At 46.3% G+C, this 72089-nt stretch overlaps 1 protein-coding gene across 1 annotated transcript; it reads right to left on the bottom strand.

Moving 5' to 3' along the window:
- Positions 1-43101: 43101 nt before the first annotated feature.
- LUM (lumican) lies at positions 43102-55589 on the bottom strand. The gene is made up of 3 exons (XM_077807695.1): positions 55518-55589; positions 51762-52671; positions 43102-43663 (listed from the first exon to the last, which is right to left on the bottom strand). Exons 2-3 carry the CDS (start codon positions 52651-52653, stop codon positions 43509-43511), a joined length of 1047 nt encoding a protein of 348 aa, XP_077663821.1. The 5' UTR covers positions 52654-52671; positions 55518-55589; the 3' UTR covers positions 43102-43508.
- Positions 55590-72089: the final 16500 nt, after the last annotated feature.

Below are 72089 nucleotides of genomic sequence, written 5' to 3'. Positions count from 1 at the left end.
CATGAGAAGGGGAATCGTTCCCCTAGCTCGTAATGTAGATGTAGCCTAAATTGAGTCTCATACCTATACGTATTCTTTCATGTACACCATGCTGTATATTTAGATCTACCATTAAAATTCTTTTAAATATCTAGCAAGCAGGAGGATGTATAAGGTTACAGTAACTGAATACACCATGTTATTCCCGTCACCATGAATGGCACTTGAAATATCTAAGCCTTACAATGTTTAGTCTGACCTCCGTGAACAGCCATAATATTGCCATGGATTCCTCTGAAAGAGAAGAAATATAGGAGTTGTTTGACCATTGCAATGAATGGGAGAAAGGCCCTGAGGAGTTGGAAATATAGTTGTATGTATTGTATTTTATTACCAGGGTTTTTTTTATGTTTGGGGGCTATTTGCTGTGAAAGGTATGTTCATGGGCATTGTAAAAGCTAGCCAATGCAATGTAAATCTGTTTTGACTTTGTAGAAAGCTTTTGCATAATGTATGGAAGGATATTGTGTTGTTAGAGGTCTGTTCACTACTGAACTGAGAACATCAAAATCTCTTTACTATGGAGACACAAACTAGAGAGTCCTGGAGGCAAATATCTATTGTGATAGCCAGTAACCTGCCAGATGTGGTACATTTTAGAAGAAAAGAAAGATTGACTGTTGTATTATGCTTTCCATGGGATCCGTCTGAAAGTAACCTTTAGCTTGCTAATCATTTGCAGGCTTCTATTATGTATTGTTGCAAAATTTTATAACAGCAGTGAGACTGTTAGGGCCTGTACTGGTTCTCATTCGGGGGTTGGTTGGGAAGCGTGGCTTAGTGGTCAGCCTGCATTCTGTGACCAGCAGGTGGGGTTGATGGTAGGGGAGGCCGGGCCCTCCCACTCCACCAGGCTCCAATTCAGGGCCCTTTGGGCTAACAGTGGTCTGGCAACTAAGGCTGCCCTCCCTGGGCTACTTCCTGTCTCCCCCCTACCTGCCTCAGAATGGTCCAAGGCTTTCTTGTGCTGGGGGAGTCCAATCAATAAAATAAGAGAGGATTACCAATCTCCAGTCTACATGCGGGAGAGAGGGGAATACTTCCTCCTTTGAGTGTTTCTGGGTCCTCCCTTCCCCTTTGGGGCAGTTATGTCAGAGACTTCAGCCTCTCCTCTGCTTTGTGCTGCTGGAGCAGTGGGATGCAGGTCTACTGTCTTCCAGGTCTGCCCCCAAATAAGCTGTCTCCCTGCCTTTTAATTCCTCCACCCCATGGAGCATTTGCTGTAGGTGTGGTGGGGCAGGGCTGACTGGGCCCAAAATAATCCCTTAATTCCAAACTGGGTAACTAGGGGTTTATACACCCATCACAGGGCCAAGTTGTAACAGAAAGCGTGACCAGTTGTGTGAATAACTGCCCATCAGTGCGAGAAGGAGGGCACAATCTGGCCCTTAGCAGTTTGTAGCCAGACATTCCCCTCTACTGTATAACTCAGGAGCATAAAAATTGATAGAAAAGCCTTCAGAATCACGAATGGACTGAGTGGTGAATATATTCCATGTTGATGTAGGCACTCAGTATTACAGAAACTGCCATGTGACCACCATTTGCTTGGGATACTACAAGGATTTGGGTGGTGGCCAGGCTGAGTCCCCTACAAAAGAGACCAATTTTCATGAAGCCCTCAAGGTTAGAAAGGTAGGATAGTTCAGTCCCTAGCCTGAAATTTTGGAGACTCTTGTTCAATTTTCTGTTCTATCACAGATCTTCTGAGTGACTTGGAGTCACTTAGTCTCTCTGTGCCTCTGTTCCCCATCTGTAACATGGAGATAATAATACTTCTCTACCTTGCAGAGGTCCTGTAAAGACGTATATATTAAAGATCACAAGGTGCTTAGATAATATAGTAATGGGGGCTACGTAAGCATCTGAGATAGGTAGAAGGTCAGTGTTGAACTATATCATTATTATCTCCTGCTCTGTATAATTAACCTTTCCATGGGAGGGGTAGTAACATGCACTCACAATGGAGGATCCAACAGTAGCATGGCATGTAACATGGCCATGTGCTCAGGGGTAAAGCTGGAATGTGTTGTGATGGGGCTCAGCTCAGTAGCCATCACCTGAAGTAAATCCCCAGGCATTACAGCCCTGCTCCTTGTCTTTTCCATCAGTTTGATATCTTGGCCTCAATGAGGGGATGATGCAGGGGCTATAATGTGGCTGTTTAAACCTCAAGTTTTCAGCATACAGTTTCTAACTTGCCAGAATTTCCCCTTGTGAGAAAAATCCTAACTTTGGTAATTTTCCAATCATCTATTGTACTGGACTTGGTTTTAGTGTTTCAAATAAGCTGTTAACAAATTATTGGTGACTTGTGAAAATTAGATGAAGGAGATACTGAAAGCTGTACAAATACAAATCTACAATATATTAAATAGTTTCATTAGTCTAAAATTCCCCATCATGTACATGTTTTTCTTGTCCCCCCTCATGTGTTACTGTTTCTTGTTTAAACAGTATAATAAATGGGCATAGATAATTACAGACCAATAAAAGACAATGGCCAAAGTTGCAAAAATGACAAGTGATTTGAGGTGCCTTCAATTTTGAGTGGCCAACTTGAGACCCTATATAAAAGGGCTTGATTTTCAGAGTGTGGGTGCTCAGCACTTTCTGAAACTTGGGCCCCTTTAACACATCTGAGATTGGGCAAGCAAACAACAAAGAACTCAAAATCACAGTCACTTCTGAAAATCTTGGCCACTGTTCCTGTTCCTGCTCCTAAGCACTTAAATTAAGATACAAAGATAGGAAGCAGTAACAAACACAAGGGGCTCATGGGGCAGTAAAGGGAAGAGAACCAAATATAAACATCTGGTGAATGTATTTATTAGCAATAAGCCCATCCCAAGGGCTTTATTTTAAAAAAGATGCTGTTGACAGTATTTTAACAATTAATAGTGTTAGAGACTATTAAATACTCACATTAGGGTTTTACTCCAGGGCCTAGCTTTAGCATTTCATTATCCAGTATATCATAATCCATGCCTAATCAAATAAATAAGTTAAGAAAAGTGATGTCAACAGAGAAGAGCAACATCTCTTTGAGCTCAGAGTTGGGTAAGCTCAAGACCCAAAATGCACATGCATTTGAGCAACTAGAAGATCTGAAGAACTGGGAGTGCCTTAAGAACCTCTGCTCAGAGGGAAAAATGGCTTACTTTGACATTTCTGCTTGAGTAGGGGCCTGATCAGCATCAAACATGTGACAAAGCTCATTACTAGCAAAACCAGGAGCTAGCTCACTATCCTCATGGATCACAACACAGTTAAGCATATGCATAGTGTGACAGGGTCGGGCCAGATGGCTACAGGAGAGTGATTTTTTTGAAGCAGAAAAGAATTTTATTTGTGTAACACTTACAAAGAATCACCAAAAAGGATAAAACAAAACTATGCAACAAAACAAAAGCAAACACAAGGTATAACACAGCAGCCTTCAGGAGGGAGAAGTGTTCAGGCTAGCCTGGGCCCAGAGCAGGGGGGCTTCCTCGACACTCGTGGTCTTCCACCCTCCTGAGTTACCTGGTGGCCTAGAACGGGGGGGCTTCCTCGACACTCATGGTCTTCCACCCCCTCGAGGTACCTAGTGCCACGCCCAGTGTCACCGATTATCCCTCTCCTGAGAGTGCCCGACAAGATGGACACGGCTGCGGGGTGGGTAGTTTGGGGGGGGGGGGATGTACACCCACATGTGATAGGACCCCTCCTAGGTGACAGTGATGATGGTATCCACAGCGGCAACGGCTGGGGCTGGGATCTCTCGCTCTTCCCCTCAATCAAAGGGTCAGACGGAGGGAACCGGACCGGTCACCGAGCAGAGAACCTCGGACAGCGTCCACCACTCCTCGAAGGCATCAAGGGAGTCGGTGGACACCGCCCAGAGAAACTCCGCCCGGATATGTGAATGTAGTGAGGATCGGAAAACGGCCCTACAATCGCAGGACGCTTCATTAGCCAACCTCCCCTCTCTGATTTTATAAATGGCTGTTTTAGCTAGGGCTAGGAGGAGGTTAACTCATGATTTTGTGGGGCCACGGATGGGCAGTGTGTAAATAAAAAGGTGAGGGGAAAAGTGTAGCCAAAAGTATAATAAAATATTCGTGAGGAGCCGGAAAAGGGGCTGCAGCCTGGCACACTCTAAGTGTACGTGCGCCAGGGTTTCCCTCACGTTGCAAAAAGGCAAGTATCCGGGATGGGGTGAACCGCGTCAAAAACATGCCCGTGCTCACAGCTCCGTGAAGGAGCAGCCAACTAATGTCCCCGACGGGCCTCGGGACCAAGGTGGAATACAGGCTGGCCCACCGGGGTTGCTCACCCTCCAAAAGTGGCAGGAGGTCCCACCACTTTCTAATGGGGTGGGACACCAGGGTGTGAGCATGAAGGGTGTGAAGCGTGAGTGTGTATAGATATTTCCGTCGCGCGATTTGAAAACTGACCGGCTGCAGTTCATGCAGCCGGCTCGCAATGAAAGGGTGAGGAGTTTGTTGGGATCTACGGGGCAGGGGCCCAATTGAAAGGTCCGGCGGGCCTGGGGTAGAGGGTGGGCGGGGTCCGCCCTCGCGCAGGGCTCGGTTGAGATAAGCCCGAGCAGCGGGCGTCAAGGGGCCTTCACCTCCTGAAGTACGTACCGGGGGATACGAGGTCTGAAGAGCCCCATGCGCTGAGCGAGCGTCAGGGGATCCAGCCAGTCTCTCTGGTTGTAGTCCAGGAGGTCTCCGACTCTCGTGACTTCCACCAGGACCAAACCCTGGCGCACCGAGCGGGACTCCACCGCCTGCAAACGGAGCTGGGGGTTGTGTAGCAGGGGCTCCGTGAGGAGATCTGCTCCCACGGCGGCCGCCATGGACCTGGTCATTGAAAACAGTTTCCAGGTCCGGAGGAGGTCCTGGTAGAAGACCGGCAGCCCAGAGAGGTCTCGCGGAAAACCTCTCGGACAGAGATAAAAGAACTGCCGGTCGTATCGGAGCCCTTGGAAGCGCCGCAGGAAGGCGTGCGCCAATATGCTCCATATCGAACTACCTGCACTATAAAGGAGCCTCTGCAGGGCCTGGAGCCGGAAGACACAGACCTGAGTGTGCAGACACTTCAGGCCCTGCCCTCCTTCATTCAGGGGTAGATGAAGAACCCCAACAGGGGCCCAGTGCATTCCTGACCAAAAGAACTCTAGAATCGTTGTCTGGAGGTTGGTCAGGAAACCCGGGGCCGGAACCAGGGTTGAGCCGGTACCAGAGTGTGGACAGGACTAGTTGGTTAAGCACCAGTGCTCTCCCTCGGAGGGAGAGACAATGGAGTAGCCTCGTCCATTTCTGGAGCCGCTCTATCACCCCGCCCTCTAAATTTTGCCAGTTCTCCGGCGGGGAAGGGTGCGTGGCAGAAAGGTAAATGCCTAGGTAGAGCAGTGGACCCGCACTCCACCGGATGGTCTGAAGCGCGGGAGGGAGGGAGCTCACCTGCCGCCAGTCCCCCATTGCCAAGCCAGAGCTCTTGACCCAGTTGACTCGGGCGGAGGAGGCTGCCGAATAGATGGCCTGGCAAGCCTCCACCCACGCCAAGTCGCCCGGGTCTTGGAGCACGAGGGGTACGTCATCGGCGTACGCCGACAGGACCAGCCACAGCTCCGGCTCCCGCAGCACCAACCCTGTCAACCTCCTGCGGAGGAGACAGAGGAAAGGCTCGATCGCCAGAGCATACAGCTGGCCCGAGAGGGGACACCCCTGCCGCACTCCTCGCCCGAAGCTGACCGGTTCAGTCAGGATCCAGTTGAGCCTAACCAGACACTCTGCGGAGACGTACAGCACCCGGAGAAAACTCACAAACTGAAGTCCGAATCCAAACGCCTGCAGAGTGCTCAGGAGGTACCCATGGTCTACTCTATCGAACACCTTCTCCTGATCGAGAGACAGGAGGGCGAACGACAGACCATCTCTCCGCCCGAGTTCCAAAAGGTCTCGGACTAGAAATAGGTTGTCAAAAATGCTGCGACCCGGGACAGTATAGGAGGGCTTCCGAAAACACGGCCAGGGTGGGAGGCAGCTCTAGTTGGTCTCGGTCGCCCACGCTGACCGTGGGGAGTTCCTCCCAGAGCACCCTGCAAGCGCCAGGATCGGTCGGATCCGGTGAGAAAAGGCTTGTGTAGAAGTCACGGGCCCTCCCACACATCTCCACCGGATGCGTGAGCGGGGTGCTGTCTTCTGCTAGAAGGCAGGTGACATGTTTCTTGGCTCCCCTCATTTTCTCCAGGGCATAGAAGAAACGGGAGCCACGATCCATCTCCCGAAGGAGGCGGATGCGGGATTGAACAAAGGCACCTCGGGCCCGATGGTCCTCGGGGGCCCGGAGCTCCTCCCCCTTCTCCCGGCATGCTCTGCAGAGGAACGGGTCCTCAGGGTTGGCGGCCAGATGCCTCTCCATCTCTAAGACCTCCCGTTCCAACTGCTCTATTGTTGCATTTCTCCGTCGGCTGGTGCCCCAGGTGCAGTCACGGCAGAAGAGCTTGGCGCACACCTTCCCGAGATCCCACCATCTCCGCGCCAAGGGAAAGGCACGCCACTGCTCTCTCCAGGCCAGCCAATACTCCCGGAAGGATGTCACGAAGACCTCATCCTCCAACAGGCTGTTGTTAAAATGCCAATAGGCCGGCTCCGGCCTCTCTGCACGGAGGGAGGCTGTTATGGTGGCTAGATGATGATCGGAGAATGGGGCCGGCTGAATGTTGGAGGAGTGGGCTTGTGAAAGATGGAAACGGGATAAATAAATACGGTCCAACCGAGTGTGGTGTGACCGATGGACCTCCACCCGGACAAAGGTGAACATGGAAGTGTCATCTGGGTGGTGGTCACGCCAGAAGTCCACTAGGGAGTGATGTTCGACTATTTCTCGGAGAACGTTCGCAGCGGCCGGGCTCAGCTCAGACCCTGAGCAGTCCTGTTCCTCGAGGGTGGTGTTAAAGGCCCCTCCCAGGACTAGGCACTCGTGAGAATCTAGGGTGCTGAGAAAGTCGGACACCCGCTGATAAAATTGCAGCCGCTTCAGGCTCGTTTGCGGGGCATAGATGTTAACAAGGTTGACCACGAGCCCCTCCATACAAACTTGGAGATGCAGCAGGTGGCCCTGCACGGCCTCAGTGACCCCTAGTACCTCGGGCTGTAGGTTGGGGGAGAACAGGGTCGCCACTCCAGCTTGTCGAATCGTGAAATGGCTAAAGTAGACCCCGTCCCCCCACTCCAGCCGCCAGCTGTCCTCGGCGGTCGGATCCGTATGGGTCTCCTGCAGGAAAACCACAGAGTACCCCCCTTCCCAAAGGTAAGAGAACACCTGGGACCTGCGGAGAGCCATCCTACAGCCCCGGGTGTTCAAAGTTGCAATAAAGAGAGGCGTCATGCGGAGGGCTGGGGGGGAGGGGGTTCCTTGTTGGTGGGGGTGTTCGTGGCCCCCGGCGGGTCGCACAACAATCCATGACCCATCCCGTAAGTGAGTAAATCGTCACGGAAGCTGCGGGCCCACCCGTAGGCCATGGCACCGTGCCTTCTTTTCCCTCTACCCTCCTTTATAAGGGCCTTTGTGGCCTGGAGGATTTGATCAAAGTCCCCCCATAGCTGGAGATCTAGCTGTACCCTGTTGTGGGAGCCACGGATGCCTTCTAAAAACTCCCACAATGCTTTTCGCAGCTCATCGGGGGGTGGGGTTGCGATTTCCGGGTTATTCCCTGGTGGGGCTCTTGGTGCAGCCTCCTGGTCCGCTGAGGCGGGCAGACAGGGTGCAGACCACCGACGGGGCGTCTGACAGGCTAAAGTTATTAGGCCCATCTCAAGCCTTGGGGTAGAAGGGGACGGTGGAGGGAAAATTGCAGCTCCTAATGGGTCGCGGCAGGAAAATGCAAAGGCTGCTCCTTGGGGGGAATCCGCAAAAAACGGGAAAGAAATAACCCCAGGGGAGGCAATAGCATTGCAGGAGGAGGTGGATTGGGCAGGGACAGGGGTGGGGGTGGGGGTGGGGGCGGGGGCAGAGGCAAGGCTCTGGGCTTCGGGAGGTCAAGCAGCTGAAAGGTGGCGCCTCCCAAGCAGATTCGAGGGTTAAGGGTGGGGGGGGGCTCCCAGTGGTGCTAGGCATAGGCTCTGTGGTGGATTTGGCAGCCATGGCATCAGGTGGTGGACCACCTTCTGTAGGGTGCCCGCCAGGGAAGGCGGTTAGGGGGAGGGAGCATGGGGAAAGGGGGATGGGGGTGAGGTTTCCCAGATCGAGGCCGGCCGGCAGTAGGTCATCCTCTCCCTGGTTGACTGGGGTCAAACCTAGGGCCTCGATCTCCTCATACATGGAGGAGAGGTCGCCTTCTGCCACCCCGGGGGTCTCCCCTCTGGCGCCCGCTCCGACGGTTGCTTCGGGGTTTGCGGGGGGTTCAGGTGATATTTGGGCAGAAGGGGCTTCCTCAGGGGTCTCGGAGGATCTCCCCCTCCAGGGGAGATCCTACCTTCCAGTGCTATTGTGTCTTCCCCTCCCGACACTGGCGGATGGATCTCACTCGTGGGCATAGCGGAAGGCTCAGTGTCAGTGCCTCCCTTCCTGATCTTCCAGGGGGCCTCCGCATCGGATGGGTGCAGCGGAGTTCGAGTCATCCGCTTGCCTCGCTTCCCCTGGACTAGGGTCCAGCCCTCCATAGCATCATCTGGGGGCTGATTAGCAGGGGTCGTGTTGGGGGGTGGAGTCAATGGTTCAGGAGCTCGGGGGGGGTTAACGGTGAGGCAATATGAGGGGGGGGTTCTCCTATGCCTGGTAATATCTTTGCTGCACCCTCCTCCATAGGCTCTGCTGGATTGTTAACAGCAAGGGCGGGGCTCCCTCGCTAGTCTGGGCATTGTAGGGGACGTGTCTCTTGGGCCCGTGCGGGAGCAGTGGTGGATCGAGCAGGAGGAGAGGTGGTTTCAGGTGCCGGATGGCCAGGGGTGTCGCCAACAACGGAGCCGATGTCTCGGGTGCTCCTCCCCGCCGGGCCAAAGGGCAGTCTCTTCGGATATGCCCGGCTGATCGGCAGAGGTAGCACCGGGCCTCTCCTGTGGAATAGTAGATCCGATAGCGGGCTCCCTGGTAGGGGACTAGGAAGGACCCCTAGAGCGCCTCTCCGTCACGCGCCAGTGGCGGCAGTAGAAGCTGCACTTGCTGGTGGAACGAAAGGACATGACGGAGGGTGGGGTCCTTGCAGCCCAACGGGAGAGGGCTGATGATAGAAACGGGTTTCCCCAGGGTGGAGAGAGCGGGTAACAGGGAGGCATTGTGTAGAAAAGGAGGGACAGAGGTCAGGACTAGGCGGACGCCCAGGTCCTCTAGTGGTTCCAGGGGAACGAACACCCACCCCACCACCGCCAGGCCCTTGTCCACCGCCTCCTGGGCAGCAGCCTCTGATGCTAAGAAAAAGACAACCTTCCCGTACATTTTGGAGGCCGCCACAATAGCCATGGGTCCTACCACCCTCGCCAACGCCTGCACGTATGTCTCCACGTGGGGCGAGGCAGGCACCAGGAGGCAACGGATGCCATGCTTCCTGGTCATGGTGGGAAAGGGGCCCCGGCCACTATTGATGGTAGTGGAGGCGGTGGGTGCACGAGATGATGAGGCGGCGGGGGGGGCTGCTACCACGCGGGCATATGCCCTGGGGGCCAGGGGAGGGACGCTCGCAGAGCTGATGGAGGGAACAGCGGGGAGGGATGCCATGGTCGATGACGAGGCCACAGCGGTGGGGGCAGCCCCTGCCATGGAGGGCCTGGTGGTTGTAGCAGGGCCCTTTCCCTTCTTCACACCCTGGCCTTTCCGGCCAACCGCAGGGGCTCTCCTAGAATCTGGGGGGGCGGTGGGCATAGCAGCGGCAGCAATCGCCCCGGTGCCTCCTGCTGCCGATGCCCCAGCGGGGGCAGTGGCAGGTGTTTTGGCAGCAGTGGTGGGGGGGGGCTTGGGGGTTGGGCAGGGGGATAGGTGGGGGAGGGGCAGCTGAGATTGTTAGAGGGGCCTCACCCCTCTCATTCCCCGCCATTGTGAGCAGGGAGAGATGGGGAGGCACCAGAAGGAGGAGGGGGGAGGGGGAAGCAGATTAACCACATCTCCCTGCTGGGCTGCAGGCTGAGGGGGGGCAAATGGGTCGGACTGGACGGGGGAGGAAACAGGAGTTGGGGTCAGGTAATAGGGGCAAACTGTGGGGTGAACAGTCCAGGGGGATGGGACGTGGACCCACGCGCGTTTGTCCAAAGAGTCTCGTTTGGTTGGCTGTTGTGTCTGGTCCGGAAGGCGGAATTCAGAGCAAGCAGCTAAATCCAGAGGCAGATGGCAAGTTGCCAGCAGGAACGGATGGTGGCAGGGCCAGGACGATTGTAGTAGTGTTGGGGGGGCACCGATGGATTGGGGGGCAGCTCTGTGCCACACCCCCTGTGCCCCTACAAACACAGTTAAGACACAGTCAAACTCCCCCCACATGAGAGTACAGTTCAAAAGTTACTCAGTCTTACGGCCCCCTCCACGATGATTTGCAGCTTCCCTGGGCAATTCCTCTGTTGGCTGTCTTCCTTCCCGGGCTTTGTGGAGCATTGCAAAAATGCCAAGTAAATAAGAAGAAAAAAATAACTTGTCGGTTAATTACAGGTCCACAAACAAACAGCAAAACGGTTGGTTCTGGGGGTATCCACTCCCCTCCTCTGGGGAGTGGGTCGGCAGTCCTCCCCCCCTCCTCCAGGGGTTGCAGCTGAAGCAATAGCAGCGTCCGAGGGCAGGCGTTGGGGGGCTGGCAGCTAGCTGGCAGCCGACCAGCACTCGAACGGCAGCAAAAAAAACAGCAAAAAAAAAAGAAAAAGCGTCTGGCCCGGTCAGAGGGGCGGGGGGAGATGAGACAGGGGCAAAAAGTAAGAAAAACCCAGGCCTGGGGGCTTTAGGAGAGAATAGAAAGCAGATAGCTGAGCAGCAAGTGAAGGAAGTCCCTTTTCCCTGGGTAAGGGAACAGGGAAGGATTTTTTGTTTTTTTGTTTGAAACAGAAAAGAAGTTTATTTGTAACACTTACAAGAATTACCAAAGAAAACAAAACAAACTATGCAACAAAACAAAGCAAACAGAGGGTATAATACAGCAGCTTTCAGGAGGGAGAAGTGTTCAGGCTAGCCTGGGCCCAGAGCGGGGGCGCTTCCTCGACACTCGTGATCTTCTACCCTCCTGAGTTACCTGGTGGCCTAGAGCGGGGGGGCTTCCTCGACACTCGTGGTCTTCCACCCCCTCGAGTTACCTAGTGCTGCGCCCAGTGTCACCGATTATCCCTCTCCTGAGAGTGCCCGGCAAGATGGGCACGGCTGCGGGGTGGGCGGTTTAAGGGTGTGGGGGGGTAGACACCCATGTATTATAGGACCCCTCCTAGATGACAGTAATGGTGATATCCACAGCGGCAACGGCTGGGGCTGGCATCTCTCGCTTTTCCCCTCAATCAAAAGGTCAGACGGAGGGAACCGGATGGGGTCACCGAGCAGAGAACCCCGGACAGCGCCCACCGCTCCTCGAAGGCGTCAAGGGAGTCAGTGGACGCCGCCCAGAGGAACTCCACCCGGATACGTGAATGTACTGAGGATCGGAAAAAGGCCCTACAATCGCAGGACGCTTCATGGGCCAACCTCCCCTCTCTGGTTTTATAAATGGCTGTTTTAGCCAAGGCTAGGAGGAGGTTAACCAGGAGGTCTCGTGATTTTGTGGGGCCACGAATGGGGAGTGTATAGATAAAAAGGTGAGGGGAGAAATAAAGCCAAAAGCGCAATAGAATATTTGTGAGGAGCCGGAAAAGGGGCTGCAATCTGGCACACTCTAAATATACGTGCGCCAGGGTTTCCCTCACATTACAAAAAGGGCACGTATCCGAGATGGGGGTAAACTGTGTCAGAAACACGCCCGTGCTCACAGCTCCGTGAAGGAGCCGCCAACTGATGTCCCCGACGGGCCTTGGGACCAAGGTGGAATACAGGCTGGCCCACCAAGGTTGCTCACCCTCCAAGGGTGGCAGGAGGTCCAACACTTTGTATCGGGGCGGGACACCAGGGTGTGGGCATGAAGGGCGTGAACTGTGAGTGTGTATAAATAATTCCGTGGTGTGATTTGAAAACTGACTGTCTGCAGTTCATGCAGCCAGCTTGCAGTGAGAGGGTGAGGGGTTTGTTGGGATCGGCACGGTAGGGGCCCAATGGAAAGGTCCGGCGGGCCTGGGGTAGAGGATGGGTGGGGTGCGCCCTCGCGCAAGGCTCGGTTGACATAAGCCCGAGCAGCAGGGGTCAAGGCGGCCTTCACCTCCTGAAGTACGCGCCGGGGTGTACAAGGGCTGGAGAGCCCCATGCGCCGAGCGAGTGTCAGGGGATCCAGCCAGTCTCTCCGGTCGTAGTCCAGGAGGTCTCCGACCCTCGTGACTTCCGCCAGGACCAACCTCTGGCGCACCGAACGGGACTCCGCCACCTGCACACGGAGTTGGGCATTGTGTAGCAGGGGCTCCGTGAGGAGATCTGCTCCCACGGTGGCCACCACGGACCTGTCATTAGAAACAGTTTCCAGGTCTGGAGGAGGTCCTGGTAGAAGACCGGCACCCCGGAGAGGTCTCGCGGAAAACCTCTCGGACAAAGATAAAAGAGCTACCAGTCGTATTGGAGCCCTTGGAAGCGGCGCAGGAAGGCGTGCACCAGTATGCTCCACGCCGAACTACTTGCACTATAAAAGAGCCTCTGCAGGGCCTGGAGGCAGAAAACGCGGACCTGAGTGTACAGACACTTCAGGCCCTGCCCTCCTTCCTTCAGGGGTAAATGAAGAACTCCAACAGGGGCCCAGTGCATTCCTGACCAAAAGAACGCTAGAATCAATCTCCGGAGGTGGGTCAGGAAACCCGGGCCAAGGCCAGGGTGTTGAGCTGGTACCAGAGCGTGGACAGGACTGGTTGGTTAAGCACCAGTGCTCTCCCTCGGAGGGAGAGACATCGGAGTAGCCTCGTCCATTTCCGGATCCGCTCTATCACCCCGCCCTCTAAATTTTGCCAGTTCTCCGGCGGGGAAGGGTGCGTGGCGGAAAGGTAAACGCGGATATAGAGCAGTGGACCCGCACTCCACCGGATGGTCTGAAGCGCGGGTGGGAGCGAGCTTACCTGCCGCCAGTCCCCCACCGCCAAGCCAGAGCTCTTGACCCAGTTGACTCGGGCGGAGGAGGCTGCCAAATAGATGGCCTGACATGCCTCCACTCGCGCCAAGTCGCCCGGGTCCTGGACCACAAGGAGCACGTCATCGGCGTACGCCAACAGGACCAGCCGCAGCTCCGGCTCCCGCAGCACCAACCCTGTTGTCCTCCTGCGGAGGAGACAGAGGAAAGGCTCGATAGCCAGAGTGTACAGCTGGCCTGAGAAGGGGCACCCCTGCCGCACTCCTCGCCCGAAGCTGACCGGTTCAGTCAGGATCCAGTTGAGCCTAACCAAACACTCCGCGGAGGCATACAGCACCCGGAGAAAACTCACAAACTGAGGTCCGAATCCAAACGCCTGCAGAGTGCTCAGGAGGTACCCATGGTCTGCTCTATCGAACGTCTTCTCCTGATCAAGAGACAGGAGGGCGAACGACAGACCATCTCTCCGCCCGAGTTCCAAAAGGAATAGGTTGTCAAAAATGCTGCAACCTGGGACAGTATAGGTGTGGTCTGGGTGGATCACGTCCGCCATCATGGACCCTAGCCGCAGCGAGATTGCTTTCGCTACGATTTTGTAATCCGTGCTAAGGAGTGAGACGGGACGCCAGTTTCGTAGATCGTGGAGGTCCCCCTTCTTCGGCAGCAAAGCGAGCACCGCTCGCCTGCACGACAGAGGGAGGACCCTGCTCTGGAAGGACTCAGCCCAGACGGTGACTAGGTCTGGGCCGAGAATGTCCCAGAACGCGCAGTAAAACTCCACGGTCAGCCCGTCCATGCCCGGAGATTTATTGGTGGGCATGCGACGGAGGGCTTCCGAGAACTCGGCCAGGGTGAGAGGCAGCTCTAGTCGGTCTCGGTCGCCCACGCTGACCGTGGGGAGTTCCTCCCAGAGCACCCCGCAAGCGCCAGGATCGGTCGGGTCCGGGGAGAAAAGGCTTGTGTAGAAGTCACGGGCCCTCCCACACATCTCCTCCGGATCCGTGAGGGGGGTGCTGTCTTCCGCAAGAAGTCAGATGACATGTTTCTTGGCCCCCCTCGTTTTCTCCAGGGCATAGAAGAAGCGGGAGCCGCGGTCCATCTCCCGAAGGAGGCGGATGCGGGACCGAACGAAGGCACCTCGGGCCCGGTGGTCCTCAAGGGCCCAGAGCTCCTCCCGCTTCTCCCGGCACGCTCCGCAGAGGGACGGGTCCTCGGGATCGGCGGCCAGGTGCCTTTCCATCTCTAAGACCTCCCGTTCCAACTGCTCTATCGCCGCATTTCACCGTCGGCTGGTGCCCCGAGTGTAGTCACGGCAGAAGAGCTTGGCGCGCACCTTCCCGAGATCCCACCATCGCCGCACCGAGGGAAAGGCACGCCACTGCTCTCGACAGACCAGCCAAAACTCCCGGAAGGACGTCACAAAGCTCTCGTCCTCCAACAGGCTGTTATTAAAGTGCCGATAGGCCGGCCCCGGTCTCTCTGCATGGAGGGAGACCGTTACGGTGACTAAATGATGATCGGAGAATGGGGCCGGCCGAATGGCGGAGGAGTGGGCCTGTGAAAGATGGAAACAGGATAAGTAAATACGGTCCAACTGAGAGCGGTGTGACCGATGGGCCTCCACCCGGACAAAGGTGAACGTGGAGGTGTCATCTGGGTGATGGTCACGCCAGACATCCACTAGGGAGTGATGTTCAACTATCCCTCGGAGAATATTCGCAGCGGCCGGGCTCGGCTCGGCCCCTGAGCGGTCCCGTTCCTCGAGGGTGGTGTTAATGTCCCCTCCCAGGACCAGGCACTCGTGCGAATCCAGGGTGCCGAGAAAGTCGGACACCCGCTGATAGAATTGTGGCCGCTTTGGGCTCGTTTGCGGGGCATAGATGTTAACAAGGTTGACCACGAGCCCTTCCATACGGACTCGAAGGTGCAGCAGGTGGCCCGGCACGGCCTCAGTGACCCCTAGCACCTCAGGCTGTAGGTTGCGGGAGAACAGGGTCACCACTCCAGCTTGTCGAATCGTGAAATGGCTAAAGTATACCTCATCCCCCCACTCCAGCTGCCACCTGTCCTCGGCGGCCGGGTCCGTATGGGTCTCCTGCAGGAAAACTACAGAGTACCCCCCTTCCCGAAGGTAAGAGAGCACCTGGGACCTGCGGAGAGCCATCCTACAGCCCCTGGTATTCAGGGTCACAATAATAAGAGGCGTCATGCGGAGGGCTGCAGGGGTGGGGGTTTCTTGTTGGCGGGGGTGTTCAGGGCCCCCGGCGAGTTGCGCAGCAACCCGTGACCCATCCCGTGGATGAGTAGATCGTGTCGGATCCGCGGGCTCACTCGTAGGCCGCAGCACCGCACCTTAATGCCCCCTGCCCTCCTTTATAAGGGCCCTTGTGGCCTGGAGGATTTGGTCAAAGTCCCCCCATAGCTGAAGAGCCAGCTGTACCCTATTGCGGGCGCCACGGGTGTGTTCTAGGAACTTCTGTAGTGCATGCCGCAGCTCATGGGGGGGTGGGTTACAATTTCCAGGATGTTCCCTTGTGGGACTCTTAATACAGCCTCGTGGTCCGCTAAGGCAGGTAGACAGGGTGCAGACCACTGACGGGGCGTCTGACAGGCTGGGGTTATTAAATTCATTTCACGCCTTGGGGTGGAGGGGGATGGCAAGGAAAAAATTGCAACTCCTAATGGGTCACGACTAGAAAGTGCAAAGACTGCTCCCTGGGGGGAATCTGCGAAAGGCAGGAAGGAAATAACCCCAGGGGCGGCATTAGCATTGCAGGAGGAGGGGACTTGGGCAGGGACGGGGTGGGGACAGGGGCAGGGGTAAGGCTCTGGGGTTCAGGAGGCAAGCAGCTGAAGGAAAGTGCCTCCTGAGCAGAGTTAAGGGGTAAGGGAGGGGGCTCCCAATAATGCTAGGCACTGGCTCCATGGTGGTCTTAGCGGACATGGCATCAGGTGGTGGACCACCTTCTGCAGGGTGCTCGCCTTGGAAGGCAATTAGGGGGAGGGAGCATGGGGAAAGGGTGGCTGGTGTAAGGTTGCCCAGATTGAGGCCAGCCGGCAGTAGATCATCCTCTCCCTGGGTGACCGGGGTCAAATCTAGGGCGTCAATCTCCACATATACAGCTCCTGCTACCCCGGTCTCTCCTCTAGGGCCCGCCTTAATGGTCGCCTCGGGGTCCGCGGGGGGTTCGGGTGGTATCCAGGCAGAAAGGGCGTCCTCAGGCATCTCGGAGGGGGGGTCTCCCATGGAGGGGGGATTCTGCCCTCCAGTGCCAGTCCGTCTTCCCCTCCTGACACCAGCGGATGGATCTCACTCGTGGCCGTGGCGGGAGGCTCGATATCAGTGCCTCCTTTTCTGGTCTTCCGGGGGGCTTCCGCGTCGGATGGATGCAGCGGAGCTCGAGCCTTCCGCTTGCCTCGCTTCCCCGGACTGGGGTCCAGCCCTCCATAGCATCATCTGGGGGCTGATTAGCAGGGGTCGTTTTGGGGGGCGGAGGCGATGGTTCCGGGGTGCGGGGGGGTAGCGGTGAGGCAGCATGGGGGGCGGGGGTTTCTCCTTGGGGCGGACCCTCTCCTATACCCGGTAGTATCCTTGCCACACCCTCCTCCACAGGCTCTGCTGGATTGGTAATAGCAAGGATGGATCTCCCTTGCTCGCCTGGGTGTTGTAGGGAAGGTATCTCTTGGGCCCGGACGGGAGCAGCGATGGGTCAAGTAGGAGGAGGGTTGGTTTCAGGTGCCGGGCAGCCAGGGGCGTCAGCAGCGACGGGGCCGATGTCCTGCCGGGTCTCGGGGGTTTCGGGTGTCCCTCCCCCCCGAGCCAAAGGGCAGTCTCTACGGACATGCCCCGCTGAGCGGCAGAGGTAGCACCGGGCCTCTCCGGTGAAGTAGAAGACCCGATAGCGGGCTCCCTGGTAGGGGACTAGGAAAGACCCCTCGAGCACCTCTCCGTCACGCGCCCCTGCCGGCGGTAGAAGCTGCACTTGCCGGCAGAACGAAAGGACGTGGCAGAGGGTGGGGTCCTTGCAGCCCAACGGGAGAGGGCTGATGACAGAGACAAGTTTCCCCAGAGTGGAGAGAGCGGGTAACAGGGCAACATTGGGTAAGAAGGGAGGAACGGAGGTGAGGATGAGGCGAACGCCCAGGTCTTCTAGTGGCTCTAGGGGGACAAACATCCCCCCCACTGCCAGGCCCTTCTCCACCGCCTCCTGGGAGGCAGCCTCCGAAACTAAGAAAAAAATGACCTTCCCATACATCTTGGAGGCCGCCACAATAGCCGTGGGTCCTACCACCTTCGCCAACGCCTGCACATATATCTCCACGTGGGGCGAGGCGGGCACCAGGAGGCAACGGACACCGTGCCTCCTGGTCAAGGCAGGGAAAGGGCCCCGGCCACTGGTGATGGTGGCGGAGGCGGGGGGGGGGAGATGACGAGGCGGCAGGCAGAGGGGAGCCCGTCACCACCTGGGCATATGTCCTGGGGGCCGGGGGAGGGACAATCGCAGAGCTGGTGGAGGGAAACGCAGGGAGGGGTGCCACGGTTGATGATGAGGCCACAGCGGTGGGGGCAGCCCCTGTCATGGAGGGCTTAGTGGTTTTAGCGGGGCCCTTTCCTTTCATCCCGCCCTGGCCCTTCCGGCCAGCTGGGGGGGTTTCCTAGAATCTGGGGGGGGCGGTGGGCGCAGCAGCAGCAGTGATCACCCCGGTGCCTCCTGCTGCCGGTGCCCCAGCGGGGGTGGGGGGTGGCAAGTATCTTAACACTAGTGGTGTGGGGGGACCTTGGGGGTCGGGCAGGGGGGGTGGTGGGGGAGGGACAACTGATTTTGTTAAAGGGGCCTCGCCCCTCTCATTCCCCGCCATTGTGAGCAGGGAGAGACGGGGAGACACCGGAAGGAGGAGTGGGGAGGGGGAAGCAAAGTAACCGCTCCTCGCCACTGGGCTGCAGGCGGGGGGGGAATGCCGAGGGGGTTGGACTGGGGGGGGGAAACAAAATTGGGGTCCAGTAATAGGGGCAAACTTTGGGACAAGCAATCTGGGGGGGGGTGCAGACCCACACACGTTTGTCCAAAGAGTCTCTGTTGGTCGGCTGTTATGTCCGGTCCGAAAGGCAAAGTTCAAAGCAAACAGCTTGATCCGAAGGGAGATGGCAGGTTGCCAGCAGGGACGGATGGCGGGGGGGCCGTGACAGTTGTAGTAATGGTCGGGGGGTTAGGGGCACCGATGGATCGGGGGGGGGGCTCCGCGCTACACCCCCTGTGCTGCCACAAACGCAAGAAACCACAGTCAAACTCCCCCCCCACGAGAGTATAATTCAAAAAATTACTCAGTCTTACAGCCCCCTTCACGATGATTTATAGCTCCCCTGGATTATTTCTCCTGTCTTCTGAAATCTTCTTCTCCAGCTGTGTTGGGTGTGTTCCAAGGCTTCCGGCATGCTGAGAATGTTGTAAAGTCCGAGCTGCCAGCAAAACGGCTGGGTCTGGGGGTTTCCACTCCTCCCTCTGGACAGCAAAATCGGCAATCTTCCCCCCCCCTCCTCCAGGGGCTCAGCTGAAGCAAATAGCTGCGCCCGAAAGCAGGCGTGGGGGGGTGGCGGGTGCTGGCGAACTAAGGGCCGAAGCAAGTAGACGGAAAAAAAAAAACAAAGAATCAAGAAAAAACAAAAAAAGCGTCTGGCCCGGTCGGGAGGGGGACTAAGGCAGGTGCAAAAAGTAAGAAAAATCCGGGCCAGGGGGCTTTAGGAAAGAATAGAAAGCAAATAGCTGAGGAGCAAGCAAAGGACGTTCCGTTTCCCAACAGGGAAGGTTTTTTTTTTGAAACAGAAAGAAAGTTTATTGGTAACGCTTACAGAATTACCAAAGAAAACAAAACAACTATGCAACAAAACAACGCAATCAGAAGGTATAACACAGCAGCTTTCAGGAGGGAGAAGTGTTCAGGCTAGCCTGGGCCCAGAGCGGGGGGGCTTCCTCGATACTCGTGGTCTTCCACCCTCCTGAGTTACCTGGTGGCCTAGAGCGGGGGGGCTTCCTCGACACTCGTGGTCTTCCACCCCCTCGAGTTACCCAGTGCCGCACCCAGTGTCACCGATCCTCCCTCTCCTGAGAGTGCCCGGTAAGATGGGCACGGCTGCGGGGTGGGCGGTTTAGGGGTGGGGGGGGTAGACACCCATGTATTATAGGACCCCTCCTAGATGACAGAAATGATGGTATCCACAGCGGCAATGGCTGGGGCTGGCGTCTCTCGCTCTTCCCCTCAATCAAAGGGTCAGACGGAGGGAACCGGACGGGGTCACCGAGCAGAGAACCCCGGACAGCGCCCACCGCTCCTCGAAGGCGTCAAGGGAGTCGGTGGACGCCGCCCAGAGGAACTCCGCCCGGATACGTGAATGTACTGAGGATCGGAAAACGGCCCCACAATCGCAGGACGTTTCATGGGCCAACCTCCTCTCTCTGGTTTTATAAATGGCTGTTTTAGCCAAAGCTAGGAGGAGGTTGACCAGAAGATCCCGCGACTTTGTGGGGCCACGGATGGGAAGTGTATAGATAAAAAGGTGAGGGGAGAAATGAAGCCAGAAGCGTAATAGAATATTTGTGAGGAGCCGGAAAAGGGGCTGCAATCTGGCACACTCTAAATACACGTGCGCCAGGGTTTCCCTCACGTTACAAAAAGGACAAGTGTCCGGGATGGGGGTAAACTGTGTCAGAAACACTCCCGTGCTCACAGCTCCGTGAAGGAGCCGCCAACTGATGTCCCCGACGGGCCTTGGGACCAAGGTGGAATACAGGCTGGCCCACCGAGGTTGCTCATCCTCCAAAGGTGGCAGGAGATCCCGCCACTTTGTATCGGGGCGGGACACCAGGGTGTGGGCGTGAAGGGTGTGAAGCGTAAGTGTATATAAGTATTTCCGTGGTGCAATTTGAAAGCTAACCGGCTGCAGTTCGTGCAGCCGGCTTGCAGTGAAAGGGTGAGGGGTTTGTTGGGATCTACGGGGTAGGGGCCCGATGGAAAGGTCCAGCGGGCCTGGGGTAAAGGATGGGCGGGGTGCGCCCTCGCACAAGGCTCGGCTAACATAAGCCCGAGCAGCAGGGGTCAAGGCGGCCTTCACCTCCTGAAGTACGCGCCGGGGGGTACGGAGGCTGGAGAGCCCCATGCGCCGAGTGAGCGTCAGGGGATCCAGCCAGTCTCTCCGGTCGTAGTCCAGGAGGTCTCCGACCCTCGTGACGTCCGCCAGGACCAACCTCTGGCGCACCGAGCGGGACTCCGCCACCTGCACACGGAGCTGGGGGTTGTGTAGCAGGGGCTCCGTGAGGAGATCTGCTCCCACGGTGACCGCCACGGACCTGGTTTTTAGAAACAGTTTCCAGGTCCGGAGGAGGTCCTGGTAGAAGACCGGCAGCCCGGAGAGGTCTTGCGGAAAACCCCTCAGAGAAAGATAAAAGAGCTGCCGGTCATATCGAAGCCCTTGGAAACGGCGCAGGAAGGGGTGCGCCAGTATGCTCCACGCCGAACTACTTGCACTATAGAAGAGCCTCTGCAGGGCCTGGAGGCGGAAAACGCGGACCTGAGTGTACAGACACTTCAGGCCCTGCCCTCCTTCCTTCAGGGGTAGATGAAGAACTCCAACAGGGGCCCAGTGCATTCCTGACCAGAAGAACTCTAGAATCAATCTCCGGAGGTGGGTCAGGAAACCCGGGGCCGGGGCCAGGGTGTTGAGCCGGTACCAGAGCGTGGACAGGACTAGTTGGTTAAGCACCAGTGCTCTCCCTCGGAGGGAGAGACATCGGAGGAGCCTCGTCCATCTCCGGATCCGCTCTATCACCCCGCCCTCTAAATTTTGCCAATTCTCCCGCGGGGAAGGATGCGTGGCGGAAAGGTAAACGCCGAGATAGAGCAGTGGACCCGCACTCCACCGGATGGTCTGAAGCGCGGGTGGGAGCGAGCTTACCTGCCGCCAGTCCCCCACCGCCAAGCCAGAGCTCTTGACCCAGTTGACTCGGGCGGAGGAGGCTGCCGAATAGATGGCTTGGCATGCCTCCACTCGCGCCAAGTCGCCCGGGTCCTGGACCACGAGGAGTACGTCATCGGCGTACGCCAACAGGACCAGCCGCAGCTCCGGCTCCCGCAGCACCAACCCTGTCATCCTCCTGCGGAGGAGACAGAGGAAAGGCTCGATCGCCAGAGCGTACAACTGGCCCGAGAGGGGGCACCTCTGCCGCACTCCTCGCCTGAAGCTGACCGGTTCAGTCAGGGTCCAGTTGAGCCTAACCAAACACTCCACGGAGGCATACAGCACCCGGAGAAAACTCACAAACTGAGGTCCAAATCCAAACGCCTGCAGAATGCTCAGGAGGTACCCATGGTCTACTCTATCGAATGCCTTCTCCTGATCAAGAGACAGGAGGGCGAACGATAGACCATCTCTCCGCCCGAGTTCCAAAAGGTCTCGGACTAGAAAGAGGTTGTCGAAAATGCTGCGACCCGGGACAGTATAGGTCTGGTCTGGGTGGACCACGTCCGCCATCACGGACCTTAGCCGCAGCGAGATTGCTTTCGCTACGATTTTGTAATCCGTGCTAAGGAGTGAGACGGGACGCCAGTTTCGTAGATCGCGGAGGTCCCCCTTCTTCGGCAGCAAAGCGAGCACCGCTCGCCTGCATGACAGAGGGAGGACCCCGCTCTGCAAGGACTCAGCCCAGACGGTGACTAGGTCTGGGCCGAGAATGTCCCAGAACGCGCAGTAAAACTCCACGGTCAGCCCGTCCATGCCCGGAGATTTATTGGTGGGCATGCGACGAAGGGCTTCCGAGAACTCGGCCAGGTGAGAGGCAGCTCTAGTCGGTCTCGGTCGCTCACGCTGACCGTGGGGAGTTCCTCCCAGAGCACCCCGCAAGCGCCAGGATCGGTCGGATCCGGGGAGAAAAGGCTTGTGTAGAAGTCACGGGCCCTCCCACACATCTCTTCCGGATCCGTGAGGGGGGTGCCGTCTTCCGCAAGAAGGCAGGTGACGTGTTTCTTGGCCCCCCTCATTTTCTCCAGGGCATAGAAGAAGCGGGAGCCACGGTCCATCTCCCGAAGGAGGCGGATGCGGGACCGAACGAAGGCACCTCGGGCCCGGTGGTCCTCAAGGGCCCGGAGCTCCTCCCGCTTCTCCCGGCACGCTCCGCAGAGGGACGGGTCCTCGGGATCGGCGGCCAGGCGCCTCTCCATCTCTAAGACCTCCCGTTCCAACTGCTCTATCGCCGCATTTCGCCGTCGGCTGGTGCCCCGAGTGTAGTCACGGCAGAAGAGCTTGGCGCGCACCTTCCCGAGATCCCTCCATCGCCGCACCGAGGGAAAGGCACGCCACTGCTCTCGCCAGGCCAGCCAAAACTCCCGGAAGGACATCACAAAGCTCTCGTCCTCCAACAGGCCTTTATTAAAGTGCCAATAGGCCGGCCCCGGTCTCTCTGCACGGAGGGAGACCGTTACGGTGACTAAATGATGATCGGAGAATGGGGCCGGCCGAATGGCGGAGGAGTGGGCCTGTGAAAGATGGAAACGGGATAAATAAATACGGTCCAACCGAGAGTGGTGTGACCGATGGGCCTCCACCCGGACAAAGGTGAACGTGGAGGTGTCATCTGGGTGATGGTCACGCCAGACGTCCACTAGGGAGTGATGTTCAACTATCCCTTGGAGAATATTCGCAGCGGCCGGACTCGGTTCGGCCCCTGAGCGGTCCCGTTCCTCGAGGGTGGTGTTAAAGTCCCCTCCCAGGACCAGGCACTCATGCGAATCCAGGGTGCCGAGAAAGTCGGACACCTGCTGATAAAATTGTGGCCGCCTGGAGCTCATTTGCGGGGCATAAATGTTAACAAGATTAACCACGAGCCCTTCCATACGGACTCGAAGGTGCAGCAGGTGGCCCGGCACGGCCTCGTTGACCCCTAGCACCTCAGGCCGTAGGTTGGGGGAGAACAGGGTCGCCACTCCAGCTTGCCAGGTCGCGAAGTGGCTAAAGTATACCCCGTCCCCCCACTCCAGCCGCCACCTGTCCTCGGCGGCCGGGTCCGTATGGGTCTCCTGCAGGAAAACTACAGAGTACCTCCCCTCCCGAAGGTAAGAGAGCACCTGGGACCTGCAGAGAGCCATCCTACAGCCCCTGGTATTCAGGGTCGCAATAATAAGAGGCGTCATGCGGAGGTGTGGGGGGGTGGGGGCCTCGTATTGGCGGGGGAGTTCAGGGCCCCCGGCGGGTTGCACAGCAACCCATGACCCATCCCGTGGGTGAGTAGATCGCGTCGGAAGCTGCGGGCTCGCTCGTAGGCTGCAGCATCGTGCCTTCCTTGCCCCCTGCCCTCCTTTATAAGGGCCCTTATGGCCTGGAGGAGTTGATCAAAGTCCCCCCATAGCTGAAGAGCCAGCTGTGCCCTATCGCGGGCGCCACGGGTGTGCTCTAGGAACTTCCGTAGCGCATGCCGCAGCTCATGGGGGCGTGGGGTTACAATTCCCGAGGTGTTCCCTGATGGGCTTCTTAATACAGCCTCGTGGTCCGCTAAGGCGGGTAGACAGGGTGCAGACCACCGACGGGGCGTCTGACAGGCTGGGGTTATTAAATTCATTTCACGCCTTGGGGTGGAGGGGGATGGCAGGGGAAAAATTGCCACTCCTAATGGGTCGCGGCTAGAAAGTGCAAAGACTGCTCCCTGGGGGGAATCTGCAAAAGGCGGAAAGGAAATAACCCCAGGGGCGCCATTAACATTGCAGGAGGAGGGAACTTGGGCAGGGGTAAGGCTCTGGGGTGCAGGAGGCAAGCAGCTAAAGGAAAGTGCCTCCTGAGCAGAGTCAAGGGTTAAGGGGTAAGGGTGGGGGCTCCCAATAATACTAGGTGCTGGCTCCATGGTGGTCTTAGCGGCCATGGCATCAGGTGGGGGACCACCTTCTGCAGGGTGCTCACCCGGGAAGGCAATTAGGGGGAGGGAGCATGGGGAAAGGGAGGCTGGGGTAAGGCTGCCCAGCTCGAGGCCAGCCGGCAGCAGATCATCCCCTCCCTGGGTGACCGGGGTCAAATCTACGGCCTCAATCTCCGCGTACACGGGGGAGAGGCCAACTCCTGCCACCCCGGGGGCCTCTCCTCTAGGGCCCGCCTCAACGGTCGCCTCGGGGTCCGCGGGGGCTTCAGGTAGTGTCCAGGCAGAAGGGGCGTCCTCAGAAGTGTCGGAGGGGAGGGTCTCCCGTGGAGGGGGGATTCTGCCCTCCAATGCCAGTCCGTCGTCCCCTCCCGACACCAGCGGATGGATCTCGCTCGTGGCCGTGGCGGGAAGCTCGATAGCAGTGCCTCCTTTCCTGGTCTTCCGGGGGGCTTCCGCATCGGGTGGATGCAGCGGAGCTCGAGCCTTCCGCTTGCCTCGCTTCCCCTGGACTAGGGTCCAGCCCTCCATAGCGTCATCTGGGGGCTGGTTAGCAGGGGTCGTGTCGGGGGGCGGAGGCGATGGTTTAGGGGTTCGGGGAGATAGCGGTGAGGCAACATGAGGGGCGGGGGTTTCTCCTTGGGGAGGGCCCTCTCCTATACCCAATAATATCCTTGCCACACCCTCCTCCATAGGCTCTGTTGGATTGGTACTAGCAAGGATGGAACTCCCTTGCTCGCCCGGGCGTTGTAGGAAAGGTATTTCTTGGGCCCGGATGGGAGCAGCGATGGGTCGAGTAGGAGGAGGGTTGGTTTCAGGTGCTGGGCAGCCAGGGGCATCGGCAGTGACGGGGCCGATGTCCTGCCGGGTCTCGGGGGTTTCGGGTGCCCCTCCCCCCCGGGCCAAAGGGCAGTCTCTGCGGACATGCCCCGCTGAACGGCAGAGGTAGCACCGGGCCTCTCCGGTAGAATAAAAGACCCGATAGCGGGCTCCCTGGTAGAAAGGACCCCTCGAGCGCCTCTTCGTCATGCGCCCCTGCCGTTGGTAGAAGCTGCACTTGCCGGCGGAACGAAAAAATGTGACGGAGGGTGGGGTCCTTGCAGCCCAATGGCAGAGAGCTGATAACAGAGACAAGTTTCCCCAGGGTGGAAAGAGCAGGTAACAGGGCAGCATTGGGTAAGAAGGGAGGAACGGAGGTAAGGACGAGGCGAACGCCCAGGTCTTCTAACAGTTCTAGGGGGACAAACACCCCCCCCACCGTCAGGCCCCTCTCTACCGCCACCTGGGCGGCATCCTCTGAGGCTAAGAAAAAAACGACCTTCCCATACATCTTGGAGGCCGCCACAATAGCCGTGGGTCCTACCACCTTCGCCAACGCCTGCACGTATGTCTCTACGTGGGGCGAGGCGGGCACCAGGAGGCAACGGACGCCGTGCTTCCTGGTCAAGGCGGGGAAAGGGCCTCGGCCGCTGGTGATGGTGGCGGAGGCGGGGGGGGCGAGATGACGAGGCGGCAGGCAGGGGGGAGCCCGCTGCCGCCCGGGCATCCGTCCTGGGGGCCGGGGGAGGGACAATCGCAGAGCTGGTGGAGGGAAACGCAGGGAGGGGTGCCACGGTTGATGACGAGGCTGCAGCGGTGGGGGCAGCCCCTGCCATGGAGGGCTCAGTGGTTTTAGTGGGGCCCTTTCCTTTCCACCCGCCCTGGCCCTTCCGGCGAACCGGGGGGGGTTTCCTAGAATCTGGGGGGGCGGTGGGTGCAGCAGCAGCAGCAATCACCCCGGTGCCTCCTGCTACCAGTGCCCCAGCAGCGGGGGTGGCAAGTATCTTAACAATAGTGGTAGGGGGGGACCTTGGGGGTCGGGCAGGGGTGGTGGTGGGGGAGGGACAACTAATTTTATTGAAGCAGTCTCGCCCCTCTCGTTCCCCGCCATTGCGAGCAGGGAGAGACAGGGAGACACCGGAAAGAGGAGCGGGGAGGGGAGAAGCGGAGTAGCCTCTCCTTCCGCTAGGCTGCGGGCAGGGAGGGGGGGAATGCCGAGGGGATTAAACTGGGGGAGGGGGGGAAAGAACAAAATCGGGGTCCGGTAATAGGGGCAAGCTGTGGGATAAGCAATCCGGGGCAGGGGGGTGCAGACCCACACACGTTTGTCCAAAGAGTCTCGGTTGGTCGGCTGTTATGTCCGGTCCGGAAGGCAAAGTTCAAAGCGAACAGCTGGATCCGAAGGGAGATGGCAGGTTGCCAGCAGGGACAGACGGCGGAGGGGCCGTGACAGTTGTAATAACGATGGGGGGGTAGGGGCACCGACGGATCGGGGGTGGGGGTCTCCACGCCACACCCCCTGTGCTGCCACAAACGCAAGTAATCACAGTCTAACTCCCCCCCACCAGAGTATAATTCAGAAAATTACTCAGTCTTACGGCCCCCTCACGATGATTTATAGCTCTCTTGGATTATTTCTTCTGTCTGCTGAAATCTTCTTCTCCGGCTGTGTTGGCTGTGTTCCAAGGCTTCCGGCATGTTAAGAATGTTGTAAAGTCCGAGCTGCTGGCAAAACGGCTGGGTCTGGGGGTTTCCACTCCCCCCTCCGGACAGCAAATCGGCAATCTTCCCCCCCCTCCTCCGGGGGCTCAGCTGAGGCAAATAGCTGCTCCCGAAAGCAGGCGTGGGGGGGGGCGGGTGCTGGCAAGCTAAGGGCCAAAGCACGTAGACGGGAAAAAAAACACAAAAAATGATAAGAAAACAAAAAAAGCGTCTGGCCCGGTTGGGGGGGGACTAAGACAGGTGCAAAAAGTAAGAAAAATCCGGGCCAGGGGGCTTTAGGAAAGAATAGAAAGCAGATAACTGAGGAGCAAGCAAAAGACGTTCCGTTTCCCAACAGGGAAGGTTCCAGAACAATCAGGAACTTTCCGGAAACAATTAAGGCAGACAGGCTGATTAGAACACCTTCAGCCAATCAAGATACTGCTAGAAACAATTAAGGCAGGCTAATCAGGGCACCTGGATTTAAAAAGGAGCTCACTTCAGTTTGTGGTGCACATGTGCGGAGCTGGGAGCAAGAGGCACTAGGAGCTGAGAGTGAGAAGGCATACTGTTGGAAGACTGAGAAGTACAAGCATTATTAGACACCAGGAGGAAGGTCCTCTGGTGAGAATAAAGAAGGTGTTGGGAGGAGGCCATGGGGAAGTAGCCCAGGGAGTTGTAGCTGTCACACAGCTGTTACAGGAGCCACTGTAGAAAGCTGCAATCCGCAGGGCCCTGGGCTGGAACCCAGAGTAAAGGGCGGGCCCAGGTTTCCCCCATCCCTCCATGCCCCTAAACCTCCCAACTCCTGATCAGACACAGGAGGAGTTGACATGGACTGTGGGTTCACGAAAACCGCCAAACTGAGGGCTGCCATGAACCTCTGAGGTGAGCAAATCCGCCAATATGTGCAAGACCCACCAAGGTAGAGGAGGAACTTTGTCACAATAGGTACAAAATCTTCAAGGCATACCATTTATTCCTACCCCTGCTCCTCACAAATGGAACTGGAGCTTTCTACATTCTTCTGGGTTAGCACAGTACAGAAGAGAAAAAGTCAGTGTATACTTAGCCACTGTGGAGAAAGTGCTTGCCCTGTACATGAAGTATTCAGCATGGCAGAATGTGCTTCATTATGGAAATACTTGGCTGTCCATCCGTCTTCTCTGTTCTGTGCTCTTCACCATGGTGACTTCACAAAAGTTCCATGATCCTGGGCCAGGGACTGAGAATGGAATTTGTCTTGGCTGGCTAGTTTTAACTAAGTTGCTACGTGAATCTTGTTATAAATCTGTTACCTCAATTTGCCTTCATGCTTTAAGCAATCAGCACTTGGTTGCTTTGTCAATGTTGTCAATATTGAAGAGAGTCTGTCCATGGTAAATTCTTTGGGCCTGCTTATTAAAATGTCAGGTATATAACTTTATATGCAAATATTGATGTAATAATTATTTTTATTAGCACAATAGTGTCTAGGATCCCTGATCATTGACCAGGAACCTATTGTGCTGGGCACAGTGTAAACACACAGCAAAAAGACAGCCCTTGTCTCTCCTCAAGAGACATACAATCTTGGGTTAAGACAAGAAACAACAGATTGACACAGACAGATAGGAGAGTACAAGTATAGCGGAAGGAACACAAGCCAGAAAAGGGAAAGAATAAGTTAAAGAATTTTTAGGTAAATTAGATGTACTCAAGTCAGCAGGGCCTAATGAAATTCACCCTTGGGTACTTAAGGAATCTTGGAACTTTTAGTGATTGCCTTTGAGAACTTATGGAGGACAGCAAGCTATCGGAACTGGATAAGAACAAACATAGCACCTATGTTCAACAAAGGGAACAAAGAAAACCCAGGGGACTATGGACCTGTCAGCTTAACTCTGATACATGCAAAGATACTGGAACAAAATATTAAATAATCAATTTGCAAGCCTCTGGAGGATAATAAGTAATAGCCAACATGGATTGCTCAAGAACAAATCATAACAAACCAATCTAATTTCATTCTGTGACAGGGTGACTGGCTTAGTGGATGGGGAAAGCAGTAGGTGTGATATATCTTGATTTTTAGTAGGCTTTTGAGACACTCCCACATGACGTGTTCATAAGCAAACTAGGGAAAGATGGTCTAGATCAAATTATTATGAGATACATGCACAAATGGTTGAAAGATGAGGGAGGACACAGCTAGTGGGTTCCCATGGGGGTCTGTCCTGGGTCTGGTAACAGTCAATATTCTCATTAACAATGGGTTAATGGAATGGAGAATATGCTTATAAAATTTGTTTATAACGCTAATCTGGGAGGAGTTGCAAGTAGTTTGGAGGACAGGATTAGAATTCAAAACAATCAAGACAAAGCAAGAAATAGGACTGAAATCACCCAGATGAAATTCAATAAAGACAAGTGCAAAGTACTACGCTTAGAAAGGAAAAATCAAATAAACTAATACATAATGGGGAATAACCCATACTGCTGAAACGGATGTGGAGTTATAGTAGATCGCAAATTGAAAAAGAGCCACCAAAAAAGAAAATATAATTTGAGGAGTATTAACAGGAGTGTCATATGGAAGATCCAGAAGGAAATAGTTCCACTCCACTTAGCAATGGTGAGACTCAACTGAAGTATTGGGCCCAGTTTTGGGTGTCACACTTTAAGAACAATGTGGGCAATTTGGAGAGATTCCAGAGGACAGCAACAAAAATAAGTGGCTTAGAAAACATTACCTATGAGGAAAGGTTTAAAACCACTGGACATGTTTAGACTTGAGGGGAAAAAGGTTTAATGGGATACCTGATAAGTTAAGGACAGTTCTGAAAAGGATGGTGATCATTTGTTCTGTATGACCACTGAAGGTAGGACAAGAAGTAATCAACTTAATCTGCAGGAAGAGAGATTTAGGTTAGATATCAGGAAAAACTTTCCAACTATAAGCATAGTTAAGTACTGGAAAATGTTACCAGTGGAGGTTGAGGAACCTCCATCACTGGAGGTTTTAAGAACAGGTTAGACAAACACCTGTCAGGGATGATCTATGTATACTTGGTCCTGCTGCAGCACAGGTGATCCACTACATGACTTCTTAAGGTCTCTTCCACCCTACATTTCTGTGGTTCTATGAGACCCTAATGGTCAGTGTGATGCAGAGTGGTCTCTGCACACCAGAAGCCTAATAGTTGTCAGGTTCTTTTGTAGACCTCATGGCCTGGAACACTTTGAGGAAGGCTTGGAAGATGGATGAGCAGGCAGTTTTGCAGATAATTATGAGGAGAACCCCTCAAGCATGAGGGGCAGCATGTGTACTTGTCTGCAAATTTAACAAGTGGGCAATGGAGGCTGGCATCATGGGCCCATTGGAGATGAGCATCTATTGTTTGAAAGTGAATGATAGATGATGGTTATGATGTGGAATAACTATAAATACTAGCTGCTTATGTTTTATGTGATAGAAAAGGGGAAGCTAGTGGAGGGATGCAAAGAGAGTGGTGACATGGCCAAAATGATAGGCTAGAAAAGTGATCTTTGGGGCAGTATGCTGAATGCATATAAGCAGGTCAAGATTGCATTTGTCAAGGCCAGAGAGGGGAATGTTGCAGTAATTGAGACACAAAATGATAAAAGCCTGGATAAGAACATAATAGATAAGAATGGTCATACTGGTTCAGACCAATGATCCATCTAGCCCAGTATCCTGTCTTCCAGTAGTAGCCCATGCCAGGTGCCTCAGAGGGAATGAACAGAACAGGCAAACATTGAGTGATCCATCCCATGTCATCCACTCCTAGCTTCTGGCAATCAGAGGCAAGAGACACCCAGAACATGGGTTTGGATACCTGAGTATCTTGGCTAATAGCCATTGATGGACCTATCCTCCATGAACATATCTAATTCTTTTTTGAACCTAGTAATACTTTTGGCCTTAACAACATCCCCTGACAATGAGTTCCCGAGGTTGAGTGTGCATTATGTGAAGAAGTACTTTATTCTGTTTGTTTTAAACCAGTTGCCTATTAATTTCAATGTGAGACCCCGGTTCTTGTGTTATGTGAAGGAGTAAATAACAGTTCCTTATTTACTTTCTCCACATGGTTCACAATTGTATAGACCTTTATCATATGCCCCCTTAGTCATCTCTTTTTCAAGCAGGACAGTCCCAGTCTTTTTAATCACTCCTCATACAGAAACAGTTCCACACCCTTAATAATTTTTGTTGCCCTTCTCTGTATCTTTTCCAATTCTAATATATCTCTTTTGAGATGGGGCGACCAGAATTGCACACACTATTCAAGGTGTGGGAGTACCATGGATTTATATAGCGGCATTATGATACGTTCTTTCTTATTATCTACCCCTTTCCTAATGGTTTCTAACATTCTGTTAGCTTTTTTGATTGCCACTGCGCATTGAGTGGGTGTTTTCAGAGAACTATCCCCCATGAATCCAAGATCTCTTTCTTGAGTGATAGCAGCTAATTTAGACCCCAACATTTTTTGTGTATAATTAGAATTATTTTTCCAACATGTGTTACTTTGCATTTATCAACACTGAATTTCATTAGCCATTTTGTTGCCCAATCACCCAGTTTTGTGAGATCCCTTTGTAGCTCTTTGCAGTCTTCTTTGGACTTAACTATCTTGAGTAAATGAGAACTTTTAGCGTGGATGGATAATAAAGTTCTAATCTTAGAGATGTTACGCAGAAGGAATTGGCAAGATTTAGACATAGCCTGGATGTGAAGACCAATAGAGAGAAATTAGTACCTTCATTTCCCATGACTGCACATACACATTGGGTATTGGTACATACAAGTGGATAGTGTGATACAAAATTTCATCACAAATATAAATGAATGCCTTAGGGTCCATCTGGACATTAAAAAAAAAAGAAAAAGACAAAACATAGATCATGTAAATCCAGTCCTTCCTCTATCTTCTTCTCTACTGCTTTTGTTATAGTTTACATAGGACTGATAATAGAAATCCTTTTGCAGGAAACTAATATTTAGCAAAATCATATTGCATAATATAGGATTAAAAACCTTAGCCACAGTTTTCAAAAGATTGGCTCCTATGTGACTTAAGAGCAGAAGTCCTATTGAAAGTCAGTGGTCTGGTGCTCCTAGGTCACTTAGGTGCTTTTCAAAATCCCAGTCTGCGGTACTTTTAAAATCCATATTTAGGTGCCTAAATAAAACTGGCTTTATTTTCAGATGTGCTGAATAAACACAAATTCCTATTAAAGTTAATGGGCGCTGCTGCTACTTTTAGGATTTAGGATCCTAACTTTAGGCATGTTGATTTGAAAATGCTGGTCCTTAAATTTATTTTGTTGGCGTTAAAAATATTTATGAGCCCATGGGGCTTTATTACATCATCCCACAAAATGGTCCCAATAATATGAATATGAAGTCCAGTAAACATTGCTTATCAAATCTGGAAAGCAGCCAGTAGAGCTAGATGGGTGACAGATGTGCAGGATGTTATAATGGAAAATTCATGAAGAAGGCATGATTTCAAAAGTTTGCATTTGGTCTTCCTTATCTTGATGAGAACTCAATACAGACATTGCTTGTAAGATATAAAACTTCCAAAAATTCTATCTGTAGTCTTATTAGCTTTCCAGCTAAAGCATTATCTTCAGTAAAGAAGAGTTTCTGCATGCAGTATTCAATATAATAGAAAAATGCCACTGTTATTTTGGGGTAGCCAAGACTGGACATGTGCAGGCTGATAAGTATAATGCTGCCTCCATTTCCATTTTTGCTTACCCTTGCACTCCTTCAAATTCAAGGAAACATCAGAGTTGTTCTTCTGCCTCGTGTAACTATCTACCTGTATATTTGGAAATTCTATTTTCAGAAACCTTGTCTTACAAAAGAACATGGCTTGTCTGACTCGGCTTGACGTGTATTTGACTGAATATAATGTTGTGATCCATTGTTATTTTAATTGTCCCCTGCCATGGTTCCCCCCAAAAAAGTGTTTTTTGTATGTATATTGTGAATCTGAGAGTCCATGGTTTTCCTCACATTTGAGTCTCAACTTTGCTGTCACCTTCTTTTCAGGTAAAAAAGACTGAATGGTGCTGTTGTTGGAGCATATCAGTATCACTTCTCCATATAATACGTCCTTCTGGGCAAGGGAGTTGTCTTCTGGGCAGAGGTCCTCAGGCTTTAAGAGACTGGGGTCAAGAGAGACTTTTGGGGGTGCGGGGACTATCCAGGAGGATATGTCCAGATTGAAGGGTGTTCAATGACTTCACTCAGGAAACAGTCTGCATTCCCAGAGTGCAGACATTAATTGCTCCAGAAAACTTCACAGGGAAAGTCAGAGTAATGAACTTATCTTAAAGGGTGCAATGTTAGGACAATACAGGACACACAGTAAACACTCGGAATCTGGGCAGATCACCGTAAATGGTTTTATTTAAACTAATTATGGGTAAGAACCTGAAAGTGGAAATCTGTAGGTAAGAAAGGGCTGGATAAACAATTCAACTGCACACAAAGTAACATGTCAAACCCTGCAGTCCAGCTATCCTCCCTCATCCAAAACACCCCCACCAAAGCTGTCCCTCTCATGTTAAGACGAAATCCAAACACCAAACACACATTCTATGTTAGGATGCTGAGAAATGAGATGCAAATGCCTAGGTCCCCTTTGTGAAGCTAGCCGCTTAAGCCCAGATTTTTAAAAGGTATGTAGGCATTGCTGTGCTCAGCACTGAAATGGCTAACTGATTTAGGAGTGACACTGCAGGCGCCATTCCCAGCCAATAAGAGCTGCGGAGCCAATGCTCAGGGCAGGGCGGGGGCAGCGTGCAGAGCTGCCTACCCATGCCTCCGCCTGTGAGCAGCAGGGACAGATCGCCTCTTGTGGGGAGCCGCCTGAGGTGAGAGCCCCCTGGATCCAGCACCCCATACCCCCTCCCGCGCCCCTGCCCCAAACCCCCACCCACACCCAAACTCCCTCCCTCTTAGTTAACCAGAATTTTTTCACTTACTGGCACCCCCCATTCCCCCAACATGCTGGATAAAAATGCTTTTACTGTACCTTTAAAAATCTGGGCCTAAGGAGTTAGGTCATGTTTTTGAAAATGGTACATAAGGCCAGATTTTTAAAGGTATTTAGGTGCCTAAAGAGGCAGAGGGGCTCTTTTGACAATTCCATTAAGTGCCTCTTTTCACCTTAGGCATTTAAATACCTTTACAAATTTGACCTTTGAGCTCTTTTGAAAACATTACCCAAGCCTGGAAAATGTACCATAAGGAATAACTGAATTAGCATGTACTTTTGCCTAACACAATGTCTTTGTGGTATAGTATCTGTATTCTGAAATCTTTTCTATCCTTTCTCTCAAACAAAACCAGCAAATAAAAATCCATAGCAAACTCAGAATCTACTGGAGATCATTCACAGGAAAAACCAGGCAGCCCTGGGGAAGTTCCCGTTACAGTCTTGTTCTCCAATGTAGCAAGGAGATGGGTTTCTGGAGAGGTTGTGTACTCAATTTCAGTGAGAGAAGAAAATGGATGTGCTACTCAGTAACAACAACCCCTTTGGCTAAGTGTGCTGGAAGAGATCATTTCATGCTTGCAGCATCATACTTGAAATAGTTAGACTCCCTCAAACCACAAGCTTCTAAATCCTGCCAGCACAGACTCACCCCTTCATCCTTCTGAGCTAAAGTTGTCTACAGTTTACTGCATACGGGTCTTCTGAAAGCTTAAAAAGCAAGATCCTATCTGGCATGCATGGGTATTAAAGAACTCATCAAATTGATCATACAAGCATCAGTAGCCCTCTTTCCCCACTGCTCTGCAGTGTGATGTGTACTGACTGGCTGCTGTCCATAGAGGACAAATACAGGAAATGGGGATGCCCACTCCATAGGGCACACTCTTATGGCATGATATCATGATTCTGTGGGTGCAATAGAGCAAATAAAGGAGAATTCTGCTAGGGGCCAAGGAGTCAATGTGGAGAAAGAGACATGGTACTAATGCCCCTGGCTTCTGGCTCTCAGGAGAGCTTCATGCTCTGGGGATCTAATACCCTTCCCTTTCTGGAGAGGTGGAGAGGAAAAACCCACATTCCCATAAAGAATAATGTCCAGACTGATGAGTCCCATGAGTGAGAATAACCCACGTAGGTGACCCTTTGACCTATAGCTTCTAAAACTCTTTGGGATGAAAGGCGTAATGAACATGTTACATAATACTAATCAGTAGAGGTCCTTTGTCTGTGAGCTCTCTTCACCTTTCCCATCAAACCCACTTGCAACAGTGACTCTAGGAAAAAGAACTCCCGCAAAGCCTTCTGAGTTGATTATTGGTTTTGTCTCCAATTGCTATAACAAAAAGAGCTCCCCTCTTCTAAAAATGGCTAATGGAGGTTGGCAAAAAATCACCCGAGTCTTTTGAACGAAAGAAAATCTAGTGATTTTTCCCCAAGGGTGGGAGAGAGTACAAAGAAGTTTGGGAGGTCAGAGGGAACTACAGCATACTTTTTGAACATCAGGCCACTTATGGATCTGCCTAAATATGGCTTTTGCTAACTTTAGATGGCTGTTTTTTTAAATTTTGGCCAGAGACTCAGTGGTTCCTGTGAGACCTCCAACATCTTACATCCTTTGGGGGAGCCTCTCTCTTACCCCATTACTGGAGCCCCTTCTGCAAGACAACAGGCCATATGACCTACAAGGCAGCCAACATTTGTGCACTTAAGACTGAGGGGGTTTTGCAACTCATTTCTCAGCATCCAAACATAGAATGTGTGTTTGGTGTTTGGATTTTATCTTTACATAAGAGAGACAGCTTTGGTGGGGGTGTTTTGGATGAGGGAGGATAGCTGGACTGCAGGGTTTGACATGTTACTTTGTGTGCACTTGAATTGTTTATATTGCAGCACTTTTCATCCTGCTTCAGGACGATATCAAATTTCAAAATCTCATAATTGCCCACAGAGTGAAAATCAAACGTTTTGATTATCTCTGCTAAAACTACACACTGAGGTTACAAACCATGGACCATATTTGAGATCCTTATTCAGATTTTATTCAGTCCTGAAGCAAACTTTTGTTAACTTCAGGGATTTGCTTAAATGAAAATTGCGTGAGGACCTCAGGATTTGGTCCCACACATTAAATAAATAAATAATCAATAAAGCTGTTACGAATACACCCTATGCGATGACAGACATTTAAAAAGTAAATGTAAAATATTCTTAATTATTTATAAAGGGCCAGATCCTCAGCTTGTATTTAATCAGTGTCACTCCATTTATTTCAACTGAGACACACTGGTTTACACCAGTTCACATCTTGCCTGCTGTCTGTATACTTGCTGCTGCATTTCTCTCAGCTTGATCCATTGATGCTATAAAGCTCAATACAGAGATTGAAGCTATAAAACTATTGTATGTGGCAAAGCTTTGCTCATAAAGAAAAAGTAACATCCTGGGACTTTTTCTTGCTTTTTTATAAAAATACTTTGACAGGTTTCTTTCATTTTTATCCTGCGATAAAGCAGCTTTAGTTCATGGGAATGAAAAAGCAACACTTTTCAGGATGTCAAGGAAAATAAAAAGAAAAGGAGGACTTGTGGCACCTTAGAGATTAACAAATGTATTTGAGCATAAGCTTTCGTGAGCTACAGCTCACTTCATCGGATGCATTCAGGAAAATAAAGAGTAAATTCCTTGTGATGCTACTAGGGTTTTTTTGGGGTGGTGGTGGCAGGGTGAGGGAGGATTAATCTGTTCTGCTGAGATTCACGAAGAGGAGAGTTCTAATGGAGGTTGAGTTGGTTTCATCTCAGTAACACCTCTGAGATTACACATCAAAAAATCATTACTTTTTCACTGAAAAACAAACGTGATGTTTTAACTTTGTATCTCTCTAAGCATGGCTGGAGAGGAAATGTGGGTGGGGGAAAATTAGTTGTTCTCTTGTTTCCTTGGGGGAGTGATAGAACCTACTCCAGAAGAAAAAAAGAGGTCAGGGAGCACTTCCTGAATATCAAATCCCTTTAAGGTGTCCTAAATTGGATACCCCAAAATCGAAACTCAGAATGGGGTTTAATGTGATTTAACATGGAATTTAATGTAGTTGCAGGTTTCCTTTGAAAAGTTTGCACTGCTCTAATCAGTGTTATGACTAAATGTGCTAAAGGGTTTTTTCCTATTGCACTAACCAGTTCCTGTGCGCTGTATGCTGACACGGCTACTTCAGTGCTGCTGTGTACCATGTTAAATTACCAGCTGGCTTTAAAAAATAGCTGTTTCCTGTAAGAATCAAAAGTTTGTTTCACTTTCAATAACAGATGGTGTGATTAAACCACCATCAGTTTTTATCTTCTAGTTAAATGTGCTCTGTACATTTACAACCAGACCATTTTCTCCAGTACCAAAGGCCCCACAGCAAATTTGCTTAAATGAGCAGTTTTGTTCAGTATTGGACTCATACAAGCTTTCTGTACTGCATACAGAACTATGCTAAGTGGCGACAAAGATTAATGACGGAGCTGTAGATAAACCCTTGAGGGATACATGGCAAAATATTTATAGCTATATTATCAACCTCTTCAATTTTCCATCATTGCCACAACAATTGTTGCCAGCTGGAGTGTCTTTGCTTAAGCATTTTATACTCAGGTATAAATCTGTGCTGAGTACATTCTAAACACTCCTTTCCCAAAGGATTTGGGTTACATTGGGCAGTAAACTATTCCTTTCTCTTTGGGTAAAACTGAGCAGGTAAGCCCCAGACCTGAAAAAGTGTAGATGAAATGTTAGACTGCTTTGGATTTGAGGGGCTCTATAACATTTTGCAATATAGTTTCCAAAAAATCAGGCAGAGTAGATAGATTCATCTCCTTCTTCCATTCTCTTTGAGGTAAAGGTAAACAGACAACACTGAGATATCTAAGACATATATTTCCCACAAAAAGTATTGTGTTGACATAAATATCCTATGGATATGATTTTCCAATGGAAAACCTGCAACAGATGACTATATATTGGTCAACACCCCACAAAACTACAAAAAAAAGTTACATTCTCACTGTAGAGTCAAAAAGGTATCAGATGTCAAGAATTATAACATTCATAAACCAGTCGGAGAACACTTTAATTTCTCTGGTCACTCGATTTCTGACCTAAAAGTGGCAATTCTTCAACAAAAAGACTTCAAAAACAGACTCCAACGAGAGACTGCTGAATTGGAATTAATTTGCAAATGGGATACAATTAACTTAGGCTTGAATAGAGACTGGGAGTGGTTGAGTCATTACACAAAGTAAAACTATTTCCCCTTGTTTATTCCCCTCCCTCCCCCCCACTGTTCCTCAGACGTTCTTGTTAACTGCTGGAAATGGCCCACCTTGATTATTACTACAAAAGGTTTTCTCCCCCTCCCCCGCTCTCCTGCTGGTAATAGCTCATCTTAAGTGATCACTCTCCTTACAGTGTACATGATAAACACCCATTTTTTCATGTTCTGTGTGTATATAAATCTCCTCACTGTATTTTCCACTGAATGCAGCCAGTGAAGTGAGCTGTAGCTTACAAAAGCTTATGCTCAAATAAATTGGTTAGCCTCTAAGGTGCCACAAGTACTCCTTTTCTTTTTGCGAATACAGACTAACACCGAACAAGAAAGGTAATTCCAAAATAACACTATATGTGCCCCAACCTAAGCCTTTTTCATAGGTTTGACTGATGATACAGTTCTTTTCCCCAGCCTAACTCTTCTTTCCAGACATCTGCTCCCTCCACCAGAAGACTATTCTCACTTCTCTAACATTCAGAGTGGAGTCCAAAGAACCCTGCTGGCTAAAGTGAGTCAGCAGAAATTAACCGGCAGCTCCCTGCAAAATTCCAAACCCCACTGAGATGGTGAAGTGAAAGGAAAATGTTGACATCTTTGTAAAATGGCTTAATCCAAAGTTCACTGAGGTCAGCTGAAAGACCCTGTGTTGACTCTGGTGGTCTTTGGATTTGGTCCATAATAATCAAAATATCTGTGTGGATCTTTGTGCATATCTGATAGAAGAATACGTGGCATGATGATAACTATCTGAGATGCACAATGTCTCATGGAACTTCCAGGGAACACAGCCATTGAACCACCCTTAGAGAGTGTAGACATGATCTCCCATCATCATCTGACCAGTTCCTCTGGTTAGTGCCATGGCTCCTCCTGCTGTCCGCTCCCTTTGAATGGCTAATCCTTGTAGTTGGTGCTAGCTCTGGGTACTCCTATTGTCCCACTAAGCCTTTTTCCTTACTTTGCACCTGCTGTGCATGGACTGGATAAATCTGGCCTATACTGTGTCTTTATTCCTACATAATATAAATAACAAGAGTATCTGTCCTTAACGCCAAAGGGAATCTGTTTTATTAAGCAGAAGTAGAAACAAGCTGTGCATTTGGAGCTTTGCCTCATTGAAATGATTCCATTCTCTTAATGCTGCCCTCTTAAAGGGAGCATCAAAAAATTGATGCAAATTGATCAAAAATATGTGTATCTTTAAATGTGATCCATTTTCAATGACTGAAAATATTTATATAGGTCTATTTACATAGGAAATGAATTTCTGGACTGAGGCCAGGCTTGCCAACATTTGTCTATGGAGCTATTACAATGCACTGAATATACAAGTTGGTAATGGAAGTGTTATTTCAGTCTTGACTACTACTACTGGGAAGAATGGCAGTGGATGCTGATAACATTCTTTATCTTTAAAACGACTGTGGGTAATTCTTCCTAATCCACAAGTGTCTGGAAAGCTAGAGAAAGCTACTGTGTACCAATTGTGTGATAACTGCTGATCTTTTACAGCAAGTATCACAGGCCAGTTTGCTACACTTATGGCTCCTTAAATAGGAAAATCCACTGGATAGAGAGAGAGCCTGTGTGATAGCCTGCCCTTATGCTCTATTCAGTCCTACCTCTAACAAAAGCAGGACAGAAAGGAGAACTGCCAATTCTGATGATGTGGCTTGGCCATTTAATATCAAGCCTTTATGTACAAGATCCAGAGAGAAATTGAGTTTTATTCAGATATGGACTGCCCAGTACATCTTTTGTCTTATAAGCACTTTATTATGATGGGGGGGAAGCAATTTATTTAGGGACTGTAAGCTCTCCACTGAGAACTTAAACAGAACCTGTGCACTCTAGAGGCAGATCCCACATATTGTCATATTTCTTTTTAGAAGAAGTTTAGTGGTAAATGCTGGCATTTGAAAATCAGTGGGAATTGAACCCCTTCCTCCCTCCCTCCGAAAATCACAACCTAATAGACACATGCCAATTTAGATCCAAAATTGAGCTTCTGTAAAAACAGATTTTAACAACTAATATCAATAGAAATATTCCTTAAACAACCACATTTCAATTGAAACAGTTTAATTTTTAATGAATTATATTCCCCTTCATTGTGCATCACTGAAGCACTGCACATTACGAAACCTGCCATTACCTTGTGCTCTCCTGCCTGTTTCAGGTATCCACCTCTTGTCTCTCATCGTATACTTTGATTGTAAGCTCATTGATTTAGGGACTATCTTTGTGCTGTGTCTGCCAGCTGCATAGGGGAAGATAAAATTGGTGGAGAGCATGAAAGCTTTTTGCTCCCAGTGTGCCCTTGGGTTTGTCATGGCTCCACATATCCTCTTACTGGGTAGTGTCTATAAGGTAAATCTAGTCCTATATGAAAATATATTTTATATTAAGAAATACATTTGTTTTAAACGATAGCTTGATGGTCAATCACATTTCCCGCTGTGAAAGCCTGGATAAAATTGATGAAAATCAGTTCCTGAAATTCCATATGCAACTTTTCACCAGTTAATTTTGTGTATTTCCTGAACGCTTGTAATGTTGCTCTTCATGAAATTGAGTGCCCACATTTTTTGCATATCAGCTTTCAAAATCCACATCAAATCAAAATGTCTTGATTGTACAAATTCACACACATGAAATTCCACCTTAAAATGTGATAGCAAACATTGTTGGCAATTTTGACTGGTGAAGAGAAGACAGGGACAGAAATAGTAAGCAACATACAAACAGCCACACGTACATCTATCAGATATTTTATTCAGTCACATATACACACACATCACAGCAGATCAGGTGGAGACAGGGAGGCATGTACTGTGGGTAAGCATTCAGAAGTAGCATGAAGGTCGGTCTTGCGTCCTCAAGGTCAACAAACCCATCATCCAGTCAGAGTGGATGGGCCAAGCTCAAGTGACAAGTTTTTGAAGGTTTTCATCATCTATTAAATGTTCCCAAACACAGTCATTTTAGCTCAATGTCTGGAAAGTACTGACTTATATGGAAGGCCTAGTTTTTGTAAAATGAAGCCCAGGGTCAGTACAAATTTCTATTTGCCTGCTTTTGCATCATGTGTGCAATTTGGGCAGTTATTTGTGCAAAATGGGTATTTAGATCTATTTGCATATGCAAAAGGCGGCACAAAAATGCACATGGACCTTGGCTCCTCACTCTATGAAAATCAGGACCAGAATGTGAAAACGAGGAGGCTGATAGTTCCTTTTTCTTTCACTAGCTGCAGGAACCCTGATTGTGGCAGATCTTCTGAGTGAGAGGTGATTACTGGTTCTGCATCATCAACCTCACCCCCTTGGGGCCCCATGGGAAGCTTTGTGCTGGAGGTCTGCAGGACAGTGGTCTATGAAGCGTAGAGAGTAAACAGTATGGTGCGTACCTGCTGTCCACAGCCACCTTCTCTGCTGTGAAGGTGGTTGTCCATTTCTCATTTCAAAGGAGGAAAGGAGGCTATTCTCCAGTGGTTGTGGGGATTCATCAGTGCTATATTGTTTTCTTTTCATAAAGGGGTGCCCTCTACCCCTCAGTAGCCTGTAATGATGCCAGACAGTCACAGTGGTAGATAACTAATGAAATATGGAAAATAATAATGGGAGAAAGAGCCAGTGTAACCCACTGTTCAGTGTATGTTACAGGTCCTTCTCAGTGCCCAGTCCACAGAGGATATGAGTCTTACATCTCTGACCTACAGGGAATTGTCATTTAACTTAAGCTGTAAAGCCTCATGCTTTTAGCCCTGGAGGTCCCGCTGTCAATCAAGATGGTGGTCATCACAAAAGTATAGCAGAAATAGTTTAAGTTATCAGCCAACACAGGAGGCATCACAACAATAATATACACCAATTCAAATCCTACACAAAGGGGCTATGTTGTCAACTCTCAAAATTTTGCTGTGTGTCCTGCAATATTTGGTGTTTTTGTAAAGTCCCAGCTGCTGGAGTCCTGTGATTACATGAGAAAAACAGCGTTAATTTTTTTTAAAGTAAGTTTCTAGCCCTCAGTGTTGTGGAGAAAAGCTTGACATCACAAACATCAAAGGCTCTAAAAAAAGAAGGCAAATAGAAAAAAAACATTATTTTGTAATTCATGATTTTGAGTACCTGTTGCATGGTTTTTGAAGTTTAGGATTGGCAATACTCAAGGGATATCTCTTTGGGTGGTGGTGGTCGTGGAGTGAATGATTCTACCATAAAAAATAGGATAGTTCTTATTTAAGGTTTTCATAATCAAGGAGTCAAAAGGCAGATAGTATCCATGGGACAGTACTTGTTTACAAGCAAGCTATCATAATGGCTTTTATTTAATGCCAAGTCTATTTTAGTGTGTGTTCCAAGACACGCAGTACTTTGACTTCCCATTCCCATGTAGCATGCACTAGTTTCTTTGTATCAGAAGGGATAAACACTGCCTTACACTTACTGCCTGGGACATCTGATACATTTCATTTTCATGTTCACAAAATTCAAAAATAAATGTCAAATTATTACTTAACAGTTCATTATAGCAGAGATGCTTCACCTGGCAGTTCTCAGTGCACAAGGCCTGGACAAAATGGTAAACACAAGTGCTAGTGGATATAATTAGATGATATGTTTGAAAACATTTTGAAACTACAAAGTACAGAAAACAGTTTATTTAACCTTACAATAAATTCAGCAAAATATAATACCTTAGAATTTTTTGTTTTAACCTGAACTTCCTTTTCAAGTTTATAAAAGACTGCAACATATTTGACAATGATATGGACACAACAGAGCTATTTACTATGTTTTATTTTCTACAGTCTGGTTAAACGTAGCATGCAAGTAATTGAATAAAAATACTTGTATATGTGATTTACTGTGAAATAACAATTCTACTGGTAGCAGACAACAACCTCTCCATGAAAGTATATAGGTAAGTATGACAAAAACAACAACAAACAATTTAAAAATCCTGAAAAATGTTCTTGTTTCTTCATAATCTTTCATGTCTCATTAATATTGAAATGGGCTCTGAAAATGTATTTTCATACAAATTTGATCATATTTATATTGCTAAATTGTGTTATGCTATTCTTTTGCAATTTCTAAAAATATATCAAAGGCGTGAATAATTTAGAATATTAATGTTGACCAGGGTGAATATTGTACAAACACAGTTCAGCCCTAAATTACCATTCAGCACTCTACCAAAAACACACCTGACTTCCATGAGAACCTGAGCAAAAATGCATACACCAATATTTGTGGGCATGTGTGTGAATGCACACAGATTTCTACAATCATGATCATATTCCTCCAACTTGGAAGCCAGATTTGGTGGTCGGGAGGGGAAGGGGGCTAAATAGGGTCCTTTTTTGTTTCCTAAAACAAACAATTGAAATTACTTGTAAAACTATGCACAAGCATGTTTTGTTAGGATCACCAGGTTCATGCTAAATATTAACAAACAGAATAGATAATATGCAAATTGACTTTGGTTAAGACATCCTAATTTTAAAGAGTTATGTTGGTGTAAATCTGCAGTATAGTTATGGCCCTTATAAGGAAATCAGAGGCACCTCACTCCAGTGAGATATCAGCAGCTACACGAAGACAGTTGTACATTTCCTGTGGCAGGTCAGCTCGAGTGAGATTATTTCCATCCAAACGCAAATGTTTGATCTTGGAATAGGCTAGTGATCCAACAACCTTACAAAAGCTGCTCAGTGGGAACTCTGAAACACAAAATAATGATGATAATTAATCATAATAATAGTTTACTTGACACAATAATCTGAAACTATAACTAATGCCAGGAAGTATCTGTGGCCTTGTACATAATGGGCTATATATTTAGCTGGAGTAAAGTGATAGCTCCCATGACTTTAGCTTTTCATGCTTTGTGTGTATAAAAAGATCTTCTATACTTTCCACAGTATGCATCCGATGAAGTGAGCTGTAGCTCACGAAAGCTTATGCTCAAATAAATTGTCTCTAAGGTGCCACAAGTACTCCTTTTCTTTTCATGACTTTAGCGGAGCTCCATGGATTTACATTAGATGAGGAGCTCACACTTAGTTGCTGGATTTTCAAAGGAGCTCAGAGCTAGATTTCTCAAGTACTCAGCACCTACGATTGGTACCAGATTTTAAAAAGAGTCCAGCTCCCATTTGGCCAGATTTTCAAAAGATCTCAGCACCCAGTTGGCAGGTGTGTTGGGAGGAAGGCATGGTTGTACTGAATAAATTGTGAGAGAGGTGTAAAGCAAATGCTACATGGCATACATATGAAGAGAGACAGAAATGTACTGGTGAAAACAGACAAGGGGTATGCTGGCAGATGGATGCAGGCCAATGGGCCTTTGTGTTAGGGATTATCTTTTAAATATCTTATTTTTTGTTTATTATATCTCAAAGTGAAATTCATTTCTTTTGAAAATTCCACTCTAACCCTTATTTCAGGCTGACTAACGCTGTCCTCCCTTAAGTCACCTAGGAAAATTGCTGCACCTTGTAGATAAAAAAGAAACAACTTTTTCCTGGAGGAGTATTAAAGAAGACAGAAAGAGATCTGAAAAATATGGTAGGTGATATCCCCATTTGGACTTCAAGGAGACTCCTTGAGCCTGCTCATTAGAATCTTCCATTGTCATTAGCAAAATATGGCCTGTATGAACCAAACATATGCGCACTGCACCTACATGATTTAGGAGTCTCTTCAAAACATGGAAGCTTAGGTCATTTATAAGGAAAGGAGACATAAAACTGTGGGATTCACAGACTAAAAAGGTTGGTTTGGTTTTTTTAGGAAATTAGAGTTTACTATAGAAAGTGGGACCTACCTCAGCAGTTCCGTTTCATTCTGCCTTAATCTGCCACTGGCAACTTCCCTATTGTTATATATTGTACAGCCTTCTCTTTGAAGGGGGAGAGATAATGGATACTCTTATGTGGCTAAAGGTGCCCCATATTGGAGTGTAGAGTAATATATAAACTATAGTGGAAAACAGTGGAAAGTAGGTCAAATTATGAAGGATGAATATCAGAAAACAACTCAAGTATGTAGGGACATAATTAGAAAGGCCAACCACAAAATGAGACATAATGAGACATAAAAGGTAAGAAGAAAGCATTCTACAAATACATTAGAAGCAAGAGAAAGATCAAGGACAGGGTGGGCCCATTATTCAATGAGGAGGGAAAAACAATAACAGAAAATGTGGAAATGGTGGAAGTGCTAATTGCCTTTTTTTTTCCTTCCAGTTTTTACTGAAAAGCTTAGAAGCAATTGGACATCTAACATAGTGAATGCCAGTGAAAATGAGGTAGCATCTCAGGCTAAAATATGGAAAGAACAAGTTAAAAATTACTTAGACAAGTTAGATGTCTTCAAGTCACCAGGGCCTAATGAAATGCATCCTAGAATATACAGGGAGCTGACTGAGGAGATATCTGAGACATTAGCGATTATCTTTGAAAACTCATGGCAGATGGGACAGATTCTAGAGGACTGGAAGAGGGCAAATATAGTGCCCGTCTATAAAAAGGGAAATAAGGACAACCTAGGGAATTACAGTCAGTCAGTTTAACTTCAGTACTCGAAAAAATAATGGAGCAAATAATCAAGCAATCAATTTGTCAACACCTAGAAGATAAGTAACAGTCAACATGGATTTGTCAAGAGCAAATCATATTAAACCAACCTTTCATCTTTCTTTGACTGGGTAACAAGCCTTGTGGATACGGGGGGGAAGTGGTAGATGTGGCAGATCTTGACTTTAGTAGGGCTTTTGATACTGTCTCACGTGACTTTCTCATAAACAAACTAGAAAATATAACCTAGATAGAGCTAGTATAAGGTGGGTGTATAACTGGTTGGAGAGTTGTTATCAGTGATTCATGCTTAAGCTTGAAGGGCATATTGAATGGGTCCAGCAGGGATTGGTTCTGGATCTGGTTCTGTTCAATATCTTCATCAATGATATAGATAATGGCATAGAGAGTACACTTATAAAGTTTGTGGATGATACCAAGCTGGAGGGGTTGCAATTGCTTTGGACAGTAGGATTAAAATGGAGAAACTGGAGAAATAATCTGAAGTAAATAGGATCAAATGTTGATGAGGCCTCAACTGGAGTATTGTGTCCAGTTCTGAGCACCACATTTCAGGAAAGATGTGGAAAAATTGGAGAAGGTCCAGAGGAGAGCAGCAAAAATTATTAAAGGTCTAAAAAACATGACCTGTGAGGAGAGATTGGAAAAAATTGGGTTTGTTTAGTCTGGAGAGGAAAAGTCTGAGGTGGTGACATAACATTTTTCAAATACATAAGAGGTTGTTACAAGGAGGATGGTCAAAAATTGTTGTCCTTAAACTCTGAGGAAAGGACAAACAGCAATGGGCTTAAATTGCAGCAAGGGAGGTTTAGGCTGGACTTTAGGAAAAATAAAACTTCTTAACCGTCAGGGTAGTTAAGTATTAGATTGCCTAGGGATACTATAGAATCTCTGTCATTGGAGGTTTTTAAGAACAAGTTAGACGCCTGTCAGGATTGGTCCAGTTTTTACTTAGTCCTGCCTTGAGTTCAGGGGACTGGACTGCCCTATTGAGGTACCGTCCAGTCCTACGCTTCTATGATTCTACAGGCTGATTCTGATATTCTTCCAGATATGAGCTACTGACTGATGTCAATAGGCCTATTTGCATAAGTAACAATCATTTGCATGAGTGATACTTGTAGGATTGGGTCTATGTAGATTGTTACTAAATTTGACACTAAATAAACTATGGAAACAGTAGGTATCACTTTGATCTTTCATACTGTTTTGACTGCAGTTAAATACATGTCAGGGCAATCGAAACCATGGGGCAAATCCAGCCACTTCCTCCATAGCTAAGAAGGAACCTTTGGAAGTGGAATCAGTGCAGTTTACTGTGCACGGAAGGGATTGGATGTATTATGTTATGCAAGGAGTCTGCCCCACTTCCTACCCAAAAGTAGTCAGGGACCAGGAAAGGACCCTCAATCTATTACAGACAGGGAGCAATCCAAGGTCATTTCATGGCTTGTGGGAGAGGATTCCTTCCTGCATCTGTCCAGAACCTTGCCTGGTTACTGAATTTGCACCTATTAGTAGAATACACAAAACTGCCCAAGAGTTCTTATTCCTTCACTTAGTCTAAAATTTCTACAATATGTTCTAATGATTAGGTCTGCTGAACTGTAGACAATTTGGCTGTAGTTTGTAAACTTAACAGCTAAACACATACTAGAATTTAAAAGCTAATCTTTTCATTTTTTCTTGTTTAGGGAAGCAAAATTAATGGCAGTCAATGATTTTAAGGGACAAATTTAAAAAAATGGCTTTTAAATTTGAACATAGAGTTTTCAACATTATCATTTGTGAACACAAAGACTGCCACTTGGTTGTAATATAAGATTTGCATGTATTAGTGCATAGATATTTAACTACCTGATTGCATATTCAAACCCCAGGTGTGCTTGTAAACTTTATCATATGTACATTCATACTGTATTATTTGCATGTGTGAATGACTGCATACAAAATGGTGTATGTAGTATTGGGATAAGACTGAAGTCACTTTGAAAATTGGGGCCCAAGCCAGTTCTCACTGAGGTCAAAGGAAAGGCCCCTGTTGACTTCCATCAGGCTCCTGGACCACAGCTTCTACATTTTTAGATGTCCTATACAGTACACATACATTTCAAATTGTGGGAGGCTTTTTCAGTGTGTTCACTTTTCCATTGTCGTTATGTGACCAAGGGTTTTCTGAATGCACCTGCCTCCCTTACTTATGAAACATCTATAACAATTAGTCACTCTTTAGTATAAGACCACTCTAATGTAGTCATGTGCGTTAACAATATCACAAAGACTAATATTGCAAAAACTTCTCCAATAATGTTCCAATGTATTTTGTTTCTGGAAATCCCCAAAATGTTCTGAAGTTGCCCAGACAAACATCAAAACATTTGTATATTGTAACTACTGGAAAAAGTTGTGACTGTTACATGAGCATAGGTCTCCTTGAATTTCTTGAATCCCTGTGCATGGAGATGTGCCTGGAATTTTGCCAGTAAGGTGAAATTCACCTCCTTAGCACTGAAGCCCTACATAGAGATAGTGATTTGGACAGGTTGAACATTTTCCATCAAAACTGTGTGTTGACAGAAAGTTGGATTTTCAACTAAATGAAATTATTCACAAAAGTGTCTATTATCCATGGAAAAATTAGCTATTTCATCCAAATACCTGTTGTCTGAAAATCTATTTTTTTCAGTTTTTGTCAGAAAGCCAAAATATTTTGATTTGAAATGGCACTGCAGTGTCTGGAGGTTGTATTTTAGGTGACATATGCTCCCAGTCTCCCCTATGGACTAGGCTCTCTGGCCAAACTACATCTCCCATCATACTTCATGACCAGGTACTTCTATGGCATGCCCTCTGTACTCACCAGCCCAAAATGGGGAATGGGAGTATAAAAAACTATTTTCAGATGAGCCATGGTTGTGATGGGTGATGGGTTTTGGCTGGCCAAGTTGCCAGGCAGGATTGCCTCTATATTCCATTGAAATGGTGTCTGAACCAATCTTGCATAGGCCTCTGTGCAAAATCATTTTGGGGGCAGGCCTGGAATGGACCATGGGAAGACCAGTGTTTACACAAAATGAAGTGGCCCCAGAACTCACTCCATGCAGAACCAGCACAAAGAGGCTGTAGTTATTAATTCAGTTATGTTAATAATGTAGTTATTAACAGTTAATAATGTAGTTATTAAACCATAGGGTTAATAGACTGGTGCAGAGGTTGATTTCCCTGCACTGCACATATAGTCTGATCACTAGGGCTTTAGTTAATCTCAGTTAGTGTTTTGCAAATAAAAAATGACATATGGAAATTTTGTCTATGGGCTAGATTATTGTACCACTGAACTGCTTTGGCTGCAGCACAGATGGAGTCTCAAAGACACTTTGGCATATGAGAATCCACAGTGATTTGGGTCCAGCATTTTCAGCTCTACATCACCACCCTTTGTGGCCCCCAAATGATGGGAAGTATATTGGGGGCCTGGCTGGCGAAAAAGAGGCTGAAAAGATGTTGATCTCAGGGCTGATGCTGATCTCAGGGTTGCTCTACCACGTGTCAGGGGCTGGAATGGCCCTGGCCAGATGTAACACTGGGGAGAGTTGGGAGGGGCCGTAAAGGTGAAAAATAGTCATGTCTCCCCACTTCTTGCTTTCCAAGGTATTGCACCAAGTTGAAGTGGGCTGCAGCCAAGGATCTAGCCCTATGATTGCAGTTAACTCGATTGAATTGATTTATTATATTTCGTTTACTGAATACATTTTGTATTTTTAAAAAATTACATTTATTTTTCTATGTTAACACAAAGAAATGTGAAATGCTCCCAGGTTGTTTCTACTCAAACTGCAGGTCCAGTGACTAACTCAAAAACCTGATGGCATAGCAAAGACTGGGTACAAACTGTGACCTAGGTTAAACAGGAATATCCATACTGGAGCAACCTTGCTAAAAATAGGATAGTTATACTAAGGAGGCTCAATCCTCAGCTGCACTGAGTTTAAGAACTGGAGGAGACAAAGGTGCCTATAAGCCTCCACTGATCCTATGTTAGCTGGAAGCCCTAGCTATTAATTTAGACCAGCTAAAATGGCCATGTAGGGCTTTTTCCATTGTCCTGGGATCAGTGGAATTCATTGCACTCAATTGTCATCTCATAATGCCTCACTCCTGGCCTACAGATGGCCACAGCATGTTCCATGCAGTGGGGTGGGGACAGGATTAGCTAGTGTAAAGCTGTCTATGTTACAGAATTGCTGTGTGTCTATATATGTCCACATCAGCTTTTAACAGGCTACTCTATTTTGATACCAATTTAGGATTCCCTTATACCAGGGGAATTCTGATATGCTTTCAGACAATTTTATGTGGCTGCCAGTGCAAAGTGACCTGAGAAATGCCTGAAGACACTAATGTTGAGAAATATTTTGTTTTCTTTCTGGTAACGTAGCAAGAATTTGCATTCAAAATGATTCTCTCTCTCACACACTCCCTAGCAGCTCCCTTGCCATGTCTAATCTTGGTATCAAATCACAATCATTTAGTGGAAATTATTATTCAGTGTTTAGAAGGTAAAAAGCACTGTTTAATTGTTACCTATCATTAATATTATTTTTACTCTGTCACATCCAGTATTACGGTTTCACATTAGGGCTAGGGCCAATTGCATGGAACAGATGAACTCTGAGACAAAGCAACATTCAATACAAACATTGTCTGATTGCTAAATATGACTCAGAAAATGGAGGACACAACATAAATAGTTTTATGTTGGGTCTCAATATAAGTGACATTTTTTAAAAACATAAGTATAGTTTGAAATGTAGTCCATCAGTTTTCAAATATTGTTTTTTCTATCTAATACTTAGGATCATCAGTAGCCTGTGCAAGGCTCTCTTACACTATCTACCTGTGTCATGGGCTGCAGGGTGGAAGGGAAGCTGGCTCTGAAAGGCCCAAGTTATCAAGGTGAATACACAACTCTCATTGTCTTCAGTGGGAGCTGTGAGTGCTCGGCATTCCTGAAAATCACGCCCCTTTAACTTGGATGCCTAAACTCTGTAGGCCCAACTTTCTGAAGAGCTAAACACTTTCAGCTCTAGGTCAGGCTTCATGGATTGAGAACTACGGGTGCTTAGCACATGTGAAAGCTGGTCCTGCTTGGATTTACGGGCTCAACTACAGATGCAAATCTCTGAAAATGTTGGCCTTAATCTTTTAATTAGTAATTCATAGTAAATGCACAATGGAGACCTGATTATGAAAATTATACACAGAGATGTCTACATGAAACTGAAGAGAGCCTACAGCAGTCGCTCTTAGCAGTGTAAACTCAATGAGGTGTTAACTCAGATACCCAATAATGACAATTTAAATGCCAACATTTGTTAACTATTTCACATAAGAAAGGAGAGAGAAAATCACTGATCTCCAGAATTTACTGTGAGTGAGATTTCATTTTGGTGTCACAAGAGGATGGTATTTGGATGAGTTCCATTGTTCATTTTTCCCCCACCCACCCTCCAATTAAGAAAGAGCCAAGCCCAAGAAACTAAGCAGAGCCTGAGGACATACTGAAGCCCCAGTGAGGGGAGCCAAGCTCTAGGAACACACTGAAGCCCAGGGAGCACAATCCAATATGAGTGGTGTCCATTTCGGTGACTCAGATGGACGGAGTCTATTTTGTAAGTTGCCCACAGGAGAGTATCACTACCTTCCCCCCTTCCCCATCTGACCCCTTCTTTCAGTGCTTAAAATGACTGTTGGCATGATACATTAATTTCAGCTCAGTTCAAAACAAGATAAACCTACCCCTCCCTAGATCCCCCCCAAAATAATATGGGTTTCAAAATGGAAAAATACAGAAACTGATAAAGAATATATCTATATAAACTGATAAAGAATATATATATATAATCTTCTCCATCTTATTTTACATATATATATATATATATATATATATAAACTGCTCGGAGCAACTGCTGTAGGCTCTCTCTCTATATAAAATAAGATGGAGGAGACTGAAAGGGGGGAATAATCAAAGAGGAGAAACCTTTTTGTTATTGTTATGGCTTTCTCTCTTTTACATAGACCAGTAAAAGCTGGTAAACATGGGGAGAGAACATGCCCAGCTTTGATAGAAGTGTCACTATCTATGGACCTCCTGTGGTCTAGGCAGGGAGTGGCATTAATTGTATTATTCATTACATTAAAATATGCAAATGTGACTCACTGTTAATTTGGTTGACTTGGAGGTAGAAATTTTCTAGGTTCTCACTGACTGTTGGGATGCTCTTCAGCATGTTAAAGGAGAGATCCAACTCAACGAGGGAGGAGATATTGAAAACGTTGCCTGGTATTCCACCATCTGTCAACCGATTGTGAGACAGATGTAAATATTGCAGGACCTTAAAACCTTGGAAGTACTCATCAGGAATGCTGGTGATCTGGTTGTTGTTAAAATACAGCATGAGTAAAGCATGCGGCAGTCCTTTCGGTAGCTTTGTAAGTTGATTGAAGCTCAAGTCAAGATATAAAAGTGACTTCAGGCCTTTCATAGCCCCAGAAACAGAGTCTGTTTTCAGCTGGTTATTCTGTAGGTGAAGGACAGTCAGGTTCACCAGCCCTTCCAGTGCATTGGCGCTGACTTTTGTGATCTTGTTGTGACTAAGTTGCAGATCATCCATGGTATTGGCAAGTGGTCCAACAGCTTCAGTCAAATTGTTAAAATTGATATGCAATTTCTTTAAACTCTTCAGTTTGGAGAAGACTCTTCCCTTAATTTTTGAATTTTCCAAATGGTTGTGATCTAAGATCAGCCACTCCAGGTCTGTTACATTATCAAATGCATTTTCTTCAATGCCCTCAATCATATTGTTTCGGAGATAAAGGTATTTTATTCCAGAAGGTACAAATGGGATGCTTTTCAATTTGAGGTCATCACAATACATTGCAGATGGATAGGTTTCAGGACAATTACATTCTGGGGCACAGACTGCTGTAGATGGCCCCATCATTGAATGAACATAAGGGTAATCTGGGTCTGGAAAATATCCCACATCATAGTATTGGCAGAAAATGCCACTGATCAATACCAGTAAGAAAGGTAGAGAGCTTAGATGCATCTTTGAAATGTCTTGTCCCTATATGGTGTGGGGGGGAAACAGTTATAATTTTTTATTTGTTTTCCTTGATATTACTTTTGATTTTACAATATAAAATTATGCACAAAAACTGAAAAGGAAGATTGAGTTAATTAAAGTTAATTTTATAAAAGTACCAACTAGGTTTGTGAATAGGAAACTTATATACAAATCCACATCATATTTGGAAGGCCTAGGAGAACAGCTGGCACTGAAAATCTATCTATCTATACACTGAATAAATTGGTCATGGACTAATGTAAATGACCTTGCAGATTCCCATTTTTCACACTTAGATAAAAATGAATATTGTACACAGTAAAACTTGTTTTAAGCAACCATTCAAGGATCCAATAAGCCACTTGCTTAACACAGGTGGTCTTCTAATCCAGGTGAAGCAAAATTGTTCCCAGTGTACTTGGGATGGGGTCTTGAGGTAGGAAACTGTTTAATAAGGGTGGTCTCTTTTAACTGGCTAGTGTTTTACAATATTTAGATAAGCATGTATCTACACATACAATCCCACTGCCAATTCACACAGTGGGTCAGACTCACATCTGATGTAAATTAGTGTAGCAGCACTAAAGTCAGCAAAACTAGGCTGAGTCACACCACCTGAAGACCTGGGCCAGTGTGTTTTAACTACAGTTCAGAATGTGATGAAAAGCAATAAAAAAACCATTCAAATTCAACCTTAAATTGTCCTCTTGTTCCCAAGTAATTTCAGAGAATATCCATATGCAACTTCGTATGCATAGTAGCATCAGACATGGATCCAAGATCCATGGAAAACTCCAGCAGAATAAAATGAGTTGTTATGGTTATTTTTATTATCTGGTGACAATACGCTCAGAGCTACACAAACAATTGAGAACTCCTGTGGTGCTTTCAATTTAGTTAAGAACAGCACATATGCCTTAAGTTTGTTTCCTTGCTTTTGCTGGCTCCCTAAAAGCCATGCTATATTCTTGTGGGCAAATAATCCTTGAATTAAAATATCTCCAAACAGCTCCTGTTAATCTACCCTCCAACAGAATGTGAGAGTTTTTAAGGTGGTGTTTTGGTGTCTCCGATAAACGAATTTAAGTTTCTCTGCTCTGCCTTAGTATGCTAAGCTTTTGATCGGAGAGATCTATTAAATATCTTTAATTAGGCTCTTATACAATCAATATTACCTAATTAGATACAGTAGGGTAGACATGCCATTTGGGGAGATTTTTCAAATGTGAGTTACAAGTATGGTTTTATTTGTCTGTTAGCCACTATTGTCTGAGAACATACTAAATCAAATGCAAAATATGGCTCAGGTCCCCAGCCAGTGTAAACAGGCACAGTTTCACTGAAGTCAATGGAACTTCACTGATTTACATCAGCTGAAAATTTGGCTGATTCCCCCTGTGTAAACCCATTCAAGATGGGAGGTCTTACTATTTCCCTACAAGCATGGAAAGTCAGAGCTATTGCCAACAATTTGGACTGGCACTCTTTGGCCTTACAGTAATATTTTCTGACATGTTTGCATTGTTTTTGGCAAAAGTAAAAGCCTATTAATATAGGAGAATGAATAATCTGCTTTAACTGTATATTTCATTGCTTTTCTGGTTTTAATTTGTACTTTTAATGGTTCTTAGTTGTTTTTTTCCCCTTACTTTCATAAACAGAACACTTGCTTCAAAGAACATGCAATATTCAATATGATGCAAAACACTAGAAATAATGTCAAGATTTAAACTAAATGTATATGGATTAATGTCATCAACTAAATGTTAAAAATGGGGGGTGGCATATGATTCATATGAATGTGTGTGTATATCTGTATAAAATATTATATAGTCAGCATGTGTGTGTGTGTGCGTGCATGTGTATACACACACACACATATATGGCGTCCACAATAAAGTAAATATTACGTAGAACAATTATCTTGCTTATTGCCAGATTCTTAATAAGCGGATCTAAAAATGTGTCCATCAAAAATGTAAAAAATATGATCATTATATATATTCAAAATGTTACCCTGGACCATATGATTGTGAATTATTAGGTCACAGTGTGTTCAGACATGCTAGTCTTGTTCTGGAAACATTTTTTGAACAAATTGTTGTTTGTTATTTTACAAGTTTCACTGTAAAATACCTGAGCCCACAGTAGGGAAGCTGCACAGCAAATGCAGGCAATGATAAATTGCATCTCCACAAACTTCAGAAAAACCTCATCAGGGTGGAATAGAGATAGTGATAAAAACTCTTTAAAATATTTTTAAAATTGACTACATTAATTATATTGTTTAATTGTCATGAAAACAATTAAATATCTTCAATATTAAAAATAGCGTGATTCGGCAATATCAGTGTCACTCTGCTAGCTATGGTGTATAAAAGGAAATTAAAATATTTAATTGGGTATTCAACAATTTAAATGACAACTTAATTAAAATTTCAAACTATCTAGCATTTTACCTTTCATCAACAGCCAAACTAATGATTTAAATGTTCCTATTTTGTATCCTCCTGTTTAAATAGTACAATAATCATTTAACACATCAAGAGGACTGATAAGGCATTGTTACTAACAGACCGCTGGAGGGCTAATTGAAATGAGTGGTATTTTTAAATTTTCCTTTTACTGTGTATGAAGTTTGCTTTCCCAAATATTGTACAAAAAGTTCACCACTAATGCATGCAACACGAGGTTATTGTAAGCAAACTCTGAAATTAAATACACCAAAACTGCTGATTTGTGTTCAATTTACAAATTGGCAAACTTGTTCTGACATTTTTCATGTCCCCATTAGAGCTACATTTAAATAGCTGAGCATTATAGTTAAAACATGCAACAGCACTTACCTTACTGCCTTGAAGCTGCTTTCTTTAATTCCCAGAGCAGATGCAATAAAGGACTGAATCAACCAATATATGCTGTAAACAGTGTCAGGAGGTAACTGGTTGCCAGATCCTCTGTGATACAAGAGCTAAAAAAAACAAAACAAAAAACAACCCCCCAAAAAACCCCAAACCAAAAAAACCCTAGTCACGCTGTTCTCTGAAGCTGCTATGTCATCATGATGATCTTGTGGTGTGGCATGTACAAATGCTGCTCTCTAATGAAGTGCAGGTGGATACTGTATACTGTACAAGGACAACCCATCTGCAGTCCTTATGGAATAGGGAAAAGATAAGTGTTTCACAAACCTGAGAAAGTTCAGACTATGAACCACAGCCTTACACAAGGAATTTTAGTATTCTAGAGGAAAAAATGCTTTAAATAAAATACAAATTACACACAGACCTTTCCTGTTTCCCAGTTTATTTTGTACCACTAGGCATGATCTAACAAAAAACATTCAAACCTCAATGTAGTTTTATATATTTTAAGCCAAGTCATTCACTCATTTATGTCTTGTTTTCTTTCTATCACATTATTTCCATAATAATGTAATAAAAATTTTAACTGAGGAGAAGAATCAAAGATGAAAACACACTAGGAGTTTTGCTAGAGTGCTATACTATAACTCTTTCTCCAGAACATTTTAATTGAATTATTGACTCCAATGTTTTTTTCCCCCTTATACAGACAGTAATTTACTAGGTTTGGAAATTTTCTTTGGTGATCCAATTGATCTAATACATGTATGTTTCATAATAAAAATGTCTCATAAAGACTTTTCTGCAGTTGTAAACTCACTTTAGACATTTGTTCCTTTTTAGTTCTCAAAACACTCTTCTACCCTTCAGAATCTGGAACCACTCAGCTATGCTTTCTGTTTCTTATTTCATGGATATCATTCAAGAATGCATCCGAAAGCTTGGATGAGAATGTTGGTTTTAGTTGGACAATCCCAAAACATAATATAATAAAGAAAATCATTGGCAGAACCATAACTGTTCATTCTGGGTCTTAATATTTCCATAAGAAAACTTGCAGATGTGTTTATGGGATGCAAACCCTTTTCAAAGAGTTGTGTGAGGGAGGGAAAAAAACAAATGTGTCTATGGATAGTATAGACAAGGCATCTTGAAAGATTCTGTGATAGAAGGTTTCATGCTGGTCAGATATGAAGCAATAAATACACTTGAATTTTATTCCAGAAGCGGTGATTATGTTGCTTGCTATCACTTGTAAAGGATAAATGATTTTGTTCAGAATTTTAATCTGCCATTCATGTGTTGTACTTGGTGTCCAGTCCAAAACTGGTCTACATGCCCATGCAGGGGAGTAGGGAAGCTACCCATATCACAGGTCGCAAAACAGGGTCTGGGCAGTGTGGTGCTCTACATACAAGGGCAATGGAAACTTTTGCATTGCTACATAAAATGTGTGGATTGAGTATGCATTTTTCACTCATCTTGAATTAAATACTCTGGGCTCATTTTCTGTGTTTTGCTATGCAGATGCAACTTTCATTGAAGTCCATGTAACATTAATGTTGCTTGATTTGATTGCTGTGCTACTTTTGCTGAAGCAGAGAGAATTGAAATCTCCATTCAAATGCACTGGCTGTGTCACAGGCATAGGCAACTTAATGTCAGTGGCTTTTGCAGTGCATGCTGTAAGTGACTGAAAAGGCATGAGGTTTTCTTAGCTGCCGATATATGGTGAATGAAGAAACATATGGCATTAGCTCAAGCCTTCAATAATAATTGAGTGTTTTTTCTGAAGCCCTGCAACATTTTAAAAATATTAGTTCATGCTGACTCATATCAAATCAGTTCCACTAAAAACAACTCAGCTCCAGATCCTTGGTGTTGCAGGCACTCATTATTTTTCAACTAAAAGCTTTCATTGTGTCATTTTGCTTGTCCAATATTTACCCCGCACTTACATTCAAATGGAAAATATTGGGGTGCATATTATGAGCGTTACAGGGTTTGTGGTAATCCGATTCTTTTTTTTTTCTTTCTCCTAAAAAGGAAATAGCATTTTGGAGATTTACAAAAATGGCAGTACTGGTGGTACCCCCCTATTAACAGAGCACGAGACATTTTTTATTGGAGTCTGACTCTTTGTTTCTGAGGATCAGAAAAATGAATCGCTGCTTTGTGTTGCTTCATACTTGACAGTATTTGGAAGTTGGTAACATTTACTTCTTCCAGCGGAAGGGAGGCAAAGTAGGATCTCCCCATTGTCTTAGTCTGTGCATACTGACTCTGCAACAGGCATACTTTATAACTGAGCAATTCAAGAGCAATTTGAGGTCTGATTCTTAGTACTGAAAGCCTTAAATAATATAGAACCTATTTACCTGAAGGACTTCTGTGTCTCTGTGGTCCATGATGGAAGGAGGGTTGAAACTTCTGACCATCCCTATGTACAGTTTTGAAAGTCTGAGAAAGCAGGGCCTTTACATATGAGAGGCAATTTAATGGTAAAGCTCAAGATTCCTTTTTTTCCTATTTATTTTGTATGCCTACACATGTCTTTTGTTGTATAATGGTGCAGGATGATGTGTGTATCTGTGCCTGTGTTCAAATTTGTATAGGTACGTTCCTTAATTTGCCATAAATCATGTTCTTAGTTACTCTTTTCTAAGATGCTCCAAGTTCTTTGGTCATGGGTATTGAACCATCTGAATTTATTATATAGATATTGACCAGAATGGATATCAATATGGAGTCACCCATTGTCATGCTCCTAAGATGCAGCAAATAGAATATTCTCTTACCTGAAAACGGTGGAAAATTTCAGGGCTGTTTGTTATTCTGATTTTTCCTATTGGATCAACACAAATGATTTCTTACAGATGTTTGTGTTTTATAGTGGGAAAATTCACACTTCAATAGCCCTTAACTCAGCCTGCAACCTGTGTTGTGTTGTGATGATCTTGTATAAGTACATTCACAAAAGTTTATGCTCTAATAAATTTGTTAGTCTCTAAGGTGCCACAAGTACTCCTTTTCTTTTTGTTTTGTTACGTTACTTGAGCAGCAGCTCAAAAGGTATACTTTATTAGTGAATTTATAATTAGCTTTTAACAAAGGGCTTTATAAATATGTGTGTACAGTATATACAAGTATAAAATTACTCTGGAACTATGCAAAAGGAAAAAAATTGAAAATAATTTTCATACAGGAACTAAGATCCATGGCTAGATGTAGAATTATGGGATTGTGAACCAATAAACTGCAGTTTATATCACATAAGCTGACAAAATTATTCATTTCTATATTACTGTTGGTGTGCAACATGGTTTACAGACATAGGACAACAGAATCCTTCCCTGAAGGTCTTATAATAGAAATTAGACAGATAAAATGACGGATACAAACAACAAGCTATGGTAGTTAGGAAGTAGGGGTGGAGTTGGAGTAACGACAACAGTAAGCAAGTGTAAAGGGAAACTGCTTTTGAATGCGGAATTTAATATAAATCTTTTACTTATTCTTTAGTAGTAGAACCTTGTCCACAACCACAATCCATTTCATAGAGTCCAGCTCTTCTTCTCACCACGGACCCCACATGAAAGTCTTCAACTTCCCCGAGATAATTTACTGTCCATTTTGTCTAATGATCTATCAGTGGGATCTTTGTTATCCATGTTTATTACACCAACACCTTGGGGCCTCCATTGAAATCAGGACTCATTCTGCTAAGTGTGTCATAAGCACAGAATAAGAGAAAGTTCCTGCTTGAAAGAGATTATAGGCTAAAGAATCAAAGAGTGAAAGTGGACTGTGAAGGGGTGGGCTAGGCCCTGAGGTCCCCGGCTGGAGGCATCACGGCCCTGCCATACCCTGCCTCAGAAAACGGCAGTGGGGAGGATCCTTCAAGCTGCTAGAGTGGCTGCATAGGATGCAGCCAATCAAGAAAGGGGCTGTAGGGAGCAGCTAATCAAGGCCCAGAAGGCTCATATAAAAGAAGCTTCAGGGTCAGAGTGAGTTCAGTCTGCTGGCAGGGACCAGGGGAGCAAGAGGTGCTCCTGGCTGGCTGCAGGGGCTGAAAGGGCTGGGCAGATCAGTTGCTTGCAGGGACCGGGGAGCAAGAGAATAGCTTCTGATTGACTGTGGGGACTCAACTAAGACAGGCTACGGAGAAGCGGTCCAGGGAAATGTAAAGCAGCAACTAGTAAAGGAACACAACATGTGCTGCTATATTTAAAGGGTCTGTGGGTTGGGACACAGAGCAGGGGGTGGGACTGGGTCCCTCCAACCAGCTGCTGGGAGAAGTGGCTATGCCCTAAGGAAGGGAATTAAAGTTGTCACACTCTAAGGGAGAGGGCTGCACTGACACTGACTCAGCAGGGAGTTGTGGTCAGCAAACTGAGTCCAAGAGGGGTGGCTTATCAGGAAGGCTGGGGTCACGGATGACTCAAGTAGAGGCAAGAAGCCCTCAGGGTGCTGCTCATTCCAGAGTAGGAACCTTGCAACCTTGCCGGACCAAGCCAGGGCATTGTGATGGGCCTTGTTGGACTGTTAAACGACCGAGCCCAGGAAGGGCTGTAGGACACTGCAGATATTTTAGATTGTGTACCGGGAAGGGGTTTGTTTGTTTCGCATATGGACAGTGTGACTTGGCCAGAGGGCTGAGTCACCAAAGACCCGCCTGATAAACCCAGCGGCTGACAGGGGGCACAATGAGCGGAGGAAATCGAGAAAAGACAGAAAACACACCTGACCAGAAGGGGGCATTCCTGAGAGGTAGATGCTACTCTGTTACAGGGACAAAAGAGGCACAGAGGTGAAGTGACTTACCCAAAGTTACACAGCAGGTTGGCAGAGCCAGAAATAGAACCCAGCAGTAATATTCTGTGCTGCTTCTCTAAGAGGAGTATTTGTAACAGTGATTGAATAGGGAGAAAGCTCCTTCTAATATATTTTACCTCTGCAGTGAGAGATCTCTTTACTGGAAGTAAGGGTCTTTTTTGGTTTTGCATCTCATACACTGGTATAAAAAGGAAGTGATGAAGTTAACTGATAGCATGATTAAGGGCAGAACAGAAGTATGAAAATTGTTTTAGTCTTGGTTAATGTCACCAGTTGCAGTTCTGCTGAACTTAAGAGAGAAATTATTTTCAAGAAATCAAGAAGCATCACATTGAAGATCAACTTTTCAGTGCAGCCTTAACCAGGGATTAAGAGGTTTTGTCTGTAATTATTTGTAGGTACAGTTAATGTAGGCAGATAAATACCTGAGGTGTGAGTACAATCAAGTGCTTCATTGTCCAGGAGACATTAACTGAACCCACAAATAATTGTAGGCACAAGAGCTCTCACAGTTTGTGGGCACAATGGGAGAGGCAAGCTTCTAAACTGTTTCCTGATGTCATCAGCTGCAACAATAAATATATGGGATCATATCCTCACTTTGTTTAGATTGTCTTAGCTCCAGTTACTTCAGTGGAGCTATGCCAGTATATGTCAGCTGAATGTCTAGCTCCGTGTCTGAAAGGAAATAGCATAGAAACAGCACCAGACAAAATATGAAAAAACAAATATAAGTAAAATTACTACTCAGTAAAACATGTTACATTTGTTCTCTTTTTATAAAAAACAAACTATAAATAGATTTTTTTAAAGCTCAGATTAAAATGTAGAGGCCAATTTTCCGCTCTCCTTGGATCAAATCCTGACATCTTCACTCTGTTTTTACACTGTACTTACTCAAGCAAAATTTCATAGTCTTCAATAGGAGTTTGTCTTCAAGAAGAATAGAGGACAATTGAAGGTCTTTGAGATTTGCATCACAAGATTTACTGGAATAACTCCATAGATGCACTGGTATACCAGAGAACACACTCAGACCCAGATTGCTCTCACCCTTCACATTTGTACAAGGAGAGACAAGCTGCACACAGATCTCTCTGCCCACATGGAAAAAGGGAATCAACCACTTCTGTGGCATTGTCCTCCACCGGCCTATGGACCTCACAGCACCCTCTCTGAAGGACAGCTATCCACACGAGGTGGGAAGAATTGGGTGAGCTGGGATGGGTGTGGTAGGTCAGGGGTGGAAGCAGATGGGTACACATCATTCCTTCTTTAGTCCCACAGAGATTCTCAAAAAAAGACCATGTGTCTTGTGGCTTTCCAACCAAGGACCTCATTCCAATGTCATTGAAGTCATTGAGAAGACTCCCATGACTTCAGTGTACATTGGATCAGGTCCAGATTGTTACACACACACAGTATATATATATATATATATATATATATATATATATATATATATATATAATCTAGCAGGTCTTCCTAAAACCTGGGTGGGTTTACAAAAGGTAGAAGAGACCTTTGAGAAAACCCAACCTTTGAGCTCCTCATGTAGATCTAATTTACCTATATAATTCTTAGATACTATGGTGATGGACACCATAGAAAATCCTAAAATAAAGACTGTACTGTGATGACATTGTCACAGGTTCATGAAATGCTCCTTATACATTACAGCAACCAGCAGTGTTTTCACAAGAAAAATCCTTCTAGTTGCAGTATTATATTATTTTCACCCCTCTACCAACTGGTTGCAGATTTTGGAGGCTTGCAGGTTGGTTTTCCATTGGAGGAGAAATCACTGATGCTGTGTTTGGGTATTGTCTTAGTGTAACTTATATTTTGCTCTATATCCACCAGGCTTTGAACAGAGGTGGTCGAACAGTGTGCCCATAAAATCTTTGTTCAAGAATCTCAACCAAAACATCAGTCCTTAGCTGCCAGGGAGCAACTCTACCTCAAGAGTTTATTTTTTTTAGAGAGATTAAGGCAGGCAGCAAACTTTCTCCCTGCAAAAGAAAACTGCCACCCAATCCTAATAATACAGCATTTCTTCCAAGACTTTACAGTGGTTGCAAAGCGGGAGGGTCCCAGAGCCCAGGCTCTAGTCCAAGCCCAACCATCTATACAGCATTTTGTAACCCTGCAGCTCAAGCCCCGCATGCCTGAGTCAGCGGACCCAGGCCAACCTGGGGTATTTAATTGCTGTGTAGACGTGCCCTCTAATCTACCTTATTTATTGGAACTTTACATTTAAACAAATTGTTTAAGAAAGAAATCAACCTGAATTGTACCTATTCTTACTCCCTATGCTGAATTGGCATGAGTGAGAAACCCACTGTTCCCGCACAAAACACTCAGAGCTCGACAACACTAGTGATACAACTTTCGTTTGTCTTTTTCTTGCATCCATTTCCGTTTGCTCTGCTCCTACATATAGTAGTATATTTTCATGCTTGTTCTGCATTCTCTGTCACATTGTCCTGTTTTCTTTTTTATCTCTGAACAGAACTAAGCACATTTTACTTATTTTAGAAAGTAATAAAAGAATAATTAATACAAGAGCAATGGATTTCTGCTTAAATGATTGAGACACTGATCTTACTAATTATATTTATTACAGTAGCTCCAAAAAGTCATGCTCAGGATGTGGCCCCATTGTGCCAGATGTGGTTCAAAGATACGGAAGGACACCATCCCTGCCACAAAAAGCTTAGGATCTAAGCTAAGATACTAGAGCTGGTGGTGAGAAACAGGGAGGGAGGATGAAGGGGGGAGGGATAGCTCAGTGGTTTGAGCATTGGCCTGCTAAACCCAGGGTTGTGAGTTCAATCCTTGAGGGGGCCATTTAGGGATCTGGGGCAGAAATTGGGGATTGGTCCTGCTTTGAGCAGGGGGTTGGACTAGATGACCTTCTGAGGTCCCTTCCAACCCTGATATTCTATGATTCTAATTAGCAATACATGGTTATATAGACTAGTACAATGTAAAACTTGAGTCACACTGTTTTTGTTGTTTTTAAGTTATAGGATATAAATAAACAAATTAATAAAATCGACTTTCCTCCAGCTCTGGACTATATTTCTAGAGCAATAACCAAGGAATTGGATTTATTTGTTGAGCCAATCAATATCTAATATCTCTGAACTGAGATGTCATATTCCAGATTTTAACATAGGGCTAATTTTCAAATGAAAATGATGTTTTTTCAAAGAAATGCTGATAAAACTAAAGCAGCATGAATGCGAAACACTATCATTTAACTCATAATTGATTGTCTATAGCGGATAATGTTAACAGGATGATCCAACTAACATTGGTTTAGCCAGTGCTGGTGTAATAAAATCCCTTATGCATATCTTACAAGAGCACATTGGTTCTTTCTCACTCTGCAGCTAGTCTTTGTATTCTTGAGATTGTTTTGCTTGTCAACCTGATTTTGTTTTATGTTTTTATTGGGAGATAACAGTTAACACTTTGCATTTACTAAGGAGTTTTTGGCATGGTGGTGATCTAATATTACTGAGCATAGCTGATAGCACTGTTTTCTGCCATCAGCGGCCAGATTGGAATTCCCTTGGTCTCTCGGTGAAGGGGTTCCTCTGGGTATGGCTGTTCCTTTCCTGTGCAGAAGAGGCTGCTCTTCCTCTCCTCTGCAGCTTTGTTCCTCCCCCTTCCTGGGACTGGCAGAAGTCTCTCCACGAGATTGAAGTCATGCATAGGGGGAAGGAGTGGCAGGGTGAGAATGGGGTGTGCACTTGTGAAGCCCACTCTCATGAACACAGCACAAACATCAGAGGAAAGTTGATAGTACCAGAAACTGTACTTTTTTGCAAGGAGCCACCTCTGCACTAGAGCATCCTGGGTTGGGTCCTCGGGAGTCCCAGGGGAGTGTATGACTATGCTGCACCAGTGGAGTTATGTTGCCAGGCAGTGTGTGTGTGTAGTGGTGGGGCACATCACGGCAGTGGAGTCATTTTGACCCGAAGTTTGGTGGAGGGAGGACAAGCAGCTGGTTTCACAGATGAGTGCAATCCTCACCACCTGAAAGCCCCTGCTTTGCACCATGTCCTATATTTACCCGGCAAAGTGTGTGTGCTTTCAAAAATTTTACTCCATGCCCCTGTGAGTCTGTGCATGTTTATAGAGCACTCTGTGTCCCACCCTAACCACACGTTGTGCCTGTCTCAGATGGTTCTCTGGCCCCACTTAGCAATATCTTCTTTCCCTCCATTGGGTGGCAGGTATTCTCTGCCTCCTCCCACAAGCCCCAGGCCTGTGGTGAAGGGATTAATTCCTCCCCTCCCCCCAACACACACACACATTACTTTTGAGCACTACCAGCAGGAGGAAACTTGGGTCTTCCCTCTGTTTCCCCCTCCTGGCTGGGTCTGGTGCTGCCACTGCCTTTCAGGTAGTGAGTGAAGGTCTTTTCTTGTCTCATCTTTCCGGCAGCTTCACAGAAGGGGGGAGTCTCCTGCTGCTCACTGCACACCCAGGAGCACTTCTGGAGCTGCAACTGGCCTTCCCTTTCCTCCTTGGCTCTCCGCTGCCTAGGCTCAGCGTGGGGAGGAGGAGGAAGATATTGTTGTCCCCCCGGCCTGAAAGTTTGGGTGCTGTCTACTCCCTATTTGCCAATAATCAAACATAGAGGGCCAGGGTCTCAGAGTCAGTGGCCTACTGGGGTGAGTGCTTGAGCCTTAATTAAGCAGATTGTAAATAGTTGGTTTCAGAGTAGCAGCCGTGTTAGTCTGTATTTGCAAAAAGAAAAGGAGTACTTGTGGCACCATAGAGACTGACCAATTTATTTGAGCATAAGTTTTCGTGTAGCTTATGCTCAAATAAATTGGTTAGTCTCTAAGGTGCCACTAGTCCTCCTTTTCTTTTTGTAAATAGTTGGTAATGTGTCTTCCTCATTAAAGAGGATGCTAGTTTATGGCAGTTGGCTGTAGAAATTGAACTGTGGAAAAAATGTAACTAATGCCAGTGTAGCCAACTCTCTCAATTTTATCAAGAGTCTCATGATATTTGGTGTTGTTTCTTAAAGTACCAGCTTTGGAATTCCTTTGATTAAGTGAGAATCTCAGCTTTTATTTATTGTATTTTTAAAGTAAGTTTCTATTCCTCATGTTTGCAGAAAAAAAGTAGGAAAAGTGAACCCTAAAGGCTCAGAAGGAAAATAAAAAGACCCAAAATATATTAAAAAAACAAAACCTTCATAATTTTTAAGTCAATCTTTTCATTTTGGAGGACCTGAGATGATTTTTGAATGCTTGCAGTTGGGAATATTGTAAATGAGATATTATAATTTGCAGTTTATCCAGCTATCTTGTGCTCAGGCACTTTATGGCATGCCATATTAAATCCTTAGGTAGTGACTGAACACAAAAATACCAATTTTCTTGTTTGAATACTTTCAGAAAAGCTTCCAAAATATTTGCATCTCACCTGAACTAAACCCTGTCTCTGAATGTTTGCTTTTTACCACAAAAGTATTGGCTGACATAAAATAATCTAAACCTGTTGTGCAATTGTATTTGCCCTTGGTGTCAACAAAACTCGTCAATTTAAAAGTTGAACAAAATTATCCTCTCAGTGTTGTGCTTCAGAGTTCTACAGGTGGAAAATATTGCCTTTACCAGTAATACATTCCTTTTACTGAAAAAGATGAAGTCAGTGTGTAGAAAGTAATGAGGGCCCTTCCCATTTAATCCCTTGCAACCTATTCCCTGGTACATACATCCACTGAAGGAGAATTCACATGACCTTTAGCGTACTATACAGGATACACTTTACATCCGAATATGAATGTAAGTCATTAAAAATGGTTGGCATGGTTTTAAAAGTTCTAAGTATGAACAGTGAGGGATTGGAGGGAAAGGACACTCAATGGGTTGACACTTTTGCTTAATTTTGAGGCTATGATGTGATGTTAAATTGCCTTGAGATTTGGGATCTGTAAAACTGTTTCCGGTAGCAGAAATATCAAAGGCTCTTCTATGTTTTGAGATCTCATTACAACATACTGACTTCTCTGCACATTAGAAAGATGTGCATTGACAAACTGAGTGATTAAATATTTTCAGGAGTGAGCCTTCCGAAACAAGACAGTTATCTGAAGTTCCCTACACATATAAACAATATTCAACATGATTCCCTTTTTCCTTTTGATGTAGACTCATACTTGACTGATTTTTGAACCCCATCTTTTTCCTTTATGCTCTGGAATTCAGCTTATCCAGGCTAATCTTTTGATTCCTCTGAAAGAAAGCTTTACTCTACAATTAAAAGAAGATAAAAGGAATCATCAACAGAACACTATATAATAAGCTTAATAGGTTCTCCTGAGTGTTTTCCCGTTAAAAGTGCCTTCAGAATACATGCTAGCATTTAGTAGCAGACACATATGGTCCCTATTTTCAGTGCTTATATGGATTTGCTGGAATTTGAACCTTTTCTAAAGGACGGAACATGGAAAGACACTTGTCTAATTGGTTTCACTAAAACTTTCCATATGGAAGCAATAATCCAACTTGTCCAAAGTTGAATTTTGTCAAAATAGTAGCAAAATCCTCAGTTTTCTTCTTTAATTCTCTTAAAAATACATTTAGTTGATTTGAAAATGAGTATCTATTTGGGCTAAATATGAAATATAAAGATAAGATGGACATTTTAATCATGGGAAATCAATAATGCAGGAAGAGCTGAACAAAAGCATTAGTATTTAGTTTGGTTTATTGTCATGTGTGAAAGCACACTCTTGGAAAACGTGCAAATTAGTACAAAGGAGAGAAATTTATGCTTTCTGCCATTTCCACGAACATCTAATGACAAAAAAAAAGTGTCATAGACCAATTTTCTTATCCAAATAAGATCTCACCCATTTTATGACAAAAATGGTAACATTTTGTCTCTGCTGTCTTCTCCTACCTTGGCCCTGGCCTGATCCAAAGGCAATAAGTCAATGAAAGAACTCCCATTGACTTCAATAGGCTTTCAGTCATGACCGAGTGAAGATACAGGGTTTTTTTTCCCCTTCAAAAGTTGCATTTAGTTTTCGACAAGGAAAACAATGGGTGGGTTTGTTTCTGCAACTGTAAATGCACAGTAGTAACTTTGCACACACTGAATAGTCTAATTGAAATCAGTGACACTAGGCACATGCAAGAATGTTTGCAGGTTTGAGACCTAAGTACGGAATTTTTTTTTGTAGTTTTGTTAAAATATTTAATCTGATCACCTGCAATGGTATTTTGTTTTGCTTTGTGCAGCTCTAAATATGGATTTCAGAGTCACAATGTCCCTTTTTCTTGTCTGCATATAGTCCTTGGTTTTGTTATTGTAATACTATATTTTTAATATTTATGATACTGTATAATTTCTCTTGTTGTATTATATATTAGTAAAATTATTTTTAAAGAGTGACAATACTTTTTCAATAAACAGGGGCAGGAATTGCCTTTGCTATACCCTTCAAATCCCTCTTCCAGCTCACTTGCATCACTTCTATCTTCTGTTGAATAAACTTCAGAGAGCTCAGGTTCATTCATCCAAGTCCTAGTCTTGGCTAGGCCACGAGAAATAGCTAATAGTGCAGCATCTGGGGTTGCTGAATTCTGAGACATAAAGCTGAGGGGCATCCACATATTACTAGCACCACATTCCTATCATCTCAGTATGTCCCCCAGTGGCTTATAAACATGTTGAATAAGAGAAGTGACAAGGCAGCTTTGAATAACCTCACACAAAAGTCCTCCAGAACCACCCTTTGAAACCTCTCAGACACAGAAGAGTGAGGCTTATAAGGGGAACCAGTGTAGAGCTACAATAAGCAGCCTTACACTGCACTCACCCCAAGATTGCTCCCCAACCTCTTACAGAGTATTAACAGTCCTTATAAAGTACTCAAGCTGTACAGCGGGGAGGGGGGAGGGAAGGAGGACAAAATCTGTCCCATGGCTTTTAAAATGAACATACTGTATGGATGAAGCAAACTATTTGTGTTCCTTTTTAAATCAGCTTCTAAAACTGCGGTTGGCATTCTCCAGAGCCAGTGGGGTAGCACACAGTCCTCTTCCTCTGTTCCAGTTGACCCTGTGAGATGATGGGGATGTCTTCCATTCACAATTGTCTTTATGGCTCATGCTTCTCAACTAATTTCACTTCCCCCTTCTGTGTAAAAATGTTTGTTCATAAAGAGGGTGCACTTAATGTTCACTTTCCTAATGCCACACTTCCCCCACTCAAATGCTGTGCTGGCTTTTCAGTGATGCGACTGCTTTAATTTCTCTTTGCTCATTATTGGATACCTAGGAGTGAGCAAGTTAGAGCCAGCTAATGCACTTGTTCATCCTTTAAAATGGGAAGGAAAGATTGAATCATTTCTCATGGACCATTGGGTAAATATAGCTGCTAATGTTTAATGAAATGACGGAGAGTGTAATTCATCCCTGCTATCAGAGCAGAGATTGCAGTGCAAATTTCTGTGTGCAAATCATGTTATAAATGAAAAAAATCCTGGGTGACAAAAAGAACATAGAGATCAAGGGTCACATTTTGAATATCTGAACATAGGTGTTGAGAAGGCGTTGAGTTTTTCCTAGCTGTGCTTTCTGATTACAATGTCAACACACAGTGAGCAGAATAAGTATGTTAATTTGTTTCAGAGTAGCAGCCGTGTTAGTCTGTATTCTCAAAAAGAACAGGAGGACTTGTGGCACTTCAGAGACTAACAAATTTATTTGAGCGTAAGCTTTCATGGGCTACAACCCACTTCATCGGATGAACAGAATGGAACATATAGTAAGAAGATATATATATATATATACACATACAGAGAACATGAAAAGGTGGAGTAAGAGGCTAATTAATTAAGATGAGCTATAATAATTAATCTTAATTCATTAATTAGCCTCTTACTCCACCTTTTCATGTTCTCTGTATGTATATATATATATATCTTCTTACCATATGTTCCATTCTATGCATCCGATAAAGTGGGCTGTAGCCCATGAAAGCTTATGCTCTAATAAATTTGTTAGTCTCTAAGGTGCCACAAATCCTCCTGTTCTTTTTATGTTAATTTGTGTCACTGCTGCCTTTTTTTCTTTTGCTCAGCCCTTTTTTCTTTAATTTTTTTCTGGATTAACAGGAGGTGAAGTAGAGTAAGGAAAAGACTGTGCAACACTCACTGTCGGTAGATGGCACCTCAGAATAGTTGTGCGACCATGAACCCTTTGGGAATCTTTCGTGGTTGCTTTAATGATATTACAGTGATAGAGTTAACATTAATCGAAAATAGAAAGTTAGCTCTTTATTGCTCTATTAATTTGTGTCTAATAAGCACGTCTGAACTAGTTAAAATTATCTGTGCAAAGAAACAAAGCATAAACGGAGAAAGATTATGAGAGAAAAGGTTCACTGGCAGGTCAGAACATGCAGGTCTTGGGACTCGGATCAGCTGCCAGTCTCTGAGATTGGAAGATTGTGGACACAGACTAAAAATCAAAGGGGAACTAAAGAAAGTCTTCAGAAGCTGGAAATTGGAACAGCATGGTCTGTGTAGTATCTTGATTTGACTTCAGGGAATTTGGAGTTGATCCTTTCCTGAGACTCCGAGACTAGAACTGTCGATATTGTTTATATATCAGCCTGGAAGTTTATATCATCTGCAGATGACCTGGTAAACTCTGAGAGAAAATAATCAGCTCTGCAACTGATCATAATGGCCATTTCTGGCTTTACAATCTACAAACTATGTATCTTTAACTGGTTATTTTTCTTTTCAGTTACTCTCCACTTACTATGGTTGACATTCAAAGTGCAACACTCTGTGGATATTTGCTGTTGCTAAGAAAGAATGTGTGTGTATTTTCTGAAAATCCTAGACCTATGAGGTATAATTAAAAATTACTGGAAGGAGATTACAGAAGCAATGGAATAGATTTACAGTATTGTCAACAGAGACTGAAATAAGTATTTGGGAAGATGCAAGAACATTAGTAACAGATAGCAATTTTCTTATTTCCAGGCTTTCACTGCTGATTCAGTATGAATCAAAGGGAGAATATAGCAATCTTTTACACAGATTTTTCATTAACTGTTATACAGGAATTTATGAATGGAGATGAATTAATATATATTTGCACCATGATTGCAAAAGTTAGCAGGAAACATTGGCCTTGCTTCTGCAGAGCACTTCAGCATGTGCTCACATTTAGGTGTGTGCCTATGGGCTTTGCTGAATCATGACCATTGTTAGAGTCTGATAATACAAAAGGCCTGCTGTATCTCTAACTTATATTATTACAACTTTTTCATTGCAAGATTCTAGGGAGATTTTCAATATAGCTATTCCTTTAATCTATATGAGAGAGAGAGAGAGAGAGAGAAAGAGACTAGAAAGGACAATGAGGTTACTATAGATTTTTGTGGCCAGATTTTATTTAATTAAAATTTTGAATGAAATAAGCAGCTGGTGTAAATTGGTGTAGTTCTTTTGACTTCAACGGAGCTACACTGATTTCCACCAGCTGAAGATCTGGCGCTAAACTTTTTCCCCTCAGTATTGCTGTTTCACCCAGCTTGAAATGGCAAATGAAAGCAATTGTAAGCATATAGTTTCATTGTTGATTCTCTAAGAATGCCCTCCACTGTAACATCATGTGCTTTTGCAGGTCTGCCTGAGGAGAGGATCATAGTGTTTCCTTATAACCCACCTCTCCATGGAATACAGTTGCCAGGAAGGGCAGACGTGCCTTGTAGTTGCACCATGGAGACATGGATTTTCTTCCCTTACCAGTGGGCTTGAATCCCAGAGGTTATCTATGGGTTACCTTACCTTTTCACAATTCATGCTGGGGGTGGGGAGGGGTTAGAGGAGATTATATTGTCCTGCCTGGCCAGAAGGCATTCTGCTCTTGTCCGTTTCTCTCCCTCACTTTTGCCTGATAGCTTTATGTTTTTTTCTTTTCATTTCCTCTAATGTGAGGCAACCTGGTTTTGATTTGTATGGAAAAACAGTGCTTTAACAGTGCTGGGCTTCCCAATGGTTTGGGGTCAGTAAAGAATTTTTCCTCATTGCAGGCTGACAACCACATGGTGTTTGCGGTTATTTTCAGCTTCTTGTAGGCCCAGTAGGGCCATTGGCCAGTGAAATAGAATGGTTTGGGGATGTTCGTATATTTGATAGGTTTCAGAGTAGCAGCCGTGTTAATCTGTATCCACAAAAAGAAAAGGAATACTTGTGCACCTTAGAAACTAACAAATTTATTAGAGAATAAGCTTTTGTGGGCTACAGCCCGCTTCATCGGATGCATAGAATGGAACATAAAGTAAGAGGACTGAGGACTGAGGAGTCCAGGCATTATCAGACAACAGGAGGAAGGTCCTATGGTGAGAATAAAGAAGGTGTTGGGAGGAGGCAGTGGGGAAGTAGCCCAGGGAGTTGTAGCTGTCGCACAGCTGTTCCAGGAGGCACTCTAGACAGCTGCATTCCACAGGGCCCTGGGCTGGAACCCGGAGTAGAGGGCGGGCCCGGGTACCCCCAAACCTCCCAACTCCTGGTCAGACACAGGAGGAGTCGACCTGGACTGTGGGTTCAGAAAAATGGCCAAGCTGAGGGCTGCCATGAAGCTTCAAGGTGAGCAAATCCACCAATAAGCGCAAGACCCACCAAGGTAGAGCAGGAACTTTGTCACTATCTATCTAATCTAT

The sequence above is a fragment of the Eretmochelys imbricata genome, chromosome 1 (genome assembly GCF_965152235.1).
Source record: "Eretmochelys imbricata isolate rEreImb1 chromosome 1, rEreImb1.hap1, whole genome shotgun sequence".
Taxonomy (NCBI): Eukaryota; Metazoa; Chordata; order Testudines; family Cheloniidae; genus Eretmochelys; species Eretmochelys imbricata.
This window is presented reverse-complemented; position numbering and strand designations above follow the sequence as displayed.

Bases quoted from the DNA above. Each gene is read 5' to 3' on its own strand.
- LUM (XM_077807695.1), bottom strand. From the start codon at position 52,653: ATGCATCTAAGCTCTCTACCTTTCTTACTGGTATTGATCAGTGGCATT. The intron at 43,664-51,761 runs GTGAGTCACATT...TTTGTGTTTCAG, and splicing joins CCAAGTCAACCAAATTAACA to AGTTCCCACTGAGCAGCTTT.